Consider the following 72,089-nt stretch of genomic DNA (forward strand, 5'->3'; position numbering starts at 1 on the left):
CTCCCAGACATGTTGGCACCTACATTTCATAAAGAATTATGAATCACCCGGCCATCTCAGGCACAAACCGGATACATATTTGCGTCCCAGTGGCCACGGTGAACATGCCCATGGGCTTTGTTTGATGGGGGGATTCCAGGAAAGGGAGATATCCATATCTCCACACAGAAACCAAATAATGGTACCATGCTTGGACTCTAGTTGTAGCCGGAACCCAGGCGGATCAATTGGGCCTGGAACCATCTTCCTACGACATTCTGGTCTGGGGCTATAAGCCCTAAGGGGTTTTATGGGTCATTTGCTCCCAGCACCAGAGAAGGAGGGGTGGACCCTATCCATATGCGGGGAGGGGAGCCTGCCGGCTACTGGTCATAAGTCCATGCAAACCAGCGGGTTGCGTCTTTTTCTGAAAGGTGTTCACATCGTGCAAATGTGTTTGGAGAGACCTGGAAACTAGCTAACATCACTGCCCTCTATGTGAATACAGCAAAGGAACTTTTATCTTACCCGATAACTGACTTTTGCTCTGCTTAACCCTGTTGTACTGATATCACCTGTATTTGCAACCTCAGACCACTGTATATATTCTGTGTATATTATGTCATATCTAGTGTGCCCTTAAGACGATTAAATATATAATTTAATCTTGTGCTATCTTGTATCTCGATCAAGAATCCCCACGTCCGTGTTTCGGCTAAGTATAAGCTACCACGGGTTGGCTTCTCAACGTATATAATCCCATTAGCAGACCGGGCTTATAACAAACGAGAAGCTGGTGTCACAGTAGGTAAGATAAGGGAAAGAAACAGAAAACGACAATGCAAACAAAACAACTGACTAGGCCCCAAATGCTAGGGAACAAAGGGGTCACCTCCTAGCAATCCCTAAAACACTTTCCCTAAGCTGCTATGCCCATGTGCATATCTCAATGGTAGATATGCACATGCCCACGTACCTAAGACTGTAACACACTGAACCAAACCCTCAGCTGTAGGGAAGAGAGAAAGAGACACCCAGCTCCTTCAAAGACCAAAGGAGATAGCGTCACCCTAGAGGCCTGGTAAATACAGACACAGAAGGAAAAAGGGAAAAGGACTTATCTATAGATGTGTTGGAGCAGACGATCCACCAAACTTCCAGAGCTCACACAAGGCAGAACTATAACCCGCAAAGGCTATAGGGAGAGGGAGGAATAAATAGCCTCATCAATAACCTAAAGAACAACACCTGGGAGGAGGTGTTCAAACCCACAACAAAACAAACTGTCAGATAGAGTCATGTGCAGCAACTGACAGATCTCCTCAGAACACCCACAGTGCAGGGCATGACAGCTGGTGGCAGATACCCGGGCTGAGACAGCGCTGTTTTCACTGCGGCAGTGAAAAGGCTCTCAGCTTGTTGCCTCTCTGTGCCCGCGTGGACAGATGTCTGTGTAAACTGTACCAAGCTCACCTTACCTGCTGCTCTGGAGGGTGTAACGTCTCTCTTTGGTAACCCGTGACCGTTCCACATCTCGTGAGCTCGACCTAGGTGACGTCAAGCGGGCACGAGGCGTGATATTCGTCACAGAGACAGACTGTGCAGGTACACTGCCCCAACTCGTTACCACCCCTCTGTACCCTTGCTGCAGACTGCTAGTAATTCATCATAACTTCTAGTAGAAATAATAAAGGAATGGCACAGCACAGGGTCATAAGAATAGATGCTTCAGAATTGTTAACAAGCATGCATGAAGCTATTAAAACAGACATGTAAGGAGTGGTGACAGGTCCTCTTTAATTTTGATCATCTTTCTAGGTACTGTAGTCCATCTATCCCAGTTATTGCCTCCTCTGAACTTTATCTAGCTATTCTATGTCTGTCTTGTTCACAGGAGCCCAAAATTGTACACAATACTCCATGTGTGGTCTGACTAGTGATTTGTAAACTGACAGGCCTCTATTCTTATCACGTGCATCTATGCTCCATTTTAGTGTTGAGCAAATTTGAATTTGAATTTCAGGAAAAATTAGATTTGCCGCAAAGCCGAATTTCCTCACAATTCATGGTTAACAAATCAATTTTTCCTGAACTGACAGTAAAAAAAAAACACACTCACTTTATCTATTTGCATGTGTAGAGGCCGCCGCAGCCATCTTGATTGAAGATATTTTATGAAATTTCATCACCACACGAGAATTTGCATGGTGTATTCAATCAAGTTTACTGCAGCGGCCTCTATGCAATCAAATGCATAAGGTGAGTATTTTTTTACCGGATTATCCCCTGAGGGCCCTCAGTCTTAGGCCTCCTGCACTGCTCCTGTGCTTCCCGTTGCCATATTGAAGACCGCATTTGCGGATCGACAATACATGGGTGCCATTCCGTGTGCATTCCGCATCACAGATGCGGACCCATTCACTTCAACGGATCCGCAAATCTGGAGATGTGGAATGGTGCGGAACGGAAACACGGAACGGAACCCTACGGAAGCACTACGGAGTGCTTCCGAGGGGTTTCGTCCCATACTTCCATTTCGTAAAAAGATAGAACATGTCCTATCTTTTTGCGGAATGGGCAGATCGCGGTCCCATTAAAGTGAATAGGTCCGTGATCCTCTGCGGCTGCCCCACGGTCTGTGTTCGTGCATTGCGGCCCGTAATTAGTGGGCCGCAGCACGGCCACGGGGCCAGTGGCGGATCCAGAGGCTGGAATCGGGAGGGGCACTTTCCCAGCAATAGGAGATTATGGGGCCCCTGTGTCCCCTACCACCCTCAAGCCCCACCCACTCACAGCCCCACCCATAAATCGCACCCATACCTCTTAAATCCAGTGACGTCTCGTTTGATGTAGATGTTCTGTTTCTTCATCTTCTCCATTCAGACCAGACCACCATGATGATTTATTTCATCCATCTCTCATCTCTGCAGAGTTTGACAGAGAGACATCTTAGTTTCCCCTTTTTCCTCCCACCTTCTCAACATTCCATCATGCACCCCCAATACTGAGACGCTGTGTCCCCCAAAACTATACTGTACTCTACTCAAAATTCGTAAGTCCTTTTTTTCCATGTCAGTGTTACCCAGTGTTTTACCATTTAGTATGTACTGGTGACTTGCATTATTCCTTCCCATGAGCATAACCTCACATTTATCAGTGTTAAACCTCATCTGCCACTTCTCTGCCCGAGCCTCCAATCTATCCAGATCCATCTGTAGCAGTATACTGTCCTGTTCCTTGTAAATTACTTTACATAGTTTTGTGTCCGACAAAAATTTATATTTAATGTCAAACACTTCTACAAGATCATTAATAAATATATTGAATAGAATGGGCCCCAATACTGACCCCTGTGGTGCCCCACTAGTGACGGTGACCCAATCTGAGTGTGTGCCATTAGCCACCTCTGTTTTCTATCACTGAGCCAGTTACTTACCCACATACACACATTTCCTCCTAGTCCTAGCATTCTCATTTTATGTACCAACTTTTTATGTGGCACAGCATCAAATACTTTGGAGAAGTCAAAATATATTGCATCCATTGACTCACCACGGTCAAGTCTAGAACTTACAGTACCGCCTCACAGAAACTGAATAAATTAGTTTAATAAATTAGTTTGACATAACCAATCCCTCATGAAGCTTTGCTGATAGGGTGTTAGATGCTTATTTTCTTTGAGATACAGCAGGATAGCATCTCTTAGTAAACCTTCAGTTTACCCATGACAGATGTTAGACTTACAGGCCTATAGTTTCTGGGCTCCGTTTTTTACCTCTTTTTTGGATATTGGCACCACATTTGCCAAGCCCCAATCCTACGGAATACTCACTGTCATTATAGAGTCCTTAAATATCAGAAATAAGGGTCTGTCTTTGACATTACGTAGTTCTCTTTGCACAGGGGGTTTATGCCATCTGGACCCAGTGACTTATCTATTTTAATCTTTTTGAGACCCCGCAGAACTTCTTCCTGGGACAGGCAGAGCACTTTTAATAGTGTTTATTTTTACACTCTCTTTCATCTGACAGTTTATATTCCCCAGTAAATGCAGTGGATAAAAAAATATTTAATAGATTCGCTTTCTTCTCATCGCTCTCCACGACTTCTCCCTTATCACTCTGTAAAGGGCTAACACTTTCCGGTTTAAACTTTATATATATAGCCATTAATAGGGTTTATTACAAGGAAATATTTCTTCGTCTTATTTGCCCTTGTGCGGTGCAGTTATATGTTCTAAAGCATTTTTTGGTTTGAATTAGTGGGAAAAAAGGGCTTATTAGTCGTTGTGTGGTGAAGTGCTAAAATTACAGCCCTTTTGTGGCGTGTATTAGTGACAAAAGAAAAATATATTTGCCGTTTAGTGGTGCAGTTATATGTTCTAAAGCCTTTTGTGGCATGTATTAGTGGCAAAAGAAAAATATATTTGCCATTCAGCGGTGCAGTTATATGTTTCAAAACCCTTTTTGTCGTGTAATAGTGGCAAAATAAAAATATATTTGCCATTCAGCGGTGCAGTTATGTTATAAAGCCATTTTTGTTGTGTATTAGTGGCAAAAGTAAAAAATATTTGCTGTTCAGTGGTGCAGTTATATATTCTAAAGGCGGATGCTCAACAGACAGGATCCGTTTTTTGGGGGGTATTGTTCTGACGGATCAGAGGAAGGGCAAAATAATCAGTGACGTCAACACAAACTTACTGCTGACACCCTCTCCACTCTGTCGGGGCGCTCTACTTGCATAAGCGTGTAATAGATCAGGTGTGTAATAGAACAGGTTCTGTAGACATCTATGTGGAATCAGCTGATGACGGTGTAAAAGGAATGTGCTTCTTCTTGGTGCTAACATCGACCAGTAAAGCTGAGTTCAAACTTTAGTTATTTGGTCAGTTTTGGCCCCATGAATGCCCAAATAAGTGAAGTGTGCAGTGTCATCTGCATGCCATACTGACTCACAGTATTATTTCACTATCACAGCAGACTACCTATGCATGTTACTGCAAGGCACAATGTTCTACACCACTATAAAGGCTATCTGCAGCCAAGAAATAACCATTTTTTAACACGATTCGTCATGAATAAATTCGGAACGAACCAAATTTTTTCAAAAAATCCAGTGAACCGGCCAAATCAATTTTTTATTTTTTTATTTGCTCTTCTCTACTTTTTATCATTTATATAATTGAAAAACATTTTATTGATAGTTTTTTTTTTTTTTGGCAATGAGTCTCTTTGTCTCCAGTTTGGCTGCTTTTATCTTTCTTGTACTCTTTTATTCTATTTTTCCTTGTAGTTTTTCAATGCTGTCTTCTTGTTTGAGTGATTTAAATGCTTTCTTTCTGTTATTTATTACTCCCTTTACATTTCTATTTATCTACATTGTTTTTTTTCTTGTTCCTCACCTTTTTATTCCCGTAAGGTATAAACCTCACACAATTATAATTTGCTTTTAGAAATATCCCATTTTGTGGTTGCATTTTTATTTTTAAGGACATCATCCTTAAGAAACATTCTTTTGAATGACAATTTGAAGGTGATTATCTTATGGTCACTATTTCCCAGGCATCCACCAACTTGTATGTGTGTTCTGTCAGGTCTATTGGTTAATACGAAGTCAAGTAGGGCCATCCTTCTAGTCGGATCCTGAACTAGTTGGGAAAGATACTTGTCTTTGGTTCTTGCCAAAAAACTGTTTCCTTTATGCCGCCTCATCTGTTTCCCTTGGTAGTAGATTTTCTGGGGGCTCTGGTATATTAGCTGATTTATAATAAACTCCTATCAATATTTTATTATTGTTTTTGCCTCCATGTATTCTCACTTATATCTTAGTGGAGTGTGGGCTTTAGACAGGACTTTACATTAAGGCAAATCTCTCCCCCTCACCGTTTTTTACGATCCTTTCTAAACAGACTGTAATCCTGTATGTTAACCGCCTTGTCATAGCTATCATCCAGCCATGTCTCAGTTATTCCCACTGTGTCATAGTCCACCTCAGACATTTTGAATTCTAGTTAACCAGTTTTATTTGTCAGTTTTCTAGCATTAATACGCATACAATTAAGAGGTTTATGGATATTTTTTATCCTACACCTTGCCTTATGAACTGTTCTAGTACCTCCCTCCACTCCACCCATAATTCCAGGTCTCTATCTGTCCCTCCTATAATGTAATTACCCTCCCTCAGTTCCTAGTTTAAACACTCCTCCAACCTTCAAGCCAGGATAAGTCATCAGTATGATAATCCTAAAAAATCTCTTTAAAGGGAACCTGTCATGTGGATATTTGATTATAATCTAACTAATTATATACAATCATTAACTACTAAAAAGTGCCTTCGATGTATTCACTTACTGGTGTGACAGATGGTTACCTCATAATATACACACAAAGATGCCGCATGCCACATGCTAATGAGCGGATTTGAGTCCAGCGTGATGTCATGGAGTCCAGAGTATATTTAATTCAGATACAAACCAAAAATACAAATGTGATAGCACACTACATCCAGCAATTTGCCTCCATGCTGGATGAGGCATTGGTGTACATTTTGGCCAAAGCGTAGTAAGCCACTCACCGCGTCAAGGTCGCCTCTATTTGAGTGGTCCCTAACTCTAGTTCCTACCTGTTCATGGGCCATGACAGCCACACAGAATCCAGGGAATGCAGGTCAGCGTGCACGCCAAGCACACTCTGCTTTTAACCCCGTCCGGTGCCATTACAGCTTTCATCGGATCCAGGGATGCAAGTACCAACATGCACGCTGAGCCCACTATATACTTCTCCTGGAGCCAAATGACTACTGGTAGGTTCTATATATGCAGACTCAGTTTTATACTGACTTTAAAACCAGCCTCCAGGACAGATTGACTGGTCAGGTGTGCAATGACTCCAAGGAGATCGCCACTCCTCCAATATATACTGCAAAGAAAATTTTTGGGGGAATTGGGTCAGCACAACCTGTATGTGGTGCACATCACTATGGCGAAATACATATACAAACCAAAAATACAAATGTGATAGCACTCTACATCCAGAAATTTGCCTCCATGCTGGATGAGGTATTGGTGCACATTTTGGCCAAAGCGTAGTAAGCCACTCACCGCGTCAAGGTCGCCTCTATTTGAGTGGTCCCTAACTCTAGTTCCTACCTGTTCATGGGCCATGACAGCCACACAAAATCCAGGGAATGCAGGTCAGTGTGCACGCCAAGCACACTCTGCTTTTAACCCCGTCCGGTGCCATTACAGCTTTTATCGGATCCAGGGATGCAAGTACCAACATGCACGCTGAGCCCACCATATACTTCTCCTGGAGCCAAATGACTACTGGTAGGTTCTATATATGCAGACTCAGTTTTATACTAACTTTAAAACCAGCCTCCAGGACAGATTGACTGGTCAGGTGTGCAATGACTCCAAGGAGATCGCCACGCCTCCAATATATACTGCAAAGAAAATTTTTGGGGGAATTGGGTTAGCACAACCTGTATGTGGTGCACATCACTATGGCGAAATACATATACAAACCAAAAATATAAATGTGATAGCACTCTACATCCAGCAATTTGCCTCCATGCTGGATGAGGCATTGGTGTACATTTTGGCCAAAGCGTAGTAAGCCACTCACCGCGTCAAGGTCGCCTCTATTTGAGTGGTCCCTAACTCTAGTTCCTACCTGTTCATGGGCCATGACAGCCACACAAAATCCAGGGAATGCAGGTCAGCGTGCACGCCAAGCACACTCTGCTTTTAACCCCGTCCGGTGCCATTACAGCTTTCATCGGATCCAGGGATGCAAGTACCAACATGCACGCTGAGCCCATCATATACTTCTCCTGGAGCCAAATGACTACTGGTAGGTTCTATATATGCAGACTCAGTTTTATACTGACTTTAAAACCAGCCACCAGGACAGATTGACTGGTCAGGTGTGCAATGACTCCAAGGAGATCGCCACGCCTCCAATATATACTGCAAAGAAAATTTTTGGGGGAATTGGGTCAGCACAACCTGTATGTGGTGCACATCACTATGGCGAAATACATATACAAACAAAAATACAAATGTGATAGCACTCTACATCCAGCAATTTGCCTCCATGCTGGATGAGGCATTGGTGTACATTTTGGCCAAAGCGTAGTAAGCCACTCACCGCGTCAAGGTCGCCTCTATTTAAGTGGTCCCTAATTCTAGTTCCTACCTGTTCATGGGCCATGACAGCCACACAAAGTCCAGGGAATGCAGGTCAGCGTGCACGCCAAGCACACTCTGCTTTTAACCCCGTCCGGTGCCATTACAGCTTTCATCGGATCCAGGGATGCAAGTACCAACATGCACGCTGAGCCCACCATATACTTCTCCGGGAGCCAAATGACTACTGGTAGGTTCTATATATGCAGACTCAGTTTTATACTGACTTTAAAACCAGCCTCCCGGACAGATTGACTGGTCAGGTGTGCAATGACTCCAAGGAGATCGCCACGCCTCCAATATATACTGCAAAGAATTTTTTTTGGGGAATTGGGTCAGCACAACCTGTATGTGGTGCACATAACTATGGCAAAATACATATACAAACCAAAAATACAAATGTGATAGCACTCTAAATCCAGCAATTTGCCTCCATGCTGGATGAGGCATTGGTGACCTTGACGCGGTGAGTGGCTTACTACGCTTTGGCCAAAATGTACACCAATGCCTCATCCAGCATCCGATGAAAGCTGTAATGGCACCGGACGGGGTTAAAAGCAGAGTGTGCTTGGCGTGCACGCTGACCTGCATTCCCTGGATTTTGTGTGGCTGTCATGGCCCATGAACAGGTAGGAACTAGAGTTAGGGACCACTCAAATAGAGGCGACCTTGACGCGGTGAGTGGCTTACTACGCTTTGGCCAAAATGTACACCAATGCCTCATCAAGCATGGAGGCAAATTGCTGGATGTACAGTGCTATCACATTTGTATTTTTGGTTTGTATATGTATTTCGCCATAGTGATGTGCACCACATACAGGTTGTGCTGACCCAATTCCCCCAAAAAATTTCTTTGCAGTATATATTGGAGGCGTGGCGATCTCCTTGGAGTCATTGCACACCTGACCAGTCAATCTGTCCTGGAGGCTGGTTTTAAAGTCAGTATAAAACTGAGTCTGCATATATAGAACCTACCAGTAGTCATTTGGCTCCAGGAGAAGTTTATGGTGGGCTCAGCGTGCATGTTGGTACTTGCATCCCTGGATCCGATGAAAGCTGTAATGGCACCTGACGGGGTTAAAAGCAGAGTGTGCTTGGCGTGCACGCTGACCTGCATTCCCTGGATTTTGTGTGGCTGTCATGGCCCATGAACAGGTAGGAACTAGAGTTAGGGACCACTCAAATAGAGGCGACCTTGACGCGGTGAGTGGCTTACTACGCTTTGGCCAAAATGTACACCAATGCCTCATCAAGCATGGAGGCAAATTGCTGGATGTACAGTGCTATCACATTTGTATTTTTGGTTTGTATATGTATTTCGCCATAGTGATGTGCACCACATACAGGTTGTGCTGACCCAATTCCCCCAAAAAATTTCTTTGCAGTATATATTGGAGGCGTGGCGATCTCCTTGGAGTCATTGCACACCTGACCAGTCAATCTGTCCTGGAGGCTGGTTTTAAAGTCAGTATAAAACTGAGTCTGCATATATAGAACCTACCAGTAGTCATTTGGCTCCAGGAGAAGTTTATGGTGGGCTCAGCGTGCATGTTGGTACTTGCATCCCTGGATCCGATGAAAGCTGTAATGGCACCTGACGGGGTTAAAAGCAGAGTGTGCTTGGCGTGCACGCTGACCTGCATTCCCTGGATTTTGTGTGGCTGTCATGGCCCATGAACAGGTAGGAACTAGAGTTAGGGACCACTCAAATAGAGGCGACCTCGACGCGGTGAGTGGCTTACTACGCTTTGGCCAAAATTTACACCAATGCCTCATCCAGCATGGAGGCAAATTGCTGGATGTAGAGTGCTATCACATTTGTATTTTTGGTTTGTATATGTATTTCGCCATAGTGATGTGCACCACATACAGGTTGTGCTGACCCAATTCCGCAAAAAAAATTCTTTGCAGTATATATTGGAGGCGTGGCGATCTCCTTCTAGTCTTTGCACACCTGACCAGTCAATCTGTCCTGGAGGCTGGTTTTAAAGTCAGTATAAAACTGAGTCTGCATATATAGAACCTACCAGTAGTCATTTGGCTCCAGGAGAAGTATATGGTGGGCTCAGCGTGCATGTTGGTACTTGCATCCCTGGATCCGATGAAAGCTGTAATGGCACCGGACGGGGTTAAAAGCAGAGTGTGCTTGGCGTGCACGCTGACCTGCATTCCCTGGATTTTGTGTGGCTGTCATGGCCCATGAACAGGTAGGAACTAGAATTAGGGACCACTCAAATAGAGGGGACCTTGACGCGGTGAGTGGCTTACTACGCTTTGGCCAAAATGTACACCAATGCCTCATCCAGCATGGAGGCAAATTGCTGGATGTAGAGTGCTATCACATTTGTATTTTTGGTTTGTATATGTATTTCGCCATAGTGATGTGCACCACATACAGGTTGTGCTGACCCAATTCCGCAAAAAAATTTCTTTGCAGTATATATTGGAGGCGTGGCGATCTCCTTGGAGTCATTGCACACCTGACCAGTCAATCTGTCCTGGAGGCTGGTTTTAAAGTCAGTATAAAACTGAGTCTGCATATATAGAACCTACCAGTAGTCATTTGGCTCCAGGAGAAGTATATGGTGGGCTCAGCGTGCATGTTGGTACTTGCATCCCTGGATCCGATGAAAGCTGTAATGGCACCGGACGGGGTTAAAAGCAGAGTGTGCTTGGCGTGCACGCTGACCTGCATTCCCTGGATTTTGTGTGGCTGTCATGGCCCATGAACAGGTAGGAACTAGAGTTAGGGACCACTCAAATAGAGGGGACCTTGACGCGGTGAGTGGCTTACTACGCTTTGGCCAAAATGTACACCAATGCCTCATCCAGCATGGAGGCAAATTGCTGGATGTAGAGTGCTATCACATTTGTATTTTTGGTTTGTATATGTATTTCGCCATAGTGATGTGCACCACATACAGGTTGTGCTGACCCAATTCCCCAAAAAATTTTCTTTGCAGTATATATTTAATTCAGAGCTATAGCCACTCCCCTACCGACCTGCTGCTGATTCATATGGAAACAAACTGTCATTCAGCAGCAGGTGGGCGGAAAGAGTCAGGAGCTCTTGAATGTTCATGATTCATCATTATCAGCTGGAGCTTTTCAATACAAGATGTGGCAGATTGACTGTGTCAATTAAAGAAAGTGACCCAGCATTTTGCTAAGCGAAACAGTCACTTATTTATGTTGCCCTTAGTTAGGACACCATAAAACTGGTGACAGGTTCCCTTTAAGGTAAATTTATCATCACACACAGTAATAATAATCTTCATCAATAGAGAGGCTTGGACCATGTATACATTTGCAATTTTACATTTGTATCAATATAGTAGCTGTATAGTTTAGGGATTATAGAAATTGAACCTAAGCATCATATTTTATTATTATTATATTTTTTTGAATCTAAATAATGTCTGACCTCTCCAGTTCACAGATTTAGTTTTACTCAGAATCATCAAAGAAAATCCATTGTGTAAATTAAGAATGAGTGAATCTATCAGATGATTCTCTAATGTGCCGGCAGTTTAACATGGCCACACATCTTGTGCACCATGATAATCCTACCCATGCGTTGTTACTGTGAGTACCAGCTCATGCGCAAATGATTTACCTTTTAAGCAGAATCATTCATTCTATTGTGTATGCACTGCTAAAATTTGTTTAGTGGCACAGGCAAATTTGTTGATGGGGATTCTTTTTCGTATCATTGTGCATGTGCCAATACTCTCAGTAATGGCAAATTCAGGAGATGTGCGCTCATGTTAATCTGTCAGTAGAGAGAGCATCTCTCTCAAAAGTATAAATTTGTTCAGATAAAAGAATTGATTCATATGAATTGATTTGTTCATCAGTAGTATAAATCCAGACTTTCTTCGTTAGTTTAAAATTAGGGAAAAGATTTATCAAGGCTGGTGTTTTGTTTTTTTACACCGGTCTTGGTATACCCTATGCTGTGGGAGGATGCACCTAGTTTATGATGCACCTAAAAGATATCTATCTTAATTTACACCAGAAATCTGGTAGCCCCACATACAGCCTTCCCTCTGAGTGTCATAACTGATAGGATGCCTCCTTGACTCCTTGCCCAGAATGAGAAGAAATATAAATGGAAAAATAACAAGTTTTAATTATTTTTTTCTATAAAACTATATATTTGTGGTAGGGGCTGAGGTGTACATTGGCGTGGAGTCGGGAGGGATGCCTATCACCCTCCATGATCTATCTGGCTGAACTGTGCCTGGAGCCAGTGCGGGGTAGGCCTGAATAAGTGGGCCACCCAAGAGAGTGGAATGAAAGAAAGAAGGGTCGGGAGGGTGGGGCATGAAGCGACCGTCCTCAGTGTGAGGACGCGAGGGAAGATATAGTCAGCAGCCCCGCCCACAAATACAGGCTGTAACCAGCCTTAATACTTGTGGTAGGGGCTGAGGTGTACATTGGCGTGGAGTCGGGAGGGATGCCTATCACCCTCCATGATCTATCTGGCTGAACTGTGCCTGGAGCCAGTGCGGGGTAGCCCTGAATAAGTGGGCAAGAAGACTACCCACGCTGTAGGAGGGAAATAGTTAATTGAACCGAACGACACGGGAGATAACAAGGGCCTGAGAGATACAGGCCGGAGCTGGGTTGTTAAATGACCTGAGCGAATCGGGAAGGCACTGGGAAGTAAGTAACGTGACGGTCCAGGATGACAGCGGAAGAGCAAGCTTGGGTGATCCAGGATGAGAGAGGCAACGTGGGCCTGGGCGATCCGGAATGACAGGAGCAGCGCGAGCCTGGGCGATCCCGGATGACAGGAGCAGCGAGAGCCTAGGCGATCCAGGATGACAGGAGCAGCGCGAGCCTGGGCGATCCAGGATGACAGGAGCAGCGCGAGCCTGGGCGATCCAGGATGACAGGAGCAGCGCGAGCCTGGGCGATCCAGGATGACAGGAGCCGAGCGAGCCTGGGCGATCCAGGACGACAGGAGCCGAGCGAGCCTGGGCGATCCAGGATGACAGGAGCCGAGCGAGCCTGGGCGATCCAGGATGACAGGAGCAGAGCGAGCCTGGGTGATCCAGGATGACAGGAGCAGCGCGAGCCTGGGCGATCCAGGATGACAGGAGCAGCGCGAGCCTGGGCGATCCAGGATGACAGGAGCAGGGCGAGCCTGGGCGATCCAGGATGACAGGAGCAGAGCGAGCCTGGGCGATCCAGGATGACAGGCGCAGAGCGAGCCTGGGCGAACCAGGATGACAGGGGCAGAGCGAGCCTGGGCGATCCAGGATGGCAGAGACGGAGCGAGCCTGGGCGATCCAGGACGACAGAACGAGCCAGGGTAATCCTGGATGACAAGGGTAGAGCGAGCCTGGGCGAACCGGAATGATAGAGACAGAGCGAGCCTTGGCCAGCCAGGATAACCGAAACAGAGAGAGCCTGGGCGACCCAGGAAGACAGAGGCAGGGCGAGCCTGGGCGCCCCAGGACGACCGAGGCAGTGTGAGCCTGGATGATCCTGGATGGCAGCGCGAGCCTGGGTGATCCAGGATGACAGAGACCTCAGATGACGTGAGAGTGAGTCAAGAAGCAGGGAAGACAGACAGAAGGCGTATGCATGATACCTGAAGAATTCGGGAAGCAGATGAGCAGCTACTTGGCTGATCGGGAGGACTGAATATCAGAGAGTACCGCAGCCCCGTTTGTTTTAAGAAAAGATTGCCCAAAAATGGTACATTAGGAAACCGGAAAAAAGCACAGCAACAAAACCCCACTACTAAAACAACATTCATGGAGTTAGCTACACTAGAGGGGATAACTTGTGTTACATCTGGGGGCAGCAGTGGAAGGTGCAGTTTCTGGCCCCAGTCGAGGAGGCATATTGTGCAGCAATTGATTGGCACTTGTGGGTATAGAGGTCCACTGGAGGTACCAACTTAACTTGACCTGGGCTAGTGGTAGCATAGGTGATGGGAATCAGAGCAGCAGTCCCTGACCCCGCAACAGTGTCCGCAAGGCGCACCTTACTGATCACACCGGTGTCTGGTCTCTCCGCTGCGTACTTATTATTTTTTATTTTTATCGGAATGGAGAAACAGGCCGGCAAGCCCCGTGCTTGCCGACCATGGCTTCTCGGCTGGAATGTACTGAAAAATAAAAATAGAAAACAACACATGCAATTATACCTAAATTACAGTTGTAGCTACCCCCAGGTCCGGTGTACTGAAGAAGTACTTGTACCAATTAGATTTCATTAAATTATTATTTTAAACACCGCTTTAGGAGAGCCGGGAAGAGAAGGAAGATGAGGGAACGGAGGACCGTGGACGGGGAGCAAGGAAGGATGACAGAGGTAGCGTGGGCCTGGGCGATCCAGGATGACAGAGGCAGCGTGGGCCTGGGCGATCCAGGATGACAGAGGCAGCGCGGGTCTGGGCGATCCAGGATGACAGAGGCAGAACGGGCCTGGGAGATCCAGGATGACAGAGGCAGAACGGGCCTGGGCGATCCAGGATGACAGAGGCAGAACGGGCCTGGGCGATCCAGGATGACAGAGGCAGAACGGGCCTGGGCGATCCAGGATGACAGAGGCAGAACGGGCCTGGGAGATCCAGGATGACAGAGGCAGCGTGGGCCTGGGTGATCCAGGATGACAGAGGCAGCGTGGGCCTGGGCGATCCAGGATGACAGAGGCAGCGTGGGCCTGGGCGATCCAGGATGACAGAGGCAGCGTGGGCCTGGGCGATCCAGGATGACAGAGGCAGCGCGGGCCTGGGCGATCCAGGATGACAGAGGCAGCGTGAGCCTGGGCGATCCAGGATGACAGAGGCAGCGTGGGCCTGGGCGATCCAGGATGACAGAGGCAGCGCGGGCCTGGGCGATCCAGGATGACAGAGGCAGCGTGGGCCTGGGCGATCCAGGATGACAGAGGCAGCGTGGGCCTGGGCGATCCAGGATGACAGAGGCAGCGTGGGCCTGGGCGATCCAGGATGACAGAGGCAGCGCGGGCCTGGGCGATCCAGGATGACAGAGGCAGCGTGGGCCTGGGCGATCCAGGATGACAGAGGCAGCGTGGGCCTGGGCGATCCAGGATGACAGAGGCAGCGTGGGCCTGGGCGATCCAGGATGACAGAGGCAGCGCGGGCCTGGGCGATCCAGGATGACAGAGACAGCGTGTACCTGGGGGATCCAGGAAGACAGAGACGGAACGAGCCTGAGTGATCCAGGATGACAGAGACAGCGTGTACCTGGGGAAGCATGGAAAACAGACAAAATGACGTGTGTGTGATACCTGAAGGAAGCTGAGCCCTTGGCTGGACGGAAAGACTGGATATCAGACGGTACTGCAGCCCTGTTCATTTTGGAAAAATTTATCAGCACCTAGGTAGACAACAAGCTCATAAATTAAATCCAGAGCCCGAAATGGTACATTTTGGAAACAGGACATAGCACCTTCACCTGACCTGGGAAGGGAAAAACCCAGTTATGGGAGATCCAGCCCCCTAGCAGGTGTGCCAGCCAAGTGGAAACGCCGCTCTCCAGGTGACTGGAGAGCTCCCTTATGTGTACGGCAGCACCTCCCCCTCAAGCCCAGAGCATTGGATGGGCCGGAGTCCGCCAGAGCGAAGCTGTGGACCCAACCCATGCTATGGGCCGCCTCTGGAGCCACCGTCAACCTGCAGCCCAACGTTTGTGAACTGGGGGACACGCAGACCTCACATCCAGCATGTATTACTGGGGGACACGCAGGCCTCACATCTACTTATGGTGAGCACTGATATACTGTATGTAATAAGCATCACTTTTCCAGGGTAGAGGTGTCTGTAGCTTCATAGTGTGGAGCTGCGGTGGGCACTGTGCCATCCATTATCCTGAGCTCGGCCCTATGTGGCTGGTGTTACCCTGGTACTCTCTTCTTATTGTCCCCTCACTGTTGGGCAGCAGCAGTTTGACCACCAGGAATCCACCATCTATGTATAAGGAGGAGGATGTGGGGGTCCCTGGGTCAGCCATGTAAATGAGTCTCCATCTCACTCAGAACACCCAGTCTTATGGGTGTCTTATGCCCCGAAACACCCACCCAAAAAGTGGTATCTAGCCCCAGCTTTGGGGTGTCCGTATAACAGATGAAGAGGAGGGGAACCAGGATCGGGAGCTGCCCCCTCCTTCCTGCCCCCACATAAGTAATTCTCACCTGCAGGGGCTTCTCCTTATTGTAGAGCTGATCTCGCACTCGATTAAAACCTCAGTATGGAGGACGGTGATGGAGGGTCTCGTGGGGGGGGGTCATTTTCACAGTACGTGCCCAGCCCTGCCTATGTGAATGACCCTCAGGATATCGGCTGCCCTCCATCACATATAGAGAGGGTATACGTGGGCACAGTAGCTGCTTCCCCCTCCCCATCCTATATATATATTTGGGCAGAACAAATGCCACAACCTACACAAACGCCACAACCTACACAAAACACATTGCGTTCACTTCCTAGAGGTAATGATGCAGCCACAGAGCAGTGCTGCCTATGACAGGGAAATCCGCAAGCTGATCCCAGCGGGAGCGGACAGCCCTACCCAAGCGCCGTGGCTGCCGCTGCCTGAAGAAGCGCTGAACAGAAAAAGAAAAAAGCACCGCTGCAATGAGGCTTCTCGGGAGCCGAAAGAGGGAGGAAGCCTCGGCCGAACCCCGCTCGTCATGCCGGACGGACGCAGCCCCTGGCTGAGGAAGCTGGAGAGCCGTAACCTACCGCGGAAGTGACGTAGGCTGGGAGCGCTGACGACCCGGAAGTGACAGAACCGACTGGAGGAGGAGGCATGAAGCGACCGTCCTCAGGGTGAGGACGCGAGGGAAGATATAGTCAGCAGCCCCGCCCACAAATACAGGCTGTAACCAGCCTTAATACTAATCTGTTCAGCTCTTCCTGCTCTATGAAGGCTGCCTGCAGCTCAAACACCATGTTCAACATGACAGGTCCCCTTTATTAATAATGATAATAATGTATATGTAACCCATCCTCTTACGTGGTGCTGTATAATTTAGTAGTTGTTTTCTGAAGCCTGCAATATAAAGGAAGTCTATCATCAGGAACTGATAACAGATTTGTAAATCATATCTGATTCATGGTAGATTCCCTTTAATACTAGAATTTGTTTCATGCAGTGTGTTCTGGCCTGCAACCCTTTATTCAGAAAATCAACAGCTTTTCTGTCTCTAAAATGTTTCTGCACTGTTAATAACATTGGCATTAGTTCCATTTTTACTGGCCAAGCACTTAATTAATGGACAGTTGGCAACCCTGTTTGAAACAGAAAACCAGAAATCCATGTGACCTGAATATAATTATCACTCATTGCCTTCTACTTGAAACAGAAAGATAAAGCTATGGAATACATCCCCATTGTTTCAAATCAATGTAACATGAAAATTGAAAAATTTAGGGCAACATAAAGTGTTCAGTACATGTGGGATACCCTGAAATTTTGTACATATAAGTATAGAGTACAAAATCCAAATCAAAGGATATCGAAGTTGAAAGCAGAAAAATTGGTAAGTATAAGGATTTGAGAGACGTGAAAAGAGTCAAATTATGATAGGCAGATGACTGTGTTAAATCATTTCCTAAAGGTTCAATCTTAGGAGGGATTTTCCAGTATGCAGAGGTTAATAGCTACCAAAGTGGTCTGGGGAAGGACAACCAGTGAACTGGGTCATGTATGCCCAAGGCTCATTGATGAGCTGCCGAAAAGGCTAGACAATCATACCTGATCCCACAATAGAGCTACTGTTGCTCAAAAAGTTAAGGCTGACTGTTACAAAAAGGCGTTAAGGCTCCCATAGGACATTAGTGTATTATCAGCCAACTCTCCCCTGCAATACCTATAGAATACATATACACATTCGGCCAAGTAAGTTTATTCTTTAAAGGGAACCTGTCACCGGGATTTTGTGTATAGAGCTGAGGACATGGGTTGCTAGATGGTCTCTAGCGCATCCGCAATACACAGTCCCCATAGCTCTGTGTGCTTTTATTGTGTAAAAAAAAACGATTTGATACATATGCAAATTAACCTGAGATGAGTCCTGTACGTGAGATAAGTCAGTTACAGGACTCATCTCAGGTTAATTTGCATATGTATCAAATCGGTTTTTTTTACACAATAAAAGCACACAGAGCTATGGGGACTGGGTATTGTGGATGTGCTAGCGGCCATCTAGCAACCCATGTCCTCGGCTCTATAAACAAAATCCCGGTGACAGGTTCCCTTTAAAGAAAAAACGTACTTGGCCTTAGCTCTATACCCAAAATCCCGGTGACAGGTTCCCTTTAATATTTTTATGTAAAGTATGTTTGAAAAATGAAAACTGGTTTCTGACTACTGGTCAAGTGTTTGTGATTACATTAAGTTGTCACAGAACAAGAGGACATTGCAGATAAAATATTAGCAACACATATGCCTTAAATTCTGTACTCAGATTTCACAATAAAAACTGCATTCATTTATAAATACTAGTGATGAGCGGCAGGGGTCATATTCAAATTCGCAATATTTCGTGAATATTTTGTAGAATATTCGTTGAATATTCGCAAATTCGAATATTCGTTATATTCTATGATTTTTTTACTCGAAAAATCAGCAAGGTAATGATCGTGTAATATGCAAATTTTTCAACTTACAACTATTAGACAAAGAAGATTATAGCACTATATTAGCTAAATTGCTCTATATTCGTTTTTTTTTTTTTAATATTCGCTATATTGCTATAACTTCGTTTTTTCGAATATTCATAATATTCTAAAACAAGAATATATAGCAATATTGCGAATATTCGGAAAAAAAAAGAATATTGAGCAATTTAGCTAATATAGTGCTATAATCTTTTTTTTTATAGTTGTAATTTTTTTCCAATCTGGACTTCAGATGAGAAAAAAATTACAACTATTAGACAAAGAAGATTATAGCACTATATTAGCTAAATTGCTCTATATTCGTTATTTTCGAATATTCGCAATATTGCTATATATTCTTGTTTTAGAATATTACGAATATTCGAAAAAACAAAGTTATAGCAATATAGCGAATATTCGAAAGAAAATCGAATATAGAGCAATTTAGCTAATATAGTGCTATAATCTTATTTGTCTAAGGCTAAGTTCACACGAACATGTGTGATCTGTGGCCGTATTGCGGCCCGTAAATCGCGGGCCGCAATACACGGCCACAGTTCCGTGTGAATTCCGCATCACGGATGCGGACCCATTCACTTCAATGGGTCTGCTAATCCGGAATCGCGGAACGGCCGCACGGGACGGGACCCCTCGGAAGCACTACGGAGTGCCTCCATGGGGTTACGTCCCGTACTTCCGTTCCGCTAAAAGATAGAACAAGTCCTATCTTTTAGCGGAACGGCCGGATCGCGGACCCATTAAAGTGAATGGGTCCGCGATCCGAGGCGGCTGACCTACGGCCGGCGATCGTGCATTACGGCCCGCTATTTGCGGGCCGCTGCACAGGCACGGGTCACACACGTTCGTGTGAACCCGGCCTAATAGTTGCAAGTTGAAAAATTTGCAATAAAAATTTGCACTACAAAAATTTGCATTACGAAAATTTCGCAAACAACACTACTCCTAAAGTCAAATATACTGCAGCCTTCATTGGCCCACAAGCTAGAAGCAGGGAGGGATCATGTGTACTAATTAAAAAAAAAATCAAATATTCGTGATCAACACTAATAAATACCATGTAGATCTCTTAGACCTGATGAAACTGGAGTGCTTACTTTAAAAATGCATGTCGGAGTGGATGTAAAACCACCTCTTTTATGTGGATGCAGGAAGTTACAGCAGCCATCTTTGTTCACACAAGCTTCAATTAGATATAATTGGGAGATTTTCTTTTCTTGTAGACAATGTAAATTTAGACAGCAAGTAATTTGGTGAAAGCATCACTTTTTGGCAGCAGATCATGTTGTGTAAGCAGTGATTTGCTACTTAGAAGCAATAATTCCCTATGGACATGAGTGATAACAGTAGCAATCACTCATATCTATACAGAGGTAGTGATTGCTGTATGTGACTACAGCTCTCAACTTCTCTGACAAGCAGGACAGGCAATAATGAATATTATGTTAGTGATAATTTCTTGTGATGTTGGCCTGTGTAAGGATATTGTGGGGACTCGCTCTGGTAGACAGGATTAGCGGACGCAATATAGAGGCAACAACAAGTTCTTTGAATCAAACAGTTCAGTGTTTTCTTCCCACTTTAGGCAAGGACAAAAAAAACAGTCATAAACAAGCAAAAAGTCACCTTGTGGTGTTAGTGGTAATTCACACCATGCAGCAATTCTGCCTCAAAGAGTCCTTGGTTATAGCAGCACCAACCTGTTTTCACGCCAAACAGGTAGCAAGCCTTCCTCCAGACACTAGGCTCCCAGATCCCAACACAGAGACATGGCTTCTGAGCCCAGCTGCCTATTTAAGGACAGCCAGGTGCTGCCAAAACCCGGACTGGCATTTAAAATCCGGCACGGTTTTTTACCTCACCTGGCTGTAAATCAGCCCAGCAGCACATGCTGGGAGGAAAATACCTGTTTTCTCAGACCAAACCTCTCACTGTGTCACAATATGGAAAAGGGTAATGTTCCTTAAGGATGTGCCAAATTTATCACAGTGGCTCACACTGTATGATAAATTTGGTGCACATCTGAACCCACACACTATAATTTCTTTGCCCAATCAGATAGCTAACAGATAATGGTATCAGATGTTGTCACGGAACCATGAACCAGACGTACAACAAGAGATAAGTGAAAATAAGAAGGCTTTATTGAAAATAAAGCTGTAAAGCAAAAGTCCAAACGGATAGTGAAACCGAGCAGAGTCTTTGCGAAGCCAGAGGTCAGGAACCAGAAGGGTAGTCAGACGAAGCCAGGATCAGGAACCAGCAGGGTAGTCAGACGAAGCCAGGATCAGGAACCAGCAGGGTAGTCAGACGAAGCCAGGATCAGGAACCAGAAGCAGCAGCAGTCTTAGAAGCATGTGAACACAAGAGGACCAAGCAAGGAACTGAAGCCACAGACCTCCTATATATATGAGCTAGGCATCCAGCTCCTCCCAGTGGGAAGGAGGAGCCGCAGGGTGGAAGGCTACAAGAAACCCAGAAACCAAGATGGCCGCCAGCACATGTCAAACGAAGGAGAACAGCAAGAAGGTAAGACCATGACAGTACCTCCCCCTCAAGGGCCCCTCCTCCGCGGAGCACAAAACGGTTTCTGAGGGAAGCGTGCGTGGAAGGCTCGGAGCAAGGCAGGAGCATGGACATCTGCGGAGGGAACCCAGGAACGCTCCTCTGGACCATAACCACGCCAATGGACCAAAAACTGCAACCGACCGCGGACCAGGCGTGAGTCCAGAATATTGCTCACCTCATATTCCTCACAATTGCCCACTTGGACCGGACGAGGCCGAGGAACCGAGGAAGTGAAACGATTACACACCAGTGGCTTCAACAGGGAGACATGAAACACGTTGGAGATCCGCATGCCAGGAGGAAGCGCAAGGGCATAGGCTACCGGGTTTACCCTGCGAAGCACTCGGAAGGGACCAACAAAGCGAGGCGCCAGCTTGGGAGTGGGCACTCGAAGGTTGAGGTTGCGGGTGGACAACCATACACGGTCTCCGACCTGGTAGGAAGGAGCAGGCGCTCGCCTGCGATCAGCCTGGAGTCTCTGGCGCTGCGCAGAGACCTCAAGGGACTTCTGGATCTGTACCCAAGAAGCACGTAGGACGGAAAGGTGATCCTCCACAGCCGGAATATCCTGGGGAGAGAATACCTCCGGTAACACGGCAGGTTGGAACCCATAATTGGCCATGAAGGGAGACGTCCCAGAGGAAGAGTTCACCGCCGTGTTCCTGGCAAACTCAGCCCAAGGCAGGAGGTCAACCCAATTGTCTTGGTGATCGGAGACATAGCAACGAAGGAATTGCTCCAAGGCCTGATTGGATCGTTCTGCGGCCCCATTGGACTGAGGGTGGTAGGCCGAGGAGAAGGAGAGATGAATCCCCAACTGGGAGCAAAAGGCGCGCCAGAACCTGGACACAAACTGACTCCCCCGATCCGACACAATCTCCTTGGGCAAACTGTGCAACCGGAAGACCTCCCTGGCAAAAATCGTGGCCAACTCTTGTGCAGAGGGTAACTTCTTGAGAGGAACACAGTGGCACATTTTGGAAAACCGATCCACAATCATGAGAATGACCGTATGGCCTCGGGATGCAGGGAGGTCCACAATGAAATCCATCCCCAGGTGTGACCATGGGCGCTCCCCGGTGGCTATGGGTTGCAGAAGGCCCAACGGAAGGTGCCGAGGGGACTTACTCTGGGCACAAACGGAGCATGCCGCTACATATGCGGCGATGTCGGAAACGTAGGGAAGGCCACCAGAACAGATGTGAAACAGCCCAGGACAGCTGATTCTTTCCAGGATGCCCCGCGGTCTTGGAGTTATGGTAGGTTCGCAACAACCGAGTGCGCAACTCCTCAGGCACAAAACATCTGCCGTTGGGGCACCAGATTGAGCCGCCAAAATCTGCTCACCCAGGGGAGAGGTCAGGCTGGTGCGAATGGCGGCCAAGATCTGATTCGGAGGTATGACCGAAGTCGGAATCGACTCCTCCCTGGACAGCTCAGAGTACTGCCGTGATAAGGCATCCGCCCTGATGTTCTTGGAACCGGGTAGGTAGGAGACCACGTAATTAAAACGTGACAAGAACAGAGCCCATCTGGCCTGACGTGGTGTCAATCTCTTGGCCTCAGAAAGGTAGGTCAGATTCTTGTGGTCCGTCAGGATGAGAACCGGAAACACCGAACCCTCGAGCAAGTGCCTCCATTCTTTAAGGGCCTGCACGATGGCCAATAACTCCCTGTCACCAATCTGATAGTTGCACTCCGCGGAAGACAGTTTCCGGGAGTAAAACCCACAAGGAAGCAGAGGACCCTCTGGTGTTCTACGCTGAGACAGAAGGGCGCCTACTCCCGTCTCAGACGCGTCCACCTCGAGGACAAAGGGCAACCCAGGGTTGGGATGCGACAGAATTGGAGCCGACACAAAGGCGGACTTTAGGGCCTCAAAAGCTCGGATGGCCTCGAGCGGCCAGACCTGGGAATTACTGCCCTTCCTGGTCAGATCCGTGAGAGGCTTGGCCAGCATGGAAAAGTCCCTGATGAACTTCCGATAATAATTGGCGAAGCCCAAAAAGCGCTGCAGGGAACGAAGACCACTGGGCTGGGGCCACTGTAAGACAGCCGAAACCTTCTCAGGATCCATGGAGAACCCCTCAGCGGAAATGATGTAACCTAAGAAGGTTACCTGGGATCGGTGAAATTCGCATTTCTCAAGCTTACCGAACAGCTTGTTCTCTCGTAACCGTTGCAACACTCGTCTGACATCCAGAATGTGGGCCTCCATGGATTCAGAATATACCAAGATGTCATCCAAATAGACCACCACACACTGCTGCAACAGGTCACGGAAAACATCGTTGATGAATTCCTGAAAGACTGCGGGCGCATTGCACAACCCAAAGGGCATAACCAAGGATTCGTAATGACCGGTCCTGGTGTTAAACGCGGTCTTCCACTCATCGCCCGCCTTGATCCTTACCAGGTTATATGCCGCCCTCAGGTCGAGTTTGGTAAAGACCGTGGCCCCTTTAAGGCGATCGAACAGCTCGGAAATCAAGGGTATCGGGTAAGCGTTCTTGATCGTGATGCGATTGAGACCCCTGTAATCGATGCAAGGCCTCAACTCACCGCCCTTCTTTTTCACAAAGAAAAATCCAGCCCCTGCCGGGGACGAAGATTTGCGAATGTGTCCGCGTGAAAGCGCCTCCCTCACGTACTCCTCCATGGCCTCATTCTCCGCTACCGACAGTGGATAGACTTTGCCACGAGGAGGAACGGCACCAGATTGTAACTCTATGGCACAATCGTATGGGCGGTGCGGAGGTAGGGCAACCGCGCACACCTTATCGAATACATCCCGGTACTCCTCGTATTCAGGAGGCAACAGAGAGTCCGAGGAAGTACACAGCAACTTGACAGACCCATGGATGCAACTAGCCCCACACTGCGGTGACCACGAGAGGATCTCGACCGATCTCCAATCGAAAGTCGGATTATGCTTCTGGAGCCAGGGGTACCCCAAGACCACCGAGTAGTGTGGAGACGAAATAACCTGGAGGCAGACCGACTCTCTGTGAACGGCACCAATGGCTATCCCCACTGGAAGGGTCTCATGAGTCACGTGTGGCGGCAGAAGGGGTCTGCCGTCTATCGCCTCAAGAGCCAGTGGGGAACCTCGAGCCTGCAGAGGAATGGAATTGGCGGCAGCGAACAGACTATCAATGAACAAACCACCAGCACCAGAGTCCACCAACGCCTGGGTCGTCACCGAGCCCCCGACCCAGGAGAGGACAACAGTGATCAGTGGTTTGTCAACACGGGAAACCGGGGACGAGGAGACTCCACCCAAGATCTGCCCCCGACAGGATCTCAGGTACGAGCGTTTTCCCGGACGGTTCGGACATGCCAACCGAAAATGCCCACCGAGACCACAGTACATGCATCGGCCCTCGCGTCTCCGGAGTGCCCTCTCCCCCTCGGACAGGCGAGCAAACCCCAGCTGCATGGGTTCACCCCCAGACAAGTCATCCCCAGGAGGCGTGGGAGGAGAGGGAGGCACGGGTGGGACAGCAAACGTAGGCACCAATCTGTTAGAAGACCTCCGCAGGTTCTCCTTAAAGAAACGTCTCTCCCTGAGTCTGGTGTCAATCAAAATCAGGAAAGAAATAAGAGACTCGAGCTCAACTGGTAGGTCCTTAGCTGCAACCTCATCCTTCAAGGCATCCGAGAGACCATGAGAGAAAGCAGCGACCAGAGCCTCATTATTCCAGCCCACCTCTGCTGCCAGGGTACGAAACTCAATGGCGTATTCAGCTACGGATCGTGAACCCTGTCTGATGGACATAAGGAGCTTCGCAGCAGAGGCAGCACGAGCCGGCACATCGAATACCTTCCGAAGAGAAGCAACAAAACCGGAAAACTCGGCAACCACCGGATTGTTGTTCTCCCATAAAGGGCTGGCCCAGGCCAAGGCCTTGTCCGAGAGCAGCGAGATCAAGAAGCCCACCTTTGATCTCTCAGTGGGAAAGGCATGTGGCAGCAACTCGAAATAAATGCCCACCTGGTTAAGGAAACCTCGGCACTGAGTTGGCTCTCCCCCAAAGCGCTGTGGAAGAGGGGCAGAACCGGTCATACCCCGAAACACCGCAGGCGCAACAACAGGTGTCGGGGTAGACTCTGGCGCAACAACCGGAGCGGCAGTAGGAGCGAGCCCAGGAGCGACAACCGACCCATCGGCAACGGGAGCGAAATGAGCCGTGCGTTCAAGCAGGGTTTGCAACGCCACAGCGAACCGACCCAACAGGTGATCCTGCTGATCAAGTCTGGCAACCAGCGTGGGTAGCGAGGATGGCCCTGTACCGTCAGAATTCATGGCTTGGTCCTAATGTCACGGAACCATGAACCAGACGTACAACAAGAGATAAGTGAAAATAAGAAGGCTTTATTGAAAATAAAGCTGTAAAGCAAAAGTCCAAACGGATGGTGAAACCGAGCAGAGTCTTTGCGAAGCCAGAGGTCAGGAACCAGAAGGGTAGTCAGACGAAGCCAGGATCAGGAACCAGCAGGGTAGTCAGACGAAGCCAGGATCAGGAACCAGCAGGGTAGTCAGACGAAGCCAGGATCAGGAACCAGAAGCAGCAGCAGTCTTAGAAGCATGTGAACACAAGAGGACCAAGCAAGGAACTGAAGCCACAGACCTCCTATATATATGAGCTAGGCATCCAGCTCCTCCCAGTGGGAAGGAGGAGCCGCAGGGTGGAAGGCTACAAGAAACCCAGAAACCAAGATGGCCGCCAGCACATGTCAAACGAAGGAGAACAGCAAGAAGGTAAGACCATGACAGATGTGTCCTGCCCTTCAGCCAATGCATTTGGTGACCAGAGCTAGATGGGTCCAGGCTCATTTTTAGTCTCAGTAAACAAAGGCAAGATGGAGCCTAATAATACCAGAATCCTACACTCACCTTGCTCAGTCTCAGAGAAAAAATATGAGGCTATAACCCAGCAGGAGATCATCAACTGGCCAGGAGACTACAATTTGGTCATTAACTCCGTGACACATTGAGCATGAATATAAGAAACACAACAATGTCATATATTTGTTGCAGTATCTAAAATAGATAATAAATGTGATGGAAGCAACTGTGCTGGGTTTTGCAACTTTGTCCCATATTCTAAAATTCATTGAATGCCACAATCACCTTCAGTTACTGCAGTACTGTTCAGTCAATAAAAGAATAAGTCATTAAAGTATGATATGCATCAAATGTACCTATTACCTGTTGTTGGCTCAAGGGTCTTTAATTTTGTTGCTAAGTCTGTCTTTTCCAAAAACATGATATTTTTTGTTCTTAAAGGGATTGTTCTGGCTTGGAGCCATCAACCCATCTGGTCCACTCCAAAATGATCCCCTTAATTAAAAAAAAAACACTACTTACCTGTCCTCGATCCCACATCATACTTCACATTGTCTTGTCACTTATCTTTTAAGCCAATGTGAGCATGCCAGTGGCTGCAGTGGTAAAGGGACCAAGCTGTTTTCTTGTCATGGGACCGTAAATGGCTGGGAATTGAGCAATGGTGGGACCATGGACAAGCGAGTGGTGTTTTTTTTAAGGGGCCCAGTTTTGGACGGTATGGTTTGTTGACTCCAGGGCTGGACAACCCTTTAATATTTCTTGACAAGGACTTTCAACACACATTACAAGTGCTGGAAGAGAAGCGGCGAATAATGTGGGCTTGTTGTTCGCATTGAAGTTGATAGATATTCTAGGGTTTACCATATCATTGTTGTTGAGTGTTGTTTCTGATTTTGGATATTCCTCATGCATACTGCATATCAAACACCAGTTTGGCTATTTGAAATGGTACTCAGAGTGGATGCTCAATGTCTTAGGTGTCCAGCATTAGATGCTAACCTTAAACCTATGCTATGATTGTATCCATCTATCTCCTCCTACTGGGTAAATGTTTTTGACCTTATTCATAAAGTTTATGGTATAATAGTGTTCAATGTGCTGGTTAGGGATGAACGAATCGACTTCGGATGAAACATCCAAAGTCGATTCGCATAAGACTTCGTTCTAATACAGGAGCAGGAGCACGATTAGGCCGGTCAGTGCAGCCGACATGAGGATGTTTTGGGGCCTCATGCTGCACATGGGTCTAGTGCAAAAACCGAGTGTCAGGCAATACTGGAGTGGGGACGTCCTCTACCAGACCCAACTCTACAGTATGGCCATGACACGCCCCTGTTTTGAGGCCATCCAGAAATGCCTGCATTATGCAAATAATGCAGCATGTCCCCCCCAAGGTGATCCTGCCTATGACCATCTGTATAAGATACGGCCGGTCATCGATCACTTCGAGGCCAAATTTGCGCAGGCCTGCATACCTGGAAGGGAGGTCGCGGTTGATGAGTCTCTCGTTGGTTTCAAGGGGGGACTCAGTTTCCGCCAATACATTCCCACTAAGCGGGCGAGGTATGGCGTGAAAATGTACAAAATTTGTGAGAGTACCTCAGGGTACACTTACAAATTTTGTGTGTACAAGGGGCGAGATTCCCGTATTGAACCCCCAGAATGTCCCCCCACTCTGGGTGTTAGCGGGAAACTCGTGTGGGACCTTATGCACCCACTGCTAGATAAGGGTTACCACTTGTACGTGGATAACTTTTATGCTAGCATTCCCTTGTTCAGGTCCCTTGTCGCCAGATCCACGTCCGCTTGTGGGACCGTGCAGAAAAATCAGTGCGGCCTCCCTGCCCACCCCCTCCAGGTACCTATCCCCAGGGGTGAGACCCGTGCCTTTACCAGTGGAAACCTGTTGCTGGTCAGGTATAAGGACAAGAGGGATGTCCTTATACTGTCCACAATCCACGGTAACAGCACCACCCCCGTCTTTGTGCGAGGTACTGCGGCAATAGTCCTCAAGCCCGATTGTATCGTCGACTACAATCGGTATATGGGACGAGTTGATCTCTCTGATCAAGTCCTCAAGCCATATAATGCCATGCGCAAAACCCGGGCATGGTACAAAAAAGTTGCGGTCTACTTGGTACAGGTTGCCTTGTACACCACTTTTGTACTATCCCGAAGCGGACAGGGACATTCCTCCAATTCTATGAGGCAGTCCTCAAGGACCTGATTTTTTCAGACCGGAAAGAGCAGGCCGGAGTACCTCGGGAATTGGAGGCGCCCGGATCGTCCCTGGCCAACATTTTCCAGGTGTGGTCCCCCATACTGGAAAGAAGGGACGAACCCCAAAAATATGCAGAGTGTATCACAAGAGGGGGATACGGAAGGACACCACCACTCAATGTGACACTTGCCCCGATCATCCGGGCCTCTGCGTTATCAATTGCTTCAGGGAGTATCACACTTCCATGGAGTACTAAATTTTTATAATCCCCAACAGTCCCCTAGAGAACATAAAAAACTATGGCTCTCAGACTTTGGAGACACGGAAAGAATATATTTTTTTCAAAAATACTAGTTTTAGTGCATGCATCCTCAAACTGCGGTCCTCCAGATGTTGTAAAACTACAACTCCTAGCATGCTCAGACAACCTACAGCTATCAGCAGGGCATGGTGGGAATTGTAGTTTTACAACATCTGGAGGGCCGCAGTTTGAGGATGCCTGCTTAGTGTCTCCAAAGTCTGAGAGCCATACATATTGAGCATTGCCGGGTCCGTAAAAATCTTCTCTATAAAAATACCCCATAAACTAGCCCCTCGATAAACATAGTAAAAAAAATCTAATAAAAACTATGTCAAAAAAAGCCATTTTTATTGTCACCTTGGATCCCAAAAAGTGTAATAACAAGCCATTAAAATGTCATATGCACCCCAAATAGTGCCAATCAAACCGCCATCTCATCCCGCAAAAAATGAGCCCCTACATTAGATAGTCGCCCAAAAAAAAAATAATTTAGCTCCCAGGCTATGGAGATACTAAAATAATTTTTTTTTGTTCCTCAAATGATAATATAGTGTAAAATCTAAATAAATTAAATAAAGTTGACATATTAGGTATCTCCGCGTCCGTAAGAATCTGCCCTATAAAAATAACATTTAACCCCAACCCCCCCGAATGAACAGCGTTAAAAAAAAAAAAAATTGGACAAATAAGCCATTTTTTGTCACCTAACATCACAAAAAGTGTAATAGCGAGCGATCAAAATGTCATATGCACCCCCAAGTAGTGCCAATAAAACCGCCATCTCATCCCACAAAAAATGAGCCCCTACATTAGATATTCGCCCAACAAAAAAAAAAAACTGTAGCTCCGAGGCTATGGAGATACTAAAATAATTTTTTTTTTGTTCCTAAAATGATAATAGTGTAAAATCTAAATACATTTGTAAATGTAGACATATTAGGTATCGCCGCGTCCGTAAGAATCTGCCCTATAAAAAAAAAACATTTGACCAAACCCCTCGGATGAACAGCGTTAAAAATATAAAATAAAAACGGTGCCAAGACACAAATTTTTGGGCAAAATTTCCATTTGAATCCTTTTTTTCCGATAATAAAGCAAGGGTTAACAGCCAAACAAAACTAAATATTTATTGCCCTGATTTTGTAGTTTGCAGAAACACCCCATATGTGGTCGTAAATGGCTATATAGCCACACGGCAGGGCATAGAATGAAAGAAATGCCATATGGTTTCTGGAAGGCAGATTTTGATGGCCTGATTTATTTACACCATGTCCCATTAGAAGCCCCCCTGATGTAGCCTAGACTAGAAACTCCAAAAAAGTGACCCCATCTAAGAAACTAAACCCCTCAAGGTATTCAAAAGTTACTTTACAGACTTTGTTAACCCTTTAGGTGTTCCACAAAACTTAATGGCGAATGTAGAAACAATTTAAATTTTTTGTTACTTTGCCTCAAAAAAGTGTAATATAGAGCAGCATTTCCCAACCAGTGTGCCTCCAGCTGTTGCAAAACTACAACTCCCAGCATGCCTGGACAGCCTTTGGCTGTGCGGGCATGCTGGGAGTTGTAGTTTTGCAACAGCTGGAGGCACACTGGTTGGGAAACACTGATATAGAGCAAGCAAAAATCATATTTTCCCTAAAATAGTCCCAAAACAACAACCACCTTATCCTGTAGATTCCAAGATGGGGTCACTTTTATGCAGTTTCTACTCTGGGGGTGCAGCAGGGGGCTTGAAAGGGTACATGGTGTAAATAAACCAGTACAGCAAAATCTGCCTTTCAAAAACCATATGGCGTTCACCTTCTTCTATGTCCTGCCGTTTAGCCAAATAGTAGTTTACAACCACATATGGGGTGTTTCTGCAAACTACAGAATCAGGGCAACCCATATTGAGTTTTGTTTGGCTGTTAACCTATACTTTATTACTGGACAAAATGGATTAAAATGGAATATTTTCCAAAAAATTTAAATTCTAAAATTGTTTCTCCATCTGCCATTATCTCTTGTGGAACACCTAAAGGGTTAACAAAGTTTGTAAAATCAGTTTTGAATACCTTGAGGGGTGTACTTTCTTAGATGGAGTCACTTTTTTGGAATTTCTATTCTAGGGTGCAACGGGGGGCTTGAAATGGGACATGGTATAAACAAAACCAGTCCTGCAAAATCTGCCTTTCAAAAACCATATGGTGTTCCCCTCCTTCTATGTCCTCCCGTTTGGCCAAACAGTAGTTTAGGACCACATATGTGGTGTTTCTGCAAACTACAGAATCAGGACAACCCATATTGAGTTTTGTTTGGCAGTTAACCCTTGCATTATTCCTGGAAAAAAATTTATTATATTGGAAAATCTTCCAAAAAATTAAAATTCTTTAATTTTATGTCCATTTGCCATGAACTCTTGTGGAAGACCTAAAGGGTTAACAAAGTTTGTAAAATCAGTTTTGAAAGCCTTGAGGGGTGTAGTTTCTAAAATGGGGTTATTTTTGGGTGGTTTTTATTATGTAAGCCTCACAAAGTGACTTCAGACCTGGACTGGTCCATAAAAAGTGGGATTTGGAAAATTTCTAAAAAATTTCAAAATTTGCTTCTAAACTTCTAAGCTTCGTAACATCCCCAAAAAAATTAAATGGCATTCCCAAACATGAAGTAGACATATGGGGAATGTAAAGTCATCACAATTTTTGGGGGGTATTACAGAAGTAGAGAAACTGAAACTATGAAATTTGCAAATTTTTCCAAGTTTTTGGTAAATTTGGTACTTTTTTATGCAAAAAAATTAACTTTTTTGACCCAATTTTAGCAGTGTCATGAAGTACAATATGTGACGAAAAAACTATCTCAGAATGGCCTGGGTAAGTAAAGGTGTTTTAAAGTTATTCACCCATAAATTGACACTGGTCAGATATTCAAAAAATGGCCAAGTCCTTAAGGTGAAATAGGGCTGAGTCCTTAAGGGGTTAAAAGAGGTACCTTTCAAAAATGTGAAAAGCAATTGGGGCGATGGATTATACTGCTGAAGTGACATCATCTGTGGTGCTTATAACTAGACTTATGCCTATGTAGTTTTCAGTCTTCACAAACATTTATTTCTTTTATATAGTTTCATTGAAATATGCATATATGGTAGTAAGTGACATCATATAACCAACATGCCTTTTTTGCCACTCGTAACAAAGTGGGTGGAGTGTTGGCAATTTTATGTTTTCTTGTATTTTCTTGCATTAAATCTAAATTAAAAACTATCAGAATTTTAAAAAATGTCACTCACCAGTTGGTGTGAACCTGTGCCACGTGTCCTACTTCCTCTAAGGGCGTTGTCTACGTGAACCCCTCAATCACAGTACCCCTGATGGTGGGGATAGACTTTCCCAGGCGGACCAGGAGGTACCTGAGAAAGTTACCAGAGGTACAGGCATTGTCAGCAGGCTGAGACGTAACCAGGAGCAACAGTGCAGGACCGAAGGATGAGGCAGAGGTGAAGTCAGGCAGGCAATGGGTCAGGGCAGGCAGCACAGGTACAGGTCAGGCAGTCCAGGTCGGCAACAAGAGAGTCAAGACAAGCAGACAGGGATAAAACAGGTAGCGGAGTCCAGGAAAACAAGTACGAGTCAGGAACACAGGAACACTAGAGGATTTCAGGAACCTTAGCAGGACACAAGGATCTTGACACTGAGGCATCTGTGAAGGGGGCTTAGTCACTTATATATGTGCAGGAGGGCTAGGATTGGTCAGCGAGGTTAAATTACCTAACCCATAAAGCACAGGAAGTGGCGCGCACCGGCTCTTAAGGAAGTGCTGCAGGAAACAAGCAGCAAGCATATTGTGACCAGGGCTGGGAGGAAACTGTGGAGTGAATCCCAGAACAACAGTACCTACACAGACAGAGCCCAGGACTGCAGAGGTGAATGGGAAGCACTGGCAGCAGATCACCGCTAAACACGGCGCAAGGGACCGTGGCGGTAAGCAGCAGAACAGCGGCACACAGCAGCCTCTGCTACAATAAATATGACATTCAATATCACAACATATGCATAAAACCTCTAGCAAGTTATTAAAGAGACAAAACTTGAAGCTCCTAGGCCGCAACGCAAAATGTGTAACAGGATCCCTACCTACAGGGTGACATTTCAATATTCCAATGTCTTTTGTGGTAAAAGGGTATTGATTGAACCCTGTACTATCAGGGTCAGGTGTGACTTCCATCTTTGCTCCCTATAGCTATACTTTTTTTTTCTACCATACAAACAAATAACTATGGGAGAATTTAAAATAAACATACATTTGTAAAACGCTAAAACAATCAGCCAATTGTGTCTTTTTTAGCTGTTATACAAATTCACAGCTCATAGTTTGTTGTTCTGTACAATACAGGAAAACTGTAATATTGTGTTGCATCTCACTTCATCAATGGTAATTTTATAATGTAAATGTATCCAGCAACAGACACCTTAAAGGTCAACATATACTATGAATTTTACTTGTTTTCCACAAATTTTATTGATCATAAACATCAGCAAATTAAGTGTGATTTTCAGCAGTTTACTGCTCTTACCAATTAATCGTTTGTACAAATGTTTACAGAGTTGTTCTTAGTATTCTACAAGTATATATTTCAGTGTAATGAGGTAAATAATGTGTCAGGCAGGTGCAAGAGCAACACAAGGTGCTAAATAACATCTGCACTTGTAGTGTTCCATAGCCAACGCTCCAGCAGCATTATAAGAAATTGTTTAGCTTAAAAAAAATAAAGGACCCTCTTACACATATGATGCCCAGGAGTCTTCACAACCTTGATCTGAACCATCACAGTTGAACATATAGTTGGACCAATAACATAATGGTGGTCATTTATCATTGCCCCTAAGTCTACTTTCACACTGGCGTTTTGGCTTTCCGTTTGTGAGATCCGTTCAGGGCTCTCACAAGCGATCCAAAACAGATCAGTTTTGCCCTTAATGCATTCTGAATGGATAAGGATCCGCTCAGAATGAATCAGTTTGCCTCCGTTCCGCCTCCTTTCCGCTTTGGTTGCTGCTTGCAACGTTTTGCTGTCCGCTTGATGAAACTGAGCAAAATAAACACAATGTAAGTCAATGGGGACGGATCCGTTTTCTATGACACAATCTGGCACAATAGAAAACGGATCAGTTGTTCAAGACGGATCAGTTTTGGCAATGTTAAGGATAATACAAACGGATCCGTTCTGAACGGATGCGTGCAGCTGTATTATCTGAACGGATCCCTCCATGACAAAACGCGAGTTTGAAAGTAGCCTAAGCCAGAAAATTAGTGTAAAAAAGTTGCAAATGGTGTTTTTATGCCACCATCAAAACTTTCTAAAAAGGGGGTATTAAATGGGCATGATGCTAGTGGCCCGACAGTTTGATCAACATTTACTCCATTTCTCTGTTATTACCCATATTGCTTCCTTTGCTGGCTGGATTCATTTTTCCAGTATATTATATACTGCTTGTTTCCATGGTTATGACCACCCTGCAATCTATTAGTGATGCTCGTGCTTGCACACTGTAGGAAAAAATGGAGGACTCTATCACATCTAGTTATTGCGTTAGGACTGTGACTGTTAACTCTGCTGCATATGTATAAATATGACAGGGGGCAGTACAGAGATCTCTCTCATTATGTATTTATACCTGTGATGAGGGGACACAAACATAGAAGAGGATTCTTTACGGTAAGAGCAGGGAGACTATGGAACTCTCTGCCTGAGGAGGTGGTGATGGTGAGTTCACTAAAAGAGTTCAAGATGAGCCTGGATGTATTTCTGGAGTGTAATAATATTACAGGATATAGTTATTCGATTTCTGGAAAAGGTTGTTTATCCAGGGAGTATTTTGATTGCCTGATTGGAGTTGGGAAAGAATGCTTTTCTCCAAAAATGAGGAAAATTGGCTCCTACCTCACAGTTTTTTTTTTGCCTTCCTCTGGATCAACTTGCTGCATAACAGGCTGAACTGGATGGACAGATGTCTTTTTTCAGCCTTATAAACTATGTTACTATACTACTATGTATACTAGACCCTCTCCTTTATACTTGAAAGCCTATTTAAAGGGTCAGGCATGATTTAGTATGGCTACAGTAGATCAGCTGATGTGAGACATTCAGCTTTATTTTTCCTTTTGGAAAAAAGGCTCAAATGTGTGTTTTTCCCATCTAAGCTAGATGTTCTTTTTCCTGCCATGTGAAAGTGCACCCACGTGTGTTGGCATCTGTGTGGAAGAAATTGTAAGAAAATCAAGAGGGTCAATTGTTTTTATGCTACATGCAATCAACCGTATCCATTTTGGGCTCAGAGTCAGGACACCAGATCCACATAACAACAACAACAAAAATACCCTATGTGTGCAAGCTGCAGTAGCATTACAGAAATTGCTACTCTTGTCCACAAAACAGGCAAGGATAGGAAGAATATCAATTTATATAATGGGACAGCAGATTGCACACAAAAGCTATTTGTATTTTGTAGATCTGTTTTCTGAGCACAAAGCTATTATGGTTGTGTGCATGTAGACAACAAACGAGTAATTTTCTATCATTTTTTTCCAGACAGACATAAACCAACACAGATAAGCACAGTAACACATATCAGCAAAGGAAAAGCAAATGTGTGAAAACATACGCAGTTTAGCTTTCCTTCCAAAACAAAAAGAATGCTGAGTGTCTTGCCCCACCCAGTATAGCATAGACACCCAAATCTCATGCATGACCATTTAAACAGGTCTTCACTTATAACAGGTAAACCATTTTTCCAGGCAATTGTCCTTTAACAGAGCAGAGCAAACAGAATTTCCATTTTACCTGAGGGGCCTATGGAGGCCCCTGGGTGGGTACGATTTCTATTATGCAGACCACATAGACCGCATAGTTGAGGTGTATTGTAGGTTAGAGCCTTGAAAAAGCATCGGAAGAAGCTAAACAGACGTTGGCTGCATGCTGATATGTCTATGTGTGCACTTTATAAACTTAGCATTTTACTTGAGAATACCGCTAGTTCCCCTTTATTCTTTGGTATTGTAGGCTAGGTAATAGTTCTCTTGGTTTCTGGGGGATGAAAAATGCTCAGCTTTCTTTTCCTTTCTCTATCTCAGTTCATTTTCAAATTTATAGAATTGATTTGTTATCTCAATCTCAAGACTTTATATCTCCCTCAAAATACACAAAACTTGAATTGGCAGATGCAATTAATAATATTTCAGGTTTGCAGGAAGCAAGACTAAACTCTCTTCTTATTTTATCCTTTCTTTCTTACTTTTCTTCAAAGCCTTCAGTTGCATTTTACTGCCACTGCAATACACAAACGTATAGTATTAAAAAAGAATACCAAGGAACTGGATGCAAAATATATTCTTATACCATGCATTTTGATCTTGAGATGAAGACATCTCTTTGTTTATCACAATCAAAGCAAACATGTTTGCTTACAAAATGAAGAGGCTGCCACCTACTGTACAGAATGGCTTTCCATGGTGTCACACAATTCCAATCAATGATAAAAACACCGGTCATTAGACTGATAATCTTGTAGGAAAAGAGATATAACACGAGTCGTCTTGCTGAATGTAGTATCATTTTTAGTGTTCTGCAGTATATGCCAATCAATTCATACACAACAAAGCCAAATATAAAATGTTTTTATGATCATTCATGCATAAATAAATGTCTGTTAGGTGGAGATTCTAATTAACCGGAGTTCCAGCTATTGAAATACTAGGAATTCAATGTTTCAAAGAAGCATTTCCACAATGACATGTAATGTTATTTTTAATTAGTGATGGAATATTTTGTGCAAGTGCTGCTCAGTGTCAAGATACAAACACTGCAAAGCTATAAACAGATGTCTCATAATGAGGAAGGAGCGACTGAAGTGGCTCTTCATAAATTGAACCAATTAACACCTTGAGCAATGTCAAGCAGTCACACCACCTATGTAATTATTTTAATTATACACACGTGACTTGTGATATTAATAACTATAAAAACCAGTTTTGTAAATGAAAAAATAAGATTTAACCATTTTCTTTGCAACATCTTTAAATTTGAATTCCTTCATTTATACAGAAATATGACTAGAAGTTATATTGGAGAAACAATAAGCAACAATCATTGGTGGTGAAGTTCTGGGTATAACTACCAGAATTGTAGGCATAGCAGCTTACCTTAGAAGAGAGGAAGTCACAATGAAAACCTAAAAATTGGTTTGTTATTATGCTGCTGAGAAAGGTCTTGGTGTCTGTTCAAGATTTATTTTCTGAGATTTTCCCTTATGGTGGGGGATGCAGTGTTCATACTTATTGTATTGCTACAACTGGTGTCTGTGAGGACTAATTTTAACACCGCTAAATCCTACACCTTTATCACATTAAAACTTAAACTTTTATTTTAATTTACTTATAGTAGTCAGTCACTTAGATTGGCGATTTAAAACTTTAGCTGGTCACTCAGTTTACACTATCCGGATTGGGATGTTCCTACTATTATCTTATAGCTAGGATGGATACATACTTTCACTGCTGGCTGGCGCTGCCAGTGTATCAGTGAATACAAAGTCTCAGATTCGTCTCATACTATCCATTCTAGTCAAGTGTCACTGAATTTAAGTATCTGTAGCTGAGTGCTTGTTCAACACTCGATGCACTGTCTATATATCATTGTCCACTGCAACTGCTGTGAAACTACAACTCTCAGCATGCACCCTTAGGCCTCTTTCACACTACCGTTATGTGCATCCATGGCCGTTGTGCCGTTTTCCGTTTTTTTTCGCGGACCCATTGACTTTCAATGGGTCCGTGGAAAAATCGGAAAATGCACCGTTTTGCAGCCGCATCCGTGATCCGTGTTTCCTGTCCGTCCAAAAAATATGACCTGTCCTATTTTTTTGACGGACAACGGTTCACGGACCCATTAAAGTCAATGGGTCCGTGAAAGAACACGGATGCACACAAGATTGGCATCCGCGTCCGTGATCCGTGGCCCTATGATACTATCATGCAGACGGATCCGAAGATCCGTCTGCATAAAAGCTTTTTCAGAGATGAGTTTTCACTTCGTGAAAACTCAAATCCGACAGTATATTCTAAGACAGAGGCGTTCCCATAGTGATGGGGACGCTTCTAGTTAGAATATACTAAAAGAACTGTGTACATGACTGCCCACTGCTGCCTGGCAGCACCCGATCTCTTACAGGGGGCTGTGATCCGCACAATTAACCCCTCAGGTGCTGCACCTGAGGGGTTAATTGTGCATATCATAGCCCCCTATAAGAGATCAGGGGCTGCCAGGCAGGAGGGGGCAGACCCCCCTCCCTCCCCAGTTTGAATATCATTGGTGGCCAGTGTGCGGCCTCCGTCGGCCCCCCTCCCCCCCTCTATTGTAATTTCATTGGTGGCCAGTGTGCGCCTCCTCCGGCCCCCCCCTCTATTGTATTAATATCATTGGTGGCCAGTGTGCGGCCTCCCCTCTTCCCCCCCTCCGATCATTGGTGGCAGCGGAGATTCCGATCGGAGTCCCAGTTTAATCGCTCTGGGGCTCCGATCGGTAACCATGGCAACCAGGACGCTACTGCAGGCCTGGTTGCCATGGTTACTTAGCAATATTACAATATTAGAAGCATCATACTTACCTGCTGGCTGCTGCGATGTCTGTGTCCGGCCGGGAGCTCCTCCTACTGGTAAGTGACAGGTCTGTGCGGCGCATTGCTTAATGATCTGTCACTTACCAGTAGGAGGAGCTCCCGGCCGGACACAGACATTGCAGCAGCCAGCAGGTAAGTATGATGCACACTGGCCACAAATGATATTAATACAATAGAGGGGGGGCCGGGGGGGGGGTCCGCACACTGGCCACCAATGAAATTACAATAGAGGGGGGGAGGGGGGCCGACGGAGGCCGCACACTGGCCACCAATGATATTAATACAATAGAAGGGGGGCCGGGGGGGGGGGGCGAACAATGGCCACCAATGACATTCAAACTGGGGAGGGAGGGGGGTCTGCCCCCTGCTGCCTGGCAGCCCCTGATCTCTTACAGGGGGCTATGATACGCACAATTAACCCCTTCAGGTGCGGCAGGCGGGTGCTGCCAGGCAGCAGGGGGCAGTCATGTACACAGTTTGTAGTATATTATAACTAGAAGCGTCCCCATCACTATGGGAACGCCTCTGTGTTAGAATATACTATCAGATCTGAGCTTCACGATGTAACTCAAATCCGATGGTATATTCTAACATAGAGGTGTGCCCATGGTGATGGGGACGCTTCAAGTTAAAATATACCATCGGATTGGAGAAAACTTCGATCCTATGGTATATTAACTCCTGACTTTACATTGAAAGTCAATGGGGGACGGATCCATTTGAAATTGCACCACATTGTGTCAACGTCAATCGGATCCGTCCCCATTGACTTGCATTGTAATTCAGGAAGGATCCGTTTGGCTCCGCACGGCCAGGCGGACACCAAAACGACTTTTTTTTCATGTCCGTGGATCCTCCAAAAATCAAGGAAGACCCACGGACGAAAAAACTGTCACGGATCACGGAAAAACGGAACCCGTTTTTGCGGACCGCAAAAAAAAAAGGGTCGTGTGCATGAGGCCTTAGTCAGCTGTTTTTGTATCTCCCATAGAAGTGATTTTGGAGGATTTTGGAAGTACTAGTTTCAGAACAGATGGAGTGCGGGATTTTGCTGATCCCTGCCCCTACCCTCTTGATTACTGGGGATGATAGAAGAATAGAATGAAAAACTTGAATATTTTTTTGCCTGAATCTCAATTGTTGTAGTAGAAGTTGGGTAGTAGAACTTCCTGCTAAGTTTATCGTTGTTGCCCCATAATTTTGTATGCTCTCAGTTTAGAAAGAAAAGTATCCAGGAGCAGCAACTAAACTAAAGCCTCATGAACACATTCTAATTGCTCTGTAGAATTGTACAAATAGATAATACAGGTATAAGTTCAAAATGTGTGCCTCTGAATTTAGTGTATATGGAGGCATACAAAAAAGAAATTCACAGATGCAGAATTGCAGAATTAGGCCTCTTTCACACTTGCGTTGTCCGGATCCGTCGTGTACTCCATTTGCCGGAAGTGCCCGCCGGATCCGTAACACCGCAAGAGAACTGAAAGCATTTGAAGACGGATCCGTCTTCAAAATGCGTTCAGTGTTACTATGGCACCCAGGACGCTATTAAAGTCCTGGTTGCCATAGTAGTAGTGGGGAGCGGGGGAGCAGTATACTTACTGTCCGTGCGGCTCCCGGGGCGCTCCAGAATGACGTCAGGGCGCCCCATGCGCATGCATGACGTGATCCATGCGATCACGTCATCCATGCACGTGGGGCGCCCTGACGTCACTCTGAAGCGCCCCGGGAGCCGCACGGACGGTAAGTATACTGCTCCCCCGCTCCCCACTACACTTTACCATGGCAAACAGGACTTTAGCGTCCTGGCAGCCACGGTAACCATTCAGAAAAAGCTAAACGTCGGATCCGGTAATGCGCCGAAACGACGTTTAGCTTAAGGCCGGATCCGGATTAATGCCTTTCAATGGGCATTAATTCCGGATCCGGCCTTGCGGCAAGTGTTCAGGATTTTTGACCGGAGCAAAAAGCGCAGCATGCTGCGGTATTTTCTCCGGCCAAAATACATTCCGTTCCGGAACTGAAGACATCCTGATTAGGGATGAGCGAACATTTTCGTAAAAGTCCGGGTTCGGGTTAGGGTTCGGTGTTCGGCGCTTTCGTGGCTTTTTTAAAGGCTGCAAAGCAGCCAATCAACAAGCGTCATACTACTTGCCCCAAGAGGCCATCACAGCCATGCCTACTATTGGCATGGCTGTGATTGGCCAGTGCAGCATGTGACCCAGCCTCTATTTAAGCTGGAGTCACGTAGCGCCACACGTCACTCTGCTCTGATCAGTGTAGGGAGAGGTTGCAGCTGCTGTTAGGGCGAGATTAGGCAGGGATTAACTCAGCAAAAACACTTAATTCAGTGATCAATCTACAGCTGTGGATCATTGAACTGCTGCTATTTAATTGCTCACTGTTTTTAGGCTGTCCAGAGCGTTTTTATGTCACTTTTTTCTTGGGTGATCGGCGGCCATTTTGTGTCTTGTGGTGCGCCAGCACAAGCTGCCACCAAGTCTATTTAACCATCAATAGTGTGGTTATTTTTTTGCTATATCCTACATCAGGGGCTTGGCTGTGCTTGCTATTTTATTGAGGGGTAAAATACAATTGCCAAAATAGCAGTTCCCTAAATCTGGTGTTTCAGCTGTGGCTAGCCAATTGTAATACTGTCTGCTGTCTGCCGAAGCACAGTTTTTGTTCTGGGTTGAATACAATTCCCAACTTAGCAATTCCCTAAATAATTTTTTTCTGCTGTATCAGGCCAAGTTTAAATCGATCCATAAAAGGGTATATTAGATTTAAGGTGCGGATAGTATCATCCTCAATAACTTCACACGCTACCGTGCATTTCCAAGTTTAATTCTGTCCGTAAACGTATACCTGTCACCCAGCGCCTAAATAATAGGCCTAAAATTTATATTCAGCTAAATCTGTGTTTATTGCTGAGGCTGGTCAATTCATTTAGTGTCCGCCAAAGCACAGTTTTTGTTCTGGGTTGAATACAATTCCCAACTTAGCAATTCCCTAAATAATTTTTTTCTCCTGTATCAGGCCAAGTTTAAATCGATCCATAAAAGGGTATATTAGATTTAAGGTGCGGATAGGGTCATCCTCAATAACTTCACACGCTACCGTGCATTTCCAAGTCTAATTCTGTCCGTAAACGTATACCTGTCACCCAGCGCCTAAATAATAGGCCTAAAATGTATATTCAGCTAAATCTGTGTTTATTGCTGAGGCTGGTCAATTCATTTAGTGTCCGCCAAAGCACAGTTTTTGTTCTGGGTTGAATACAATTCCCAACTTAGCAATTCCCTAAATCAGTGGTTTCTGCTGTATCAACACAACTTTAAATCTCTCCATAAAAGGGTATATTAGATTGAAGGTGCGGATAGGGTCATTCTCAATAACTTCACACGCTACCGTGCATTTCCAAGTCTAATTCTGTCCGTAAAAGGGATACCTGTCATCCAGGGCCTAAATACTATGCCTACAATTTATATTCAGCTAAATCTGTCGTTGCTGCTGTGCCTGTATTAGTGTAATACGGTACCTAAATAGATAGCCAGATAGTGTTAGGTGCCTGTAAAAAAAGGCCTGAATTTGAATTCAATACATTGGGCCAAATAATTTTTTTCTTATTGTGGTGAACGGTAACAATGAGAAAAACATCTAGTAAGGGACGCGGACGCGGACATGGTCGTGGTGGTGTTAGTGGACCCTCTGGTGCTGGGAAAGGACGTGGCCGTTCTGCCACAGCCACACGTCCTAGTGAACCAACTACCTCAGGTCCCAGTAGCCACCAGAATTTACAGCGATATTTGGTGGGGCCCAATGCCGTTCTAAGGATGGTAAGGCCTGAGCAGGTACAGGCATTAGTCAATTGGGTGGCCGACAGTGGATCCAGCACGTTCACATTATCTCCCACCCAGTCTTCTGCAGAAAGCGCACAGATGGCGCCTGAAAACCAAGCCCATCAGTCTGTCACATCACCCCCATGCATATCAGGGAAACTGTCTGAGCCTCAAGTTATGCAGCAGTCTCTTATGCTGTTTGAAGACTCTGCTGGCAGGGTTTCCCAAGGGCATCCATCTAGCCCTTCCCCAGGGGTGGAAGAGATAGAATGCACTAACGCACAACCACTTATGTTTCCTGATGAGGACATGGGAATACCACCTCAGCACGTCTCTGATGATGACGAAACACAGGTGCCAACTGCTGCGTCTTTCTGCAGTGTGCAGACTGAACAGGAGGTCAGGGAGGAAGACTGGGTGGAAGACGATGCAGGCGACGATGAGGTCCTAGACCCCACATGGAATGAAGGTCGTGCCACTGACTTTCAGAATTCGGAGGAAGAGGCAGTGGTGAGACCGAGCCAACAGCGTAGCAAAAGAGGGAGCAGTGGGCAAAAGCAGAACACTCGCCGCCAAGACAGTCCGTCTGCTACTTGCCACCACCATCTGGGACCGAGCACCCCAAAGGCAGCTTCAAGGAGTCCCCTGGCGTGGCAGTTCTTCAAACAATGTGCTGACGACGAGACCCGAGTGGTTTGCACGCTGTGCCATCAGAGCCCGAAGCGAGGCATTAACGTTCTGAACCTTAGCACAACCTGCATGACCAGGCACCTGTCACGACCGCTACCCCAGCAGCAGTCGTGTCGCACCAGACGGAGGGGAAGGGGGACCCTTATCTACGGATGGGAAATAGAATGGCCACCCCTGACTAACCCTAAGCTGGCACCTGTCTGCCCTGATACCCTAGACGGGGTGTGAACCCGTGCGGCGAGCAGGATGCCTAAACCCTCAGTCACCCTAAAGCCTAGAGTGGGGAAAGGCCGATGGGAGCACTAGTCACCATCACTCATGTCTAGGAGAACAGCAGGGGAAGACAGCAACAAACAAACTATAACAGAGATAGACTTATCCAGTCACGAGCAGAGAAGGCGATCCCAATCACGACAGTCCACGCCGGACAAGAGCTCCACAGCAACACCATCAAACAATCTCTTTCAAAGGTCAGAATAGAACTGGAAGTAAGGACTATATCTGGCAATGACTGCAAGTGAAAGTGAAACTAATATAGTAGCTGGGAGTGGCAGACAGGACTCACCTGAGAAGGATGCCTACAAACTCCCAGTCAGGACAAAAAGGTTCACAAGGCAAAACCCAGATGACATACCCTGAACCACGGAGCAAACTCACAAGCTATCGCGAGTAGCAAGTCGCTGCGACCTTCTCCTCCCAGACCTGTCTAGATCAGTCACAGTCGTGACAGCACCTGCATGCAAAGCATGAACTGCAGTGGAGTAAACACTTTAAAAACAAGGAACTCACTCAGGCTCCCCCTGCTACCTCTTCTGCTGCTGCCACCGCCTCGGCCTCTTCCTCCGCCTCTGGAGGAACGTTGGCACCTGCCGCCCAGCAAACAGAGGATGTACCACCAACACCACCACCTCCGTCACCAAGCATCTCAACCATGTCACACGGCCGTGTTCAGCTCTCCATCTCACAAACATTTGAGATAAAGCGTAAATTCCCACCTAGCCACCCTCGATCCCTGGCCCTGAATGCCAGCATTTCTAAACTACTGGCCTATGAAATGCTGTCATTCAGGCTGGTGGACACAGACAGCTTCAAACAGCTCATGTCACTTGCTGTCCCACAGTATGTTGTTCCCAGCCGGCACTACTTCTCCAAGAGAGCCGTGCCTTCCCTGCACAACCAAGTGTCCGATAAAATTAAGTGTGCACTGCGCAACGCCATCTGTGGCAAGGTCCACCTAACCACAGATACGTGGACCAGTAATCACAGCCAGGGACGCTATATCTCCCTAACTGTACACTGGGTAAATGTAGTGGCGGCTGGGCCCCAGGCGAAGAGCTGTTTGGCGCACGTCCTTCCGCCGCCAAGGATCGCAGGGCAACATTCTTTGCCTCCTGTTGCCTCCTCCTCCTACTCGGCTTCCTCCTCCTCTTTTTCCACCTGCTCATCCAGTCAGCCACACACCTTCACCACCAACATCAGCACAGCCCGGGGTAAACGTCAGCAGGCCATTCGGAAACTCATATGTTTAGGGGACAGGCCCCACACCGCACAGGAGTTGTGGCGGGGTATAGAACAACAGACCGACGAGTGGTTGCTGCCGGTGAGCCTCAAGCCCGGCCTGGTGGTGTGCGATAATGGGCGAAATCTCGTTGCAGCTCTGGGACTAGCGGGTTTGACGCACATCCCTTGCCTGGCGCATGTGCTGAATTTGGTAGTGCAGAAGTTCATTCACAACTACCCCGACATGTCAGAGCTGCTGCATAAAGTGCGGGCCGTCTGTGCGCGCTTCCGGCATTCAAATCCTGCCGCTGCTCACCTGTCTGCGCTACAGCGTAACTTCGGCCTTCCCGCTCACCGCCTCATATGCGACGTGCCCACCAGGTGGAACTCCACCTTGCACATGCTGGACAGACTGTGCGAGCAGCAGCAGGCCATAGTGGAGTTTCAGCTGCAGCACGCACGGGTCAGTCGCACTGCGGAACAGCACCACTTCACCACCAATGACTGGACCTCCATGCGAGACCTGTGTGCCCTGTTGCGCTGTTTCGAGTACTCCACCAACATGGCCAGTGGCGATGACGTCGTTATCAGCGTTACAATACCACTTCTATGTCTCCTTGAGAAAACACTTAGGGCGATGATGGAAGAGGAGGTGGCCCAGGAGGAAGAGGAGGAAGAGGGGTCATTTTTAGCACTTTCAGGCCAGTCTCTTAGAAGTGACTCAGAGGGAGGTTTTTTGCAACAGCAGAGGCCAGGTACAAATGTGGCCAGACAGGGCCCACTACTGGAGGACGAGGAGGACGAGGATGAGGAGGAGGTGGAGGAGGATGAGGATGAAGCATGTTCACAGCGGGGTGGCACCCAACGCAGCTCGGGCCCATCACTGGTGCGTGGCTGGGGGGAAACGCAGGACGATGACGATACGCCTCCCACAGAGGACAGCTTGTCCTTACCTCTGGGCAGCCTGGCACACATGAGCGACTACATGCTGCAGTGCCTGCGCAACGACAGCAGAGTTGCCCACATTTTAAGGTGTGCGGACTACTGGGTTGCCACCCTGCTGGATCCCCGGTACAAAGACAATGTGCCCACCTTACTTCCTGCACTGGAGCGTGATAGGAAGATGCGCGAGTACAAGCGGACGTTGGTAGACGCGCTACTGAGAGCATTCCCAAATGTCACAGGGGAACAAGTGGAAGCCCAAGGCGAAGGCAGAGGAGGAGCAAGAGGTCGCCAACGCAGCTGTGTCACAGCCAGCTCCTCTGAGGGCAGGGTTAGCATGGCAGAGATGTGGAAAAGTTTTGTCACCACGCCACAGCTAACTGCACCACCACCTGATACGGAACGTCGGAACGTGTTAGCAGGAGGCAACATTTCAATAACATGGTGGAACAGTACGTGTGCACACCCCTCCACGTACTGACTGATGGTTCGGCCCCATTCAACTTCTGGGTCTCCAAATTGTCCACGTGGCCATAGCTAGCCTTTTATGCCTTGGAGGTGCTGGCCTGCCCGGCGGCCAGCGTTTTGTCTGAACGTGTATTCAGCACGGCAGGGGGCGTCATTACAGACAAACGCAGCCGCCTGTCTACAGCCAATGTGGACAAGCTGACGTTCATAAAAATGAACCAGGCATGGATCCCACAGGACCTGTCCATCCCTTGTGCAGATTATACATTAACTACCTCCCCTTAACCATATATTATTGTACTCCAGGGCACTTCCTCATTCAATCCTATTTTTATTTTCATTTTACCATTATATTGCGGGGCAACCCAAAGTTGAATGAACCTCTCCTCTGTCTGGGTGCCGGGGCCTAACAATATCTGACAGTGGCCTGTTCCGGTGTTGGGTGACGTGAAGCATGATTCTCTGTTATGACATGAAGCCTGAATCTCTGCTATGGGACCTCTCTCCTCTGTCTGGGTGCCGGGGCCAAAATATATGACAATCTACTGTTCCAGTTTTGGCTGACGTGAAGCCTGATTCTCTGCTATGACATGAAGACTGATTCTCTGCTATGACATGAAGCCTGAATCTCTGCTATGGGGCCTCTCTCCTCTGTCTGGGTGCCGGGGCCTAAATATATGACAATGGACTGTTCCAGTTTTGGCTGACGTGAAGCCTGATTCTCTGCTATGACATGAAGACTGCTTCTCTGCTGACATGAAGCCTGATTCTCTGTTATGGGACCTCTCTCCTCTGTCTGGGTGCCGGGGCCTAAATATATGACAATGGACTGTTCCAGTTTTGGCTGACGTGAAGCCTGATTCTCTGCTATGACATGAAGACTGATTCTCTGCTGACATGAAGCCTGATTCTCTGTTATGGGGCCTCTCTCCTCTGTCTGGGTGCCAGGGCCTAAATATATGACAATGGACTGTTCCAGTTTTGGCTGACGTGATGCCTGATTCTCTGCTATGACATGAAGACTGATTCTCTGCTGACATGAAGCCTGATTCTCTGCTATGGGACCTCTCTCCAATTGATATTGGTTAATTTTTATTTATTTTATTTTTATTTTTATTCATTTCCCTATCCACATTTGTTTGCAGGGGATTTAACTACATTTTGCTGCCTTTTGCAGCCCTCTATCCCTTTCCTGGGCTTTTTTACAGCCTTTTTAGTGCCGAAAAGTTCGGGTCCCCATTGACTTCAATGGGGTTCGGGTTCGGGACGAAGTTCGGGTGGGGTTCGGATCCTGAACCCGAACATTTCCGGGAAGTTCGGCCGAACTTCTCGAACCCGAACATCCAGGTGTTCGCTCAACTCTAATCCTGATGCATCCTGATGCATCCTGAACGGATTTCTCTCCATTCGGAATGCATGGGGATAATCCTGATCAGGATTTTTCCGGCATAGAGCCCCGACGATGAAACTCTATGCCGGAACAGAGGCTACATTTACAGTAAAAAAACGCCATGTGACGCCCATTTGTGTAAAGAACGTCTCACAGTGGGTTACAGAACCAATTGAAGTCATTGAGGATATTCACATTCACATTTTTTTTTACAGCTAGTGACTAGCGGCCATCAAAAATAGGACATGTTCTATTTGTGGCTCTTCTCACAGCCAGACAGACCCCATTGAAATCAATAGAACTGTTTTTAACGGCTGTTTGGACAAGAGTGCATCCGTCTAATGGGCATTAAAAACGGATACATTAAAGGCTATACAGGGGTTAAATTAAAAAAAATTAAAACTCAACTTTTCCAATTGGGGGAGGCTGCATAAAATATACTGAAGGCACAACAGGGGTTGGGATAAAAAAAAAACGTTAATGAACTTGACACTATTGAACATCCATTTTTAATGGTAATTTTTAACGGCCTTTAAAAAGTGACGCAAAATAGATGCAAAAGAGCTATTAAAAACAGATAAACAGACGGAAAATGGATGCACACCATGATGCAAAATGACCATGAAAAAGTGACAGTGAGGGATATTTATCAAAACTGGTGTAAAGGAAACCTGGCTTAGTTAGGGCTCATTCACACGACCGTGCCGTGTTTTGCGGTCCACAAATTGCGTATCCGCAAAACACGGATCCCACCCCTGTGCCTTCCGCAATTTGCAGAATTGAACCGACGGCCCATTATAGAAATGCCTATTCTTGTCCACAAAACGGACAAGAATAGGAAATGATCTATAATTTTTGCGGGGCCACGGAACAGAGCAACGGATGCGGACAGCACATGGAGTGCTATCCGCATCTTTTGAGGCACCATTAAAGTGAATGGGTCCGCACCGGAGCCGCAAAAAATGCGGTTCGGATGCAGAACCAAACCACGGTCGTGTGAATGAGCCCTTACCCATAGAAACCAATCAGTTTATTTTTTCAAAGCAGATCTGAAAAATGAAAGGTGGAATATGATTAATTGCTATGGGTAAATAAACCAGTTTTCCTTTACACCAGTTTTGAAAAATCTCCCCAGTGTGTTTTTAATGGGCATTTTTTCATGTCATGTAAATGTACAGTCGTAGCCAAAAGTTTTGAGAATTACATAAATATTGGAAAAGTTGCTGCTTAAGTTTTTATAATAGCAATTTGCATATACTCCAGAATGTTATGAAGAGTGATCAGATGAATTGCATAATCCTTCTTTGCCATGAAAATGAACTTAATCCCCAAAAAAACTTTGCACTGCATTTCATTGCTGTCATTAAAGGACCTGCTGAGATCATTTCAGTAATCGTCTTGTTAACTCAGGTGAGAATGTTGACGAGCACAAGGCTGGAGAGCATTATGTCAGGCTGATTGGGTTAAAATGGCAGACTTGACATGGTAAAAGGAGGGTGATGCTTGAAATCATTGTTCTTCCATTGTTAACCATGGTGACCTGCAAAGAAACGCGTGCAGCCATCATTGCGTTGCATAAAAATTGCTTCACAGGCAAGGATATTGTGGCTACTAAGATTTCACCTCAATCAACAATTTATAGGATCATCAAGAACTTCAAGGAAAGAGGTTCAATTCTTGTTAAGAAGGCTTCAGGGCGTCCAAGAAAGTCCAGCAAGCACCAGGATCGTCTCCTAAAGAGGATTCAGCTGCGGGATCGGAGTGCCACTAGTGCAGAGCTTGCTCAGGAATGGCAGCAGGCAGGTGTGAGCGCATCTGCACGCACAGTGAGGCGAAGACTTTTGGAAGATGGCCTGGTGTCAAGAAGGGCAGCAAAGAAGCCACTTCTCTCAAAAAAAACATCAGGGACAGATTGATCTTCTGCAGAAAGTATGGTGAATGGACTGCTGAGGACTGGGGCAAAGTCATATTCTCCGATGAAGCCTCTTTCCGATTGTTTGGGGCATCTGGAAAAAGGCTTCTCCGGAGAAGAAAAGGTGAGCGCTACCATCAGTCCTGTGTCATGCCAACAGTAAAGCATCCTGAGACCATTCATGTGTGGGGTTGCTTCTCATCCAAGGGAGTGGGCTCACTCACAATTTTGCCCAAAAACACAGCCATGAATAAAGAATGGTACCAAAACACCCTCCAACAGCAACTTCTTCCAACAATCCAACAACAGTTTGGTGAAGAACAATGCATTTTCCAGCACGATGGAGCACAGTTTCATCGTATTATGGCACATAAGGCAAAAGTGATAACTAAGTGACTCGGGGACCAAAACGATGACATTTTGGGTCCATGGCCTGGAAACTCCCCAGATCTTAATCCCATTGAGAACTTGTGGTAGATACTCCTAGAAAATGACTGGAGCAAACAAAAAAAAAACACCACCACTCAGGGGAAATTAAAAATTCAACAGAAGTCTGACTTTAATTGCCCCAAAATATGAACCAAACTTATTATGCTGTTTTGATTCACTTGGAGTAGTTTTGAAGAGTTTTTTTTTTTTTAATCCAAAGCAAGAAGTACATACAAAAAGGGGGTACAGAGGAAACGTTCCTCTCTTTTGTTTCCTTGGTTTATAAAAAAAAACTACATATACACTAAATATGTGAATCCAGCATTAGACACTTTTTTTTTATACCTGCCTAAATAGTTTTGCGGGTATATTTTGTTTAAAATATTGATGTAAAGTACAAAAGGTGGCCATGCAAATTAGAAATGTTGTCCAAACAACTATCTCCTGACTCTTCCATACACTTACATGCTTTTTTCGGTTGAGCTTATATGTGTTCTGAGTGAGGAGAGAGGAGTAAGCAATTCCTAGACAATTCTGGTGGTGGCTTATCTCTGCAGAGAACAAAACGATTGGTCATAGTCATGTTGAAATTCAACTGTTCAAACCTTATCTTCCTGACATCTGCCCTCAGGGGGGAGTTTCGATGGCTGGGCGTTCCCACTAATAAGCTTCTAATGTCTCTAAAATTTCATTAAATGTTTCATACAGCACACATTACACTGATATACAGTCCTGATCAAGTTTAAGACCACTTGAAAAATGGCAAAAAATCATATTTTACTTTGTTGGATCTTAACAAGGTTCCAAGTAGAGCTTCAACATGCAACAAGAAGAATTGAGAGTGAGATAAAACATTTTTTGAGCATACAATTAATTGAAAATAACGATTAAACTGAAACAGGTTGTTTTTCAACTGATCAAAATTTTAGGACCACATCTGTGCAAAGGTAGTCACACGTGATGGCAAAGGCAAAAAAACTTTCCCTTTTTGAACGTGGTCGGGTTGTTGAACTGCATAAGCAGGGTCTCTCACAGCGTGCCATCGCTGCTGAGGTGGGACGCAGTAAGACAGTCATTTGGAATTTCTTAAATGATCCTGAGGGTTATTGAACAAAAAAGTCAAGTGGAAGACCCAAAAAAATGTCATCAGCACTGAGCCGGAGGATCCAATTGGCTGTCCGTCAAGACACTGGACGATCCTCAACCCAAATTAAGACCCTTACTGGTGCTGACTGCAGCCCCATAACCATCAGATGGCATCTGAGACTGAAGGGCTTAAAAAAAAAAAAACGGCTTCAAAGACCTCGTCTCATTGAACTGCTCGTTTGGACTTTGCAAGAGAGCACCAAACATGGGACATTCAAAGGTGGAAGAAAGTTTTATTCTCTGAGAATTTTTTTTACCTTGATGGTCCTTATGGTTTCCATATGGCATGACAAGCAGATCCCACCTGAGATGTTTTCTACGCGCCACAGTGGAGGGGGCGCCATAATGGTCTGGGGTGCTTTTTCCTTCAGTGGAACAATGGAGCTTCAGGAAGTGCAGGGGCGTCAAACGGCCGCTGGCTATGTCCAGATGTTGCAGAGAGCATTCCTCATGACTGAAGGCCCTCGTCTGTGTGGTAACGACTGGGTTTTTCAACAGGACAACACTACAGTACACAATGCCCGCTGGACAATGGACTTCTTCCAAGAGAATAACATCACTCTTTTGGCCCATCCTGTGTGTTCCCCTGATCTAAATCCAATTGAGAACCTTTGGGGATGGATGGCAAGGGAAGTTTACAAAAATGGACAACAGTTCCAGACAGTAGATGGCCTTCGTGCTGCCGTCTTCACCACTTGGAGAAATGTTCCTGCTCACCTCATGGAAACGTTTGCATCAAGCACGCCGAAACAAATTTTTCAAGTGATAAACAATAACGGCGGAGCTACTCATTACTGAGTTTATGTTAGGAAGTTGGATTTCTGTTTTGGGGGGGTTTAGTTTTTTTTTGGAGGTGTGGTCCTAAACTTTTGATCAGCTGAAAAACAGCCTGTTTCAGTTTATTCGTTGTTTTCATTAAATTGAATGCTCAAAAAATGTTTTGTCTCACTCCCATTTCTTCTTGTTGCATGTTGAAGCTCTACTTGGAACCTTGTTAAGATCCAGCCATGCTAAATATGATTTTTTTGCCATTTTTCAAGTGGTCTTGAACTTTTGATCAGGACTGTATCTGTCCAGTATAGTTTTATGTTATCTAACTTGATGATGGAGTTAATAAATCTGCACCATTGTACATATGCATTCCTGAAAAAGTGTCAGCGAAAACACTTTTAAACCCTGAATGAAATGCTCCTGCCCTATAATCCAAAGATACAGTATGGACAGCTAAGCCAGAGGGCAAAATACATTTAAGGAACTGGAAACAGCTGCTTTGCTCAGTGCATTTCTTGATAAGCCTCTACAGTAAATTAAACATGTGCCAACTATCCCTTTGAGTGCCATCTCCTTTATTTTTTATAGACTGGCTTAACAATATGCAATAGCCATTCCAGCCATATGTCTACTTCTATGTACAATGATATTGTAATTTGTTTTGCATATAAAATGTTGTACAGTTTTGCACATTTGCTGCTGTCCTTTTTAGTGAAGATGCAGCTGTTGGAGCTTTTCTCCCTCAGGATTAGCAGCTTGTTACAGTGGTCTGTCAATCCAGGCAGTTTACATGGAGTTTTACTAGGATGTGTTCCCAGTCTTGGTCAAGAAGCTCATGGCTTACCTAAGTAATGCAAGTGTCACAAACACTATCTGAAACAGGAGATAAGAGGGCAGGAAGGGGGTACAGTAAAGTTTTAAAAGGTGACACAAATTAAAATTTTGGCAATCCCATATGTTCATGACTATCCTTCATAATGAATTACAAAATAAACTTGATTGGCTGATCTGTTATTTCCTGTATGTTGAGAGATTCCGGGAAGTACTGTAGACAGCAACTGTCACAGGTTAAGGGGAAGGACAAACACCAAATACACACCACAACGAATAGACCACAATCTAGGCCTCAAAAGCTAAGGAAGAGGGATGGTGACCTCCTAGTAATCCCTAGGCTTTTCCCTAACTCCTGCCAGTATGAGCAGATCCTGATGGTGGAAATACTCATTCACCGGATACCTAAAGTCCTGCTAAAAATAACGAGCCCTAGGATAGGTAGCAGGGGATGAGACAGCTGGTTCCTTCAAGAATGAAGGAACCTGCGTCTCCCTGAGGTCTAGAAACAACACACACCAGATAATAAGAAACAGTGAAGGCAACAAGTACTTAGCTTAGAGATGTATGGAGAAGCAGGAGATCCAAGACAAACCAGCACTAGCAACTCCAAGCAGAAACTATCAACCGCATGGTCAGCAGTGTGTGGCAGATCTAAATAGAGCCTCATCAGTGATAACGAGCAGTGCCTGAGGAGAGGTCAGATCCTGCCAAACAACAACATACATAGAGGAAAACAGAGAGACCTGTCAGATAGCCTCACGTGCAGCAAGTCTATCTGATCTTCTCACCTCTCTCACACGAGGGACCGTGACACCAACTGGGGCCCGGAAAGTATCAGAGCAGGAGTGGCAGGGGATAGGTGTCCATAAACAACAAACTTGCTGGTGCTTGGGCATCCATATGGCAAATGAGATTCAATGTGGATAAATGCAAAGTTATGCTTCTGGTCCTGGATACTAATCATTTACATGAATCAAATGTCCTAGGGGGAATAACACTGAAGGAGTCGCTTGTAGGGTAGGATCTGGATGTACCTGTAGATCATAGATTATATAACAGCAATATAAATTTGCTGATTCTAAGGCCAGCAGGATATTATAATGTAATAAAATAGGCATAGACCAGTGAGACGGGGAGATAATATTATAACTTTGCAAAGCATTAGTGTAACCTGTTCTGGAATATATAGTTCATCGAAAGAATGCACTGGAGCTGAAAAAAGTACAAAGAAGTGCAACTAAACTGATAAGGGGTGTCTAAGAGGAGACATTATTAACTGGTATAAATATATATCATATTTTTCGGACCATAAGATGTATCAGACCCTTATTCCTTCTAAGACCTTAGATCAGACCCCCATTACTCTTCAGACTCCCATCAGACACCCAAGCTCCATTAGACCTCAGATCAGACCCTTATCAGACCACCAAGCTCCATCAGACCTCAGATCAGAACCCAATCAGGCCCATATCACACCCTCAAGCTCTATTAGACTTTGGGCTCATGCACACAACAGTATTTTGCGTTCAGTATACTGGACGTTTTTTGAGTTCAGTATGCGGTACATATACTGAACCATTCATTTCAATGGTTCAGCAAAAAAAACTGAAGTGTCTCCGTATGCATTCCGTTTCACTATTTCCGTATTTCCGTATCGTGAAAAGATAGAACATGTCCTATACTTGTCCGCAAATCACGGTGCTTGGCTCCATTCAAGTCAATGGGTCCGCAAAAAAAACGGAACACATATGAAAATGCATCCGTATGTCTTCTGTATACGTTCCATTTTTGCGGAACCATCTATTAAAAATGTTATGACCAGCCCAAATTTTTCTATGTAATTACTGTATACTGTATATGGCATACGGAAAAACGGAACGCAAAAAAGGAAACACAACGGAAACAAAAAAAGGAACAACGGATCTGTAAAAAACGGACCGCAAAACACTGTAAAATCCATACGGTCGTGTGCATGAGCCCTTTAGATCAGATCCCTATCAGACCCCCAAGCTCCATCACACCTCAGATCAAACCCCAGGCCATCAGACCCCCAAGCTCCATCAGACATCAGATTAGACCCCAAAGCTCCATAAAACCTCAGATCAGCCCAAATTAGACCTCTGTATCAGACCCCCATTTCTTCTCAGACCTCAGATCAGACCCCCATTCATCCTCTGACCTCACATCAGACCCCCAAACGGAAACGGAATGAAAATACGTTTGTGTGCAAGAGGCCTCACAGTATTGTTTCACTACCTCAGGAGACTCCCTATGCCTGTTACTGCAAGGCACAGTGTTCTACAACACTATACAGGCTCTCTGCAGCCAGGAAATAGCAGTTTTTAACGCGATTCGCCGCAAATTAATTCGGATCAAATAAAATATTTTTGGAAAATTCGGCCAACCGGCTGAATCTAATTTTTGAGAAATTCGCTCATCTCTATTTACAGTATAACCTTTGCAGTGAATATTGTGTATGTTGGTAAATACACTGAGCTTTTAGTTTCTTCTTCAAAAACTCAGGTATGTTGGGGGTGGAACTGAGTTATGAGTCTCATTTTCCTTTTAATACAAATATGTAACTACGTGTACAACATTTTATTGCATACCATGCTACTGTATTCCCTGTTCTGTACTCGTGGGCACCTCTGATTGTGATAACCCCTTCCACCACGTACATTTTAGGGCTTAACCCCTTAAGGACTCGGCCCTATTTCACCTTCTGGACTTGGCCATTTTTTGCAAATCTGACTAGAGTCACTTTAAGTGCTGATAACTTTAAAACGCTTTGACTTATCCAGGCCATTGATTTTTATTTATAAAAAAATACCAAATTTACCCAATTTTTTTTTAAAATTGCAAATTTCCAAGTTTCAATTTCTCTACTTCTATAATACATAGTAATAACTCCAAAAATAGTTATAACTTTACATTCCCCATATGTCTACTTCATGTTTGGATCATATTGGGAATGATATTTTATTTTTTGGGGATGTTACAAGGCTTAGAAGTTTAGAAGCAAATCTTGAATTTTTTCAGAAATGTTCAAAAACCCAATTTTTAGGGACTAGTTCAGGTCTGAAGTCACTTTGCAAAGCTTACATAATAGAAACCACCCAAAAATGACCCCATTCTATAAACTACACCCCTCAAGGTATTCAAAACTGATTTTACAAACTTTGTTAACCCTTTAGGTGTTCCACAAGAATTAATGGAAAATAGAGATACAATTTCAAAATTTCACTTTTTTGGCAGATTTTCCATTTTAATAATATTTTTTCCAGTTACAAAGCAAGTGTTAACAGCCAAACCAAACTCAATATTTATGGCCCTGATTCTGTAGTTTACAGAAACACCCCATATGTGGTCTTAAACTACTGTACAGGCACACGGCAGGGCGCAGAAGGAAAGGAATGCCATACGGTTTTTGGAAGGCAAATTTTGCTGGACTGTTTTTTTTGACACCATGTCCCATTTGAAGCCCCTTTGATGCACCCCTAGAGTAGGAACTCCATAAAAGTGACCCCATCTAAGAAACTACACCCCTCAAGGTATTCAAAACTGATTTTACAAACGTCGTTAACCCTTTATGTGTTCCACAAGAATTAATGGAAAATAGAGATACAATTTCATAATTTCAGTTTTTTGGTAGATTTTTCATTTTAATAATATTATTTGCAGTTACAAAGCAATGGTTAACAGCCAAACCAAACTCAATATTTATGGCCCTGATTCTGTAGTTTACAGAAACACCCCATATGTGGTCTTAAACTACTGTACAGGCACACGGCAGGGCGCAGAAGGAAAGGAATGCCATACGGTTTTTGGAAGGCAAATTTTGCTGGACAGTTTTTTTTTACACCATGTCCCATTTGAAGCCCCCCTGATGCACCCCTAGAGTAGAAACTCCTTAAAAGTGACCCCATCTAAGAAACTACACCCCTCAAGGTATTCAAAACAGATTTTACAAACGTCATTAACCCTTTCGCTTTTTAACAAGAGTTATTGGCAAATGGAGATGAAATTTCAGAATTAAATTTTTTGGTCAAATTTTCCATTTTAATCAATTTTTCCCAGTAACAAAGCAAGGGTTAACAGCCAAACCAAACTCAATATTTATGGCCCTGATTCTGTAGTTTACAGAAACACCCCATATGTGGTTGTAAACAGCTGTACGGGCACAGAGCAGGGCGCAGAAGGAAAGGAATGCCATATGGTTTTTGGAAGGCAGATTTTGCTGGACTGTTTTCTTTGACACCATGTCCCATTTGAAGCCCCCCTGATGCACCCCTAGAGTAGAAACTCCAAAAAAGTGGCCCCATTTTAGAAACTACGGGATAGGGTGGCAGTATTGTTGGTACTAGTTTAGGGTACATATGATTTTTGGCTGCTCTATATTACACTTTTTGTGAGGCAAGATAACAAGAAATAGCTGTTTTGGCACCATTTTTATTTTTTGTTATTTACAACATTCATCTGACAGGTTAGATCATGTGATATTTTTATAGCCCAGGTTGTCACGCATGCGGCGATACCTAATATGTATACCTTTTTTTATTTATGTAAGTTTTACACAATGATTTCTTTTTTGAAGCAAAAAAAATCATGTTTTAGTGTTTCCATAGTCTGAGAGCCATAATTTTTTCAGTTTTTGGGCGATTACCTTGGGTAGGGTATGATTTTTGTGGGATGAGATGACAGTTTTATTGGAACTATTTTGGGGTGCGTGTGACTTTTTGATCACTTGCTATTACACTTTTTGTGATGTAAGGTGACAAAAAATTGTTTATTTAGCACAGTTTTTATTTAATTTTTTTTACGGTGTTTATCTGAGGGGTTAGGTCATGTGATATTTTTATAGACCAGGTTGTCACGGATGCGGCGATACCTAATATGTATACCATTTTTATTTATGTAAGTTTTACACAATGATTTCTTTTTTGAAGCAAAAAAAATCATGTTTTAGTGTTCCCATAGTCTGAGAGCCATATTTTTTTCAGTATTTGGGTGATTACCTTGGGTAGGGTATGATTTTTGTGGGATGAGATGACAGTTTTATTGGCACTATTTTAGGGAGCGTGTGACTTTTTGATCGCTTGCTATTACACTTTTTGTGATGTAAGGTGACAAAAAATGGTTTATTTAGCACAGTTTAAAAAAAAAATTTTTTACGGTGTTCATCTGAGGGGTTAGGTCATGTGATATTTTTATAGAGCCAGTCGATACGGACGCGGCGATACCTAATATGTATATTTTTTTTATTTATCTAAGTTTTACACAATGATTTCTTTTTTGAAGCAAAAAAAAATCATGTTTTAGTGTTTCCATAGTCTGAGAGCCATAATTTTTTCAGTTTTTGGGCGATTACCTTGGATAGGGTATGATTTTTGCGGGATGAGATGACGGTTTTATTTGCACTATTTTGGGGTGTGTGTGACTTTTTGATCGCTTGCTATTACACTTTTTGTGATGTAAGGTGACAAAATAGTTTATTTAGCACAGTTTTTATTTAAATTTTTTTACGGTGTTCATCTGAGTGGTTAGGTCATGTGATATTTTTATAGAGCCGGTTGTTACGGACGCGGCAATACATAATATGTATACTTTTTTTTATTTATGTAATTTTTACACAATAACAGCTTTTTTAAAACAAAAAAAAATATGTTTTAGTGTCTCCATATTCTGAGCCATATTTTTTTTTTTTTGGCCGATTGTCTCAGGTAGGGGCTCATTTTTTGCGGGATGAGGTAACGGTTAGATTGGTACTATTTTGGTGGGCAAACGCCTTTTTAATCGCTTGCTGTTGTACTTTTTGTGATGTAAGGTGACAAAAAAATTGTTTATTTAGCACAGTTTTTATTTTAAATTTTTTACGGTGTTCATCTGAGGGGTTAGGTCATGTGATAGGTTTATATAGTTGGTCTATACGGACGCAGCGATACCTAATATGTATACTTTTTTTTTGCCCTATTTTTTACCAATTTTTTTAAACTTTATTTGGGGAAAATGCCGTTTTTTTGTTTTTTTTTTACTAGAAACTTTTAATTTTTTGGGAGGAAAACTTTATTTTTTCAACTTTTTTTTTCATGTTAGTTTTTGTCCCACTTTGGGACTCGAACTTTTGGGGGTCTAATCCTTTACAATAAATTCCAATACTTCTGTATTGGAATGCATTGGCTGTATGAGTAATACAGTGTGTATTACTCATACAGCTTCCGGCCTGTGAGATCCAGGGGGCTGGATCTCACATGCTCTTCACCATGCCTTCCATGCCATCGGGTATCCCCCACAGCCCCATGGGGACCTGATGGCACCGCCGACCACCGCCGCCGCACCAGGTAAAAGCCGCAAACTGCAGGTCCCCCCCCCCCGCGCATTTAGCCGAGGTGCCTGCTCAATGATTTGGCGGGCGGTGATCGTAACACCACATGACGTACCAGTACGTCATGGGTCCTTAAGGACTCGGGAACCATGCCGTACCGATACGTCATGGGTCCCTAAGGGGTTAATGACCAAGCAACTTTTTTAATTTTTTGACATTCCAAAAACTATATTTATTTTTCATATCGATGCTGACATATGAGCACTTACTTTTTGTGGAACAAGTTGTAGTTATTAATGGCACCGATTTGAGGTACACATAACTTACTGATTCATTTTGATCAACTCTTTCTGGGGGATGGGAGAAAGCAGCAATACCGCCACTGTTTTGTATGTTATAAATTTTGCTGCGTTCATTTTTTGTCAATTATAACATGATAACTTTTTTCTCTGAATCAGTATGATTACGCAAAGAGAAAAAAGATTTTGAAGACGGGGTATTCTGCACAGAATGTGCAAAAATAGGGGGGTAGGGGTGAAGGAGATGGAATGGGCGCCAAGGGATGACCACAATATTGAAAAAAATGTATATAAAATGTATATAAAATGTATATAAAATATGTATATAGAAAAATGTATATAGAAAAATATATGTATATAGAATGGAGAGAAATAGGCAGCTCCCCAAGGACCTCCAAAAAAAGGGGGGGAGGAGAATCAGTACCAAAGGAGAATCAGTACCAACTGGTGGACTGAAATTAGAATGAGGTTGCTGATAAAGCGGGTATCACAGATGTCTATAGTGATGTCTTAATGATACCCAGGGGGCGCCACAGAGTCTCCAGTATTTGCAATAAAATTCTACAGTTATAGTGGAATACACTATGAAAAAGTTACACTTACTTCACCGGGGAGGAGGATATAGGATAAAGCTCAAGACACCTATATCTCAACCTCCCCCGCCGAGGTCGCTTCAAATGATGTAATGATAGCTTCCTGGTCCCCAAAAGGATGACACCGGGGCTCCAATGTGATTAGGAAGTCTTTTATTGGTTAAGCGCGACGCGTTTCGGGAATATATCCCTTTTTCAAGAGCATATACATATAACACAAAGACACAAACTTATATAGGGGAATACAAACACATGGTATGGGGTCATCCTCCTTATGGGAGGGGGAAAGGTCAAAGAAATGGGGTTATTTCCTGTCCATTGTTACATCCACTGCTTCTAATGGGAAAAACTCGATCTCTTCCAAGGGTTCTCATTTGTTTCTTATACAGAATTCCCAATATATTCATAAATAAACAGTATTTAAGTGCCTGTCCCCAAAAATCAAAGAAAAGTAGTGGGACAGGAAGTCAATGTGCCCTGCGTTTCACCATGGAACGCAAAGGTTCACACAGTCTATGTTGTATTGTGGAGCTCAGTACTGGGCTTGGGGCAGAGGAGACATGCCTCCCAGATGTTGGTGAGTCGATGCGCTTCAATCTGTTAGCGCATCGACTAAGGCTACTAATGGTGTGGGGCTTTGCTTTGAAGAAAAAGCTCCGATGCGTTCCACTGTGGAACGCACCAGACAGGAACTGATATATTTCACTTCCTGTCTGGCGCGTTCCACAGTGGAACGCATCGGAGCTTTTTCCTCAAAGCAAAGCCCCACACCATTAGTAGCCTTAGTCGATGCGCTGACAGATTGAAGCGCATCGACTCACCAACATCTGGGAGGCATGTCTCCTCTGCCCCAAGCCCAGTACTGAGCTCCACAATACAACATAGACTGTGTGAACCTTTGCATTCCATGGTGAAACGCAGGGCACATTGACTTCCTGTCCCACTACTTTTCTTTGATTTTTGGGGACAGGCACTTAAATACTGCTTATTTATGAATATATTGGGAATTCTGTATAAGAAACAAATGAGAACCCTTGGAAGAGATCGAGTTTTTCCCATTAGAAGCAGTGGATGTAACAATGGACAGGAAATAACTCCATTTCTTTGACCTTTCCCCCTCCCATAAGGAGGATGACCCTATACCATGTGTTTGTATTCCCCTATATAAGTTTGTGTCTTTGTGTTATATGTATATGCTCTTGAAAAAGGGATATATTCCCGAAACGCGTCGAGCTTAACCAATAAAAGACTTCCTAATCACATTGGAGCCCAGGTGTCATCCTTTTGGGGACCAGGAAGCTATCATTACATCATTTGAAGCGACCTCGGCGGGGGAGGTTGAGATATAGGTGTCTTGAGCTTTATCCTATATCCTCCTCCCCGGTGAAGTAAGTGTAACTTTTTCATAGTGTATTCCACTATAACTGTAGAATTTTATTGCAAATAATGGAGACTCTGTGGCGCCCCCTGGGTATCATTAAGACATCACTATAGACATCTGTGATACCCGCTTTATCAGCAACCTCAGTATGATTACGGCATTTTCACACAATAAAAAACCTTTTTTTTTTTTAAAAAGAAAGAAAAAGATTGTTTTTGCATCCCTGCTTCCAAAAATCCCATAACATTTTTTTCTTTTTTTTCTTTCTACAGAGCTGTGTGAGGGCATCATTTTTGTCAAACAACTTGTAGCTTTCATTGTTATCATTTTGGGGTACATAACACTTTTTGATTACTTTTATTCAATAATTTTTTTGGGTGGCAAATATGCAAGAAATTAAATTCTGCCATTTTTTTTTTTTTTTTTTTTTAATACGGCATTCACCATGCAGGATAAATTATGTGATAATTGTGTAGTGTGGGTTTTTACCGATGCCACAACACCAAATATGTGGAGGGGTTTGTATTTTTGCATTAAGAAGCTTTTTTGCAATGGAAAAATGTGTAAGTTTTTTTTATCCATTTCCTAGTCCCACAAGGGAACTTTAACAAGCAATCTTTTGGTAACACTGTAACTTTACTGCAAGCTACTGACAATTCATTTATAACTTCTAGTAGAAACAACAGAATAATGACACAACATAGAGCAATAAGAATAGATGTTCCAGAAATGTTACTACCTGGGAAATGCAAGTAATTACTACAATAGACATGTCAGGAGAGGTGAGGAGGTCCTCTCTAAAGAGTAACTACACTTAAGTTTTTTGTAAAATGTCCCAAATGTCCTAATAATACTTTTTCTAATATACTTTATTAATGGATTTTTAATTTTTAGTAGAGTTCTCCCCTCCTAAAGCACACATTCCCTGTGCACTTTAAGTTCACTTTTCTGTACACCGCTGACTTCTCAGCAGTGTAGGGAGTACGGACTGTACACTTTATAATTGGGGCCGCAGAGAATGGAGTATGGGCAGGAGCGCATATTCCTTCTCCTGCCTGTGCCACCCCCCTCCCCAGAGGTTTACTAAATCCTGGCATAGCACATGGGTACCATGTGCTATGCCAGGATTAGCTGAGCAGAGCGGCTTGTACCTGTGCCGGATTCACTAAGCTAAAAGTCCTGCATGTACTCCACTCGTACTCCATGCACTGCCACCCTACTCATAAAGTGTAGACTCCATTTAGAGAGGAAAAAGTCTATAAAAAATTCAAAATCCATTAATAAAGTATATTAGAAAAAATATTATTAGGGCATTTGGGACATTTTACTAAAAACTTAGTTAAAAGTTTAGTTATGAGAGAAGTGTTTATAGGACTGTATGTTGTCATATTTTTTTTATTATTATTTCTTCTTTAAGTTAAAACTTATGAATGAATTACCAGCAGTTTGCAATTAAGGTGCAGCTAGGTGTTGGGAGTTGTGTCCCTGCACAGTCTATCACCCACAGCACTGATTGTATAGTGTCAGACTGTGCACAGACACACACACAACTGGTAACTTTCTTTCAAACTACATAATGCCTTGCTGGAATAATAATGGAATGGTATAATATAATATAGAGTTATAAGAATAGATGCTCTTGAGTTGTTATTAGATGGGCATTACAAGCAGTTATTAAAACAGACATCCTCTTTAACAGGTAGAAATGCCTGTGTAAAAGGTACTAACCTAAATTTCTATGGGCAACGTTAGACAGTTTAGTAAAAGTCTAGTACAGGCGTGCTCAACCTGCGGCCCTCCAGCTTCTGCAAAAACTACAACCCCCAGCATGCCCGAACAGCCTACAGCAGGGCATTGTGGGAGTTGTAGTTTTACAACAGCTGGAGGGCCGCAGTTTGAGCATGCCTGGTCCAGTGAAATCTCTGTCATTGTTTAGCAGATGCATTACCACAAGTGCATGTTCTATGCTGAGATGTGCAGAGGGTCTCAGTGTTGCACAGTGCAATGATCCGCAGTAGAAATGTATAATTCCTCACTGAATTACAGTTTAACATCTGTCTCCCTCATTATTTCAGATGAGAACTAATGCAACAGACAAATGCCACCTGAATGCCCTGTGTGAACATGACTTTAAGCGCTGTTAGCTGTAATCAACCATCTGCAAATTACAAGTTATTGTGTAATGATCCTCTTAATTTGGTGAGGATTACTGACGGTGTAATCAATTGCATAACAGAACCACATTGCCTTCTAGACTGGTTCATGCTTTCCACACACAGTCATACACTCATATTCACTCACTCAAGTAAGCTTTATGTAGTTTCTGATTATGACACTAACAAGAAAACATATTTCAGTGATTCCCCAGGTGTGAGCTATGTGAAGCCACTCAAATGTTTCCCTGGCGGATGCAAAAGGAGGGCATGCAAACACAGCAGAGCATACTGCAGATGATGTGCTAGCATTTCATATACCTCAAATGGCTAGCAGGTAACAGATTGTGTTGTGTAAAGTATATATAGATACATGATGCGTTTACAAAATAACTACTTAGTATATTGAAAGCTGTTAAAGGGTTTCTACCACCAGAAATACTGTTATGTAGCTGACTGATATAGCGATGCGCTAATGTCAGCACTACATAACAGTATGTTTCTAACATTAGTCCCTGCAGCCGTTTTTGTAAAAAAAAAAAACTTTTATTATATGCTAATGAGCCCCTAGGTGCTATGTGGGCGTAAAATCAGCACCTAGAGGCTCAGTCTATTCACGCTTTATCCCGCCCAGGTCCCCTGTTCTGCCCTCCCCGCTCCTCTTGATTGATGCCATGGTCCACCGCATCGTTGGCGAAATCCCGCCCCTGCGCCATTCACTTCTATCTTCGGTGCAGGCGCAGTGAGTGAATGATGCGCTCCTGGTGCTGGATTCTTCACTGCGCCTGCGCCGACTACGTCACAGTGAGGAAGCCGGCATCAGGAGAGCGGCCTACACTCACTGCGCCTGCGCCGAAGACAGAAATGAACGGCGCAGGCGTGGGATTTCATCAACGATGCGGTGGACCATGGCATCAATCAAGAGGAGCTGGATGGGCAGAACAGGGGACCTGGGCGGGATAATAAAGCGTGAGTAGACGGAGCCTCTAGGTGCTGATTTTACGCCCACATAGCACCTAGAGGCTTATTAGCATATAATAAAAGTGCTTTTTTTTTACAAAAACGGCTGCAGGGACTAATGTTAGAAACATACTGTTATGTAGTGCTGACATTAGCGCATCACTAATGTAAGTCAGCTACATAACAGTATTTCTGGTAGTAGAAGCCCTTTAAAGGGATTGTCTAACTGTTAAAAATACTGGTAAACTCACCTTGCAATTCTCTAGCTGCTCCTGTTCTGACACTTACTGGGTCCCCTGACAGTTTCTCCTTGCTGGTCCCAATCGACATACAGGGAATTACTGCTAAGCCAGTCACCCTAGCTAATGGTCCATGGCAGTGAAAAAGTTAATGTAAGTATACCTGGTGGTCTAGGGTAAAGAGGGGGAATAATTACAGTATCTCTGGTGGTCTAGATGAGTAAAGGGGTGAATTTAAGGAACCCAGGTGCTCTAGGGCAGACAAAAGATTAGTTATAGTATACCTGTGGGTCGAAACCAGTGAAAGGGTTAAGGTAATGAGTCTTGGTGATCTAGGACAGTCAAATATTTGAATGTACATTCCTGGTGGAGAACAGAGGATGGGTTAATGTTGCATACCTGGAGTCCAGTGCTTACTCATCTCTTCAGTTTCCAGCATTGTCCTGGCTACTGACTGTAAAACGAAACTCAGCATAGAGGGTCCAGCTTCTTGTTTTTGCCCTGCACAAATTATAGGGACTTATGATAGAGAAGAGTGCAGGGAGGAGTAGAGTGTAGAGTTGAGTAAAATTATATCCAGATGGGGGGCAGAGCTTGCATCTGATCAGAATGTCTACACATCACTGAGCTCCATCCTTATACTTGCCTGTGGACCCCTCTTATGCTAGCCTGCTGGCCAGAAAATGTTCAAAATTTATGGTGCAAATTTGGCAGCTAAATCCGCAAACTTAGCTGCAAACATAGTGAAATTCCTGAAAAAACAGGCTGCAGCCTCTGTCCCCAGAGAATCCAAGTTGGTGACAGCAGCATGCCCGGTTATACAAGACCTGTCTGTAATTAAGTAGGGGATCAAGCATGTGGGTCGGAGGGTCGAAGCCCTAGAGACAACGCAGGCCCACATTGCAAAAGACGAAAAACAACTCACTGATCTACTCAGTGGCAAGAAAATCTCCTATCACTGGACATTTCCCTGTGACCTCTCATTCATGTATTCTGGACCTTGCGTAGGTCTTCTTTCATATGGATATATTATCTCTGGAAATCACCTTGTTAAGTATTTATTAGTGATGAGTGAATTTTTCAAAATTCGATTCGGCCGCTTCGCCAAATTTTACATAGAAATTTGGTTCGATCCGAATTTAGTTGCGGCGAATCGCGTTAAATTTTTTTTATTTTCTGGCTGCAGAGACCCTTTTTTAGTGGTGTAGAACACTGTGCTTTGCAGTAAGATGCATAGGAAGTCTGCTGTGGTAGTGAAATAATACTGTGAGTCACTGCACACTTCACTTATTTGGGCAGTTTACGAGACCAAAACTGACCTCAAATGTGAACTCAGCCTTAAAGGTCAATTTTAGCTTCAAGTAGAAGGGAATTCCTTTTACACCATCGTTAGTCGATTGTACATACAGTAGATGTCTACAGAACCTGTTCTATTAAACGCTTAAAAAAGTATAGCCCCCCCAACAGAGTGGAGTGGGTGTCAGCAGTAAGTTTGTGTTGACGTCACTGATTATTTTGCCCTTCCTCTGATCAGTGAGAACAATAACGCCCAATAAACGGATCCTGTCTGTGGAGCATCCACCTTCAATCGGTCAGCATTTGGTCAGGAATCCATTAGTATTGCTAAAGCCCAAAAAAACAGGAGTGGATCCAAAACAGAGATGATTTATGAATGGAATATTTGCATGTCTTCTGTGTTTTGTACCCACTCCTGGTTTTGGCTACCAAATCACAAGCCAATTCTGATGCATAGGGACCATGTCATGCAGGCCTTACAGCTGTTACATAGACAGGATACGTTGTAAGTCTCATTTTTCCTTCCTTCTGACAGATCAGAAAAAGGGTCAAATAAATGATGATGTCAGCCAGGCCAAAACGCAAAATTGTGGCCAAGCCATGCAGTGGGGAGGGTGGGAACAGCATGAGAGGTCCACAGACTTGCCCTCTGACATAATGGTGAGATGGAATCAACATTAGGAGACCACAGAGTGGCCCAAATACAGAGTCTGGAGGTGGCAGCAGCATCAGGAGGCCACAGAGTGGCACAATGAAGGAGTGTGGAGGTGGGAGCAGCATCAGCATCAGGAGGAGGCCACAGAGTTGCACAATGACAGTGTAGAGTTAGCAGCAGCAGCATAAGGAGGCCGCAGAGTGGCACAATGACAGAGTGGGGAGGTGGAAGCAGCAGCATCAGGAGGTGGCCACAGGGTGGCACAATGACAATGTTAAGGTGGAAGCAGCAGCATCTGGAGGCCACAGAGTGGCACAATGACAGAGTGTGGAGGTGGCAGCAGCAGCATCAGGAGGAGGCCACAGAGTGGCACAGGGAGAAAGTGTGGAGGTGGAATCAGCATCATCGGGAGGCCACAGAGTGGCACAATGAGAGAGTGTGGAAGTGGCGGCGGCAGCAGCATCAGGAGGAGGCCACAGGGTGGCACAATGACAGAGCATGGCGGTGGCAGCAGCATCATCAGGAGGCCACAGAATGGCACAATAACAGAGTGTGGAGGTGGCGGCAGCAGTATCAGGAGAAGGAAACAGGGTGGCACAATGACAATGTTGAGGTGGCAGCAGCAGCATCAGGAGAAGACCACAGGGTGGCACAATGACAGAGTGTGGAGGTAGCAGCAGCATCAGCAGGCCACAGAGTGGCAAGGTGACATAGTGTTGAGGTAGCAGCAGCATCAGGAGATCACAGAGTGGCAAGGTGACTAGGGATGAGCGTACCTGTGATGAACTTGACCCAAACTCGAACCCCATTGGAGTCAATGGGGACTTGAACTTTGGTGCACTAAAATGGCTGTAAAATAGTCGTAGTAGGGCTAAAGAGGGCTGCAAAAGGAAACTAAATGGGGGTAAGAGCAGGACAGTTGCCCTACAAGCATATGTGGATAGGGAAACGACTTAAAATAACAGAATAGTAAAAAAAAAATAATAATAATCTTGAACTAGGAGGCAGAGGTCAAAGTGGAGTAGGAGATTGAGGAGGCGGCGGACGTAGTGGTGTAGGTGGAAGCAGCGGTGGAGAAGGCGGTAGCCAAAACTGTTTTTGTTTTTTTTCGTTTGTTTTTTTCCTTTATTTTTTATTCTTATCTCTTATATATATAAAAATTAGTTTATGTCTGTCTAGACATCTGTCTGGATGTTCTTTATGCGCGACCAAACGCCTGGACCGATCTTTACCAAATTTGGCACACAGGTACATCAGGTATCTGGGAAGGTTTTAGATGGGGTCTCGGCTGTCTAGGACGTACCGTTCCTGATATATTCACCCTCTAGGTTGTACCGTTCCTGAGATATTCCCAAAAAATGACCCACATTAGCCAATAAAAGCCTGCAACTCTTTCTCATCCCTACTGCCATAAACACAGTTTTACTCCAGGTTTCCATAACAACCCTGCAATTTTTCTTTACTGCTTAAAGGGGCGGGCACTGTGGAGGTCACTGTTAAAGGGGCAGTCACTGTTAAAGAGGGGTCACTGTGAAAGTCATTGTAAAAGGGGAGGTCACTGTGAAAGTCACTGTTAAAGGGGCGGTCACTGTGAAAGTCACTGTTAAAAGGGCGGCCACTGTTAAAGGGGAGGTCACTGTGAAAGTCACTGTTAAAGGGGCGGTCACTGTGAAAGTCACTGTTAAAGGGGCAGTCACTGTGAAAGTCACTGTCAAAGGGGCAGTCACTGTCAAAGTCACTGTTTAAAGGGTGGTCACTGTGAAAGTCACTGTTAAAAGGGCGTTCACTGTAAAAGTCACTGTTTAAAGGGTGGTCACTGTAAAAGTCACTGTTAAAGAGGCGGCCACTGTGAAAGTTACTGTTCAGGTGTCTGGGAAGGTTTTAGACGGGGTCTCGGCTGTCTAGGACGTACCGTTCCTGATATATTCGCTCTCTAGATTGTACCGTTCCTGAGATATTCCCAAAAAATGACCCACATTAGCCAATACAAGCCTGCAACTCTTTCTCATCCCAACTGCCATAAACACAGTTTTACTCCAGGTTTCCATAACAACCCAGCAATTTTTCTTTACTGCTTAAAGGGACGGCCACTGTGGAGGTCACTGTTAAAGGGGCAGTCACTGTTAAAGAGGGGTCACTGTGAAAGTCATTGTAAAAGGGGAGGTCACTGTGAAAGTCACTGTTAAAGGGGCGGTCACTGTGAAAGTCACTGTTAAAAGGGCGGCCACTGTTGAAGGGGAGGTCACTGTGAAAGTCACTGTTAAAGGGGCGGTCACTGTTAAAGCCACTGTTAAAGGTGCGGTCACTGTTAAAGGGGCGGTCACTGTGAAAGTCACTGTTAAAGGGGCGGTCACTGTGAAAGTCACTGTTAAAAGGGCAGTCACTGTGAAAGTCACTGCCAAAGGGGCAGTCACTGTGAAAGTCACTGTTTAAAGGGTGGTCACTGTGAAAGTCACTGTTAAAGGGGCGTTCACTGTAAAAGTCACTGTTAAAGGGGTGGTCACTGTAAAAGTCACTGTTAAAGAGGCGGCCACTGTGAAAGTCACTGTTTAAGAGGCGGTCACTGTTAAAGGGGAGGTTACTGTAAAAGTCACTGTTAATGGGACGGTCACTGTGAAAGTCACTGTTAAAGGGGCGGTCACAGTGAAAGTCACTGTTAAAGGGGTGGTCACTGTGAAAGTCACTGCTTAAGGGGCGGACACTGTTAAAGTCACTGTTAAAGGGGTGGTCACTGTGAAAGTCACTGTTAAAGGGGCGGTCATTGTAAAAGTCACTGTTTAAGGGGCGGTCACTGTGAAAGTCACTTTTAAATGGGCAGGCATTGTGGAGGTCTCTGTTAAAGGGGCGGGCACTGTGGAAGTCACTGTTAAAGGGGCGGGCACTGTAAAGGTCACTGTTAAAGGGGCGGCCACTATGAAGGTCACTGTTAAAGGGGTGGTCAATGCTAAAGGGGCGGTCACTGTTAAAGGGGCGGGCACTGTGGAGGTCACTTTTAGAGGGGCAGGCACTGTTAAAGGGGCGGGCACTGTGAAGGTCATTGTTAAAGGAGCAGGCACTGTGGAGGTCATTTTTAAAAAGGAGAGTACTGTAGAGGTCACTGTTATGGGGGAAACGGTCGTTATCTTTTTACGACACACGGAAACATAAAAGGAAATTGATTAAATTTACCCGTGCATAGCCGGGTCCTTCTGCTAGTCTCTTATATATTTAAAAATGAGTTTCTGTCTGTCTGTCTGTCTAGACGTCTGTCTGGACATTCTTTATGCGTGACCAAACGACTGGACCGATCTTCACTAAATTTGGCACACAGGTATATCAGGTATCCGGGAAGGTTTTAGACCGGGTCAGCTCTCTAGGGCGTACCGTTCCTGAGATATTCCTAAAAAATTACCTGCATTAGCCAATAGAAGCCAGCAAGCCATTCACTTAAATCCAAACTGCCATACACACGGTCACATGTCCCTTATTAGCCAATAGAAGCTCGCAGGTCCTACTCCAGGTTGCCATAAAACCTGATCACATGTTTTAGCAGTTCGCAGGTCCTTAAATATTCAGTCATATTAAGTATGACGGCACAACTACACTGCTACATGCATGGAGGTAATGGGCCACTATTAAACGGACGGCCGCTGTGGAGTTCACTGTTAAAAGAGCGGGCACTGTGGAGGAAAAAAACTGCTACAAGAGGACATAGTTTTAAATTAGAGGGGCAAAGGTTTAAAAGTAATATCAGGAAGTATTACTTTACTGAGAGAGTAGTGGATGCATGGAATAGCCTTCCTGCAGAAGTGGTAGCTGCAAATACAGTGAAGGAGTTTAAGCATGCATGGGATAGGCATAAGGCCATCCTTCATATAAGATAGGGCCAGGGGCTATCCATAGTATTCAGTATATTGGGCAGACTAGATGGGCCAAATGGTTCTTATCTGCCGACACATTCTATGTTTCTATAAGAGGAGAGAATATTTAAAAGAAGGTCACTGTTAAAGGGGAAGGTACTGTGGAGGTCACTGTTAAAGGGGCGGTCACTATTAAAGGGACGGGCAATGTGGAGGTTACTGTTAAAGGGGAGGGCACTGTGGCGGTCACTTTTAAAGGAGCGGTCACTGTTAAGGGAGCGGGCATTGTGGAGGTCACTGTGGAGGTCACTATTAAAGAGGCAGACACTGTGAAGGTCACTATTAAAGGGGTGGCCACTGTGGAGGTCACTGTTATAGGGGCTGGCACTGTGGAGATCACTGTTCAAGGGGCGGCCACTGTTGAGGTCAATGTTAAAGGGGCGGCCACTGTGGAGGTCACTGCTAAAGGGGCGGGTACTTTAGAGGTCACTGTTATGGGGGATACTGTTGATATCTCTTTACGACACATGGAAATATGAAATTAAATAGATGAAATATACCATCTGCTGATCATGCTCCAGTGACGGAATTAAGGACAGCACGTTGTCCTTGTACTGGGGATACAGCAGGATGGCCAACCAGTAATCAGCACTGGTTAGAATGTGGACAACTCAGCGGTCGTTGCGCAAGCACTGCAGCAGGTAGTCACTCATGTGTGCCAGGCTTCCAGAGGCAACGACAAGCTGTCCTCTGTGGGAGGTGTATCGTCTGTGTCCTCTGTATTCCCCCAGCCACGCTCCATTTATGCCCATGAGCTGCTTTGGGTGCCACCCTGCTGTGTACATGGTTCCTCCTCCTCATTATACTCCTCCTACTCATCCTGCAGAACTGTGCCCTGGCTGGACAGTTGTGAACCTGGCCTCTGGTGCAGGAATCCACCCTCTGACCCACTTGTGAATGACTGGCCTGATAACCATGGAAATGATCCCTCTTCCTCCTCCTCCTCTTCCTCCTGTGCCACATCCTCTTCCATCCTCGCCCAAAGTGTTTTTTCAAGGAGACACAGAAGTGGATAGTAACACGGAGGACTGTTTCATCGGCACTGGCCATGTTGGTGGAGTACTTGAAATAGTGCAACACGGCACACACGTCCCACATGGAGGCCCACTCGTTGGTAGTGAAGTGGTGCTGTTCCGCAGAGCGACTCACCCGTGCGTGCTGCAGCAGAAATTCCACTATCACCTGCTGCTGCTCGCACAGTCTCTCCAGCATGTGCAAGGTGGAATTCCATCTTGTGGGTATGTAGCATATGAGGCGGTGAGCTGGAAGGCCGAAGTTACGCTGCGGTGCAGACAGGCGAGCAGCAGCAGGATGAGAACGCCGAAAGCGCGCACAGATGGCCCACACTTTCTGCAGCAGCTCTGACATATCGGGGTAATTTCTCAGGAACCTCTGCACCACCAAATTCAGCACATGATCCAGGCACTAGTGATGAGCAGCAGGGGCAATATTCGAATTTGCGATATTTTGCGAATATTTGGGTGAATATGAGTCATATATTTGCAAATTCAAGAATTTGCGATTATTTTCTTGATTGCGAAAATCGGCAATGTAATATGCACGTATAGAATGCGCAATACAGGTGTGGGTCACTGTTGCTACATTTTTCAAGCTGCTAGAAGTTTCCTGAGACTGGAGAAAATGGTTGGCACAGCAGAACATAACAATAGCTTTACATGCATATAGAGTGCTCCAATATATTTAAGTGCGCAAATCGGCAATTAATGATTAGCATATTTTTGCGCAATATGTGCAACTTCACATTTTAGCAGGTCTGACTACATATTGCTGATTGGTGCACTAAGTATTGTTGTGAACTTGTGACATCACAGCACTATGTCTGTAGCATGTATGTATGGACAGCAGAACTACCTAACACCCTGCACTGGAACCCAGTGGCTTGCCCGAGGGAAGGGGAGGGGGGAGGTGGAGCGGTTCTCCCC

This window comes from Bufo bufo, chromosome 2 (genome assembly GCF_905171765.1).
Source record: "Bufo bufo chromosome 2, aBufBuf1.1, whole genome shotgun sequence".
Lineage (NCBI taxonomy): Eukaryota > Metazoa > Chordata > Amphibia > Anura > Bufonidae > Bufo > Bufo bufo.